At 50.0% G+C, this 54,828-nt stretch overlaps 7 protein-coding genes and 1 long non-coding RNA gene across 12 annotated transcripts; 7 read left to right on the forward strand and 1 right to left on the reverse strand.

Moving 5' to 3' along the window:
* Window positions 1-1,200: 1,200 nt before the first annotated feature.
* Window positions 1,201-4,463, reverse strand: EVX2 (even-skipped homeobox 2). Of its 2 annotated transcripts, none has more exons than XM_027733762.2 (3): window positions 3,941-4,463; window positions 2,480-2,736; window positions 1,201-1,854 (listed from the first exon to the last, which is right to left on the reverse strand). In XM_027733762.2, exons 1-3 carry the CDS (start codon window positions 4,362-4,364, stop codon window positions 1,201-1,203), a joined length of 1,335 nt encoding a protein of 444 aa, XP_027589563.1. In that variant the 5' UTR covers window positions 4,365-4,463. The 2 variants fall into 2 exon arrangements, with proteins under 2 accessions (XP_027589563.1, XP_027589564.1); XM_027733763.2 differs by having other exon boundaries at window positions 2,480-2,725; window positions 3,918-4,390.
* Window positions 4,464-11,923: 7,460 nt separating this feature from the next.
* On the forward strand, window positions 11,924-13,660 carry HOXD13 (homeobox D13). Its single transcript, XM_027733755.1, has 2 exons — window positions 11,924-12,626; window positions 13,410-13,660. Exons 1-2 carry the CDS (start codon window positions 11,924-11,926, stop codon window positions 13,658-13,660), a joined length of 954 nt encoding a protein of 317 aa, XP_027589556.1.
* Window positions 13,661-19,082: 5,422 nt separating this feature from the next.
* HOXD12 (homeobox D12) lies at window positions 19,083-20,747 on the forward strand. The gene is made up of 2 exons (XM_027733756.1): window positions 19,083-19,719; window positions 19,989-20,747. The coding sequence occupies exons 1-2, from the start codon at window positions 19,158-19,160 to the stop codon at window positions 20,225-20,227; spliced, it is 801 nt and encodes a 266-aa protein (XP_027589557.1). The 5' UTR covers window positions 19,083-19,157; the 3' UTR covers window positions 20,228-20,747.
* A 5,566-nt stretch (window positions 20,748-26,313) lies between these two features.
* Window positions 26,314-27,863, forward strand: HOXD11 (homeobox D11). Its single transcript, XM_027733723.2, has 2 exons — window positions 26,314-26,998; window positions 27,574-27,863. Exons 1-2 carry the CDS (start codon window positions 26,392-26,394, stop codon window positions 27,807-27,809), a joined length of 843 nt encoding a protein of 280 aa, XP_027589524.1. The 5' UTR covers window positions 26,314-26,391; the 3' UTR covers window positions 27,810-27,863.
* A 7,698-nt stretch (window positions 27,864-35,561) lies between these two features.
* On the forward strand, window positions 35,562-38,015 carry HOXD10 (homeobox D10). Its single transcript, XM_027733689.2, has 2 exons — window positions 35,562-36,318; window positions 37,697-38,015. The coding sequence occupies exons 1-2, from the start codon at window positions 35,577-35,579 to the stop codon at window positions 37,972-37,974; spliced, it is 1,020 nt and encodes a 339-aa protein (XP_027589490.1). The 5' UTR covers window positions 35,562-35,576; the 3' UTR covers window positions 37,975-38,015.
* Window positions 38,016-40,546: 2,531 nt separating this feature from the next.
* On the forward strand, window positions 40,547-43,297 carry HOXD9 (homeobox D9). Of its 2 annotated transcripts, XM_027733484.2 has the most exons (3): window positions 40,547-40,615; window positions 41,998-42,600; window positions 43,011-43,297. In XM_027733484.2, exons 1-3 carry the CDS (start codon window positions 40,612-40,614, stop codon window positions 43,250-43,252), a joined length of 849 nt encoding a protein of 282 aa, XP_027589285.1. In that variant the 5' UTR covers window positions 40,547-40,611; the 3' UTR covers window positions 43,253-43,297. The 2 variants fall into 2 exon arrangements, with proteins under 2 accessions (XP_027589285.1, XP_027589284.1); XM_027733483.2 differs by lacking the exon at window positions 40,547-40,615 and having other exon boundaries at window positions 41,918-42,600.
* Window positions 43,298-46,464: 3,167 nt separating this feature from the next.
* LOC120324603 lies at window positions 46,465-47,291 on the forward strand. Its single transcript, XR_005566042.1, has 2 exons — window positions 46,465-46,545; window positions 46,946-47,291. It is a non-coding gene; the product is annotated as an uncharacterized LOC120324603 (long non-coding RNA).
* Window positions 47,292-47,981: 690 nt separating this feature from the next.
* Window positions 47,982-49,950, forward strand: HOXD8 (homeobox D8). Of its 3 annotated transcripts, XM_027733768.2 has the most exons (3): window positions 47,982-48,162; window positions 48,442-48,589; window positions 49,182-49,950. In XM_027733768.2, exons 1-3 carry the CDS (start codon window positions 48,055-48,057, stop codon window positions 49,475-49,477), a joined length of 552 nt encoding a protein of 183 aa, XP_027589569.1. In that variant the 5' UTR covers window positions 47,982-48,054; the 3' UTR covers window positions 49,478-49,950. The 3 variants fall into 3 exon arrangements, with proteins under 3 accessions (XP_027589569.1, XP_027589568.1, XP_039243934.1); XM_027733767.2 differs by having other exon boundaries at window positions 47,982-48,589; XM_039388000.1 differs by having other exon boundaries at window positions 47,982-48,589; window positions 49,185-49,950.
* Window positions 49,951-54,828: the final 4,878 nt, after the last annotated feature.

Below are 54,828 nucleotides of genomic sequence, written 5' to 3' on the forward strand. Positions count from 1 at the left end.
CAGAAAAATCTCATTATGTGAAGAGTGAAGTGGCTCTGTAGGGAGCATTATGGAAATATCTGGGTTTGATTTAATGAGGCTCTTCACATTGGTGGAATATCAACTTAACAGAGAAAAGTCTACCCGGGGCGTCCAAGTTACCAAAATGAAAATTGGCAATTGAGATGATAAGAAAGTGGCTTTCTTGTGCGAAATCACTTCAGGTAAGAGAGATAACATTAAATAACATACATTCTATGCACCAAGAACAATGTTTTATGTACCAAGTCTCTTATCTGTCTCTTCTAATGACTTCCCTTAGCGGGTTGTTAGTACTTGACAGCAGGTCTCTGTGCGGGGAACTTTTTTCCAATTCCACATTCAAAGGAGGTCCATCAGAGAACATGATTGGCAATTTTCGTCATAATCTGCACATTATTAGCATCAAAATTGACATGGCAGTAACAGTGGTGGTTTTTGATGTGCCTTTCTTCAAGTTCAAGGAAGTCCCTCCAGTAGCAATGGTTTGGTATAGGAGGTCTCAGTTACCCAGTGGTGGCTTTTCAGAGGCAAAGGCGCGATAGAGATGCGTGAGAAATAAATCCAAGCGCCGTTTTATCGAGAGAAGAGAAAGACGCTGAGAAAAGAATCAAATTTAGAAAAGTGTCTGGAAGGTCAATGCTTCAGGACAACAATCTACACCTAGAGAGATTCAAGTATTTCCCAGATAACGTGGATTATGGTAGTTAGAAAGCGTGATCTTAAAAAATGCCTCTCCCCATCCTGTCAATCTCACACTTCCCTTCCCGTTACTGGCCCGGACGCAGCTGCCTCATTAGCTACCGCTTGTACCGAAATACGCGAGACATTTCCCATTTACTCGAATTCAAACCGAAATAACAATAATAATAATTATAATAAAGGAAAAAAAAATAAGACCAGAAACACATTCCCTTCCGCCGGCTGCCCCTCCCTGCCCCCATCGCCCGCACCCCGCGGATCCCGCAGCGCCCGGCAGTGAGCACCGCGGGGCCGCCTCCGCGGGGGCGCAGGAGCCGCGGGGCGCCCTCCCCACCGGTCCCGCGCCCCGCAGCGGGGCGGTCAGCAATAAAAAAATAGACGTAACTTTCCGGCCGAGTGCGGGGGCACCCTCTGCCCCGACCACCTCCCACCCCCCTCGACCCCCTCTACAAAACACCCCCCGGGACCGGACCGGGGTAGTTATCTGGTGAGCGGCGCCTCCTCCCGCTGGTCCGGCGAGGCGACGGCGGCCTTGCTGAGCACGGCGGCCGAGTAGGGCAGGAAGCCGCTCTCGGAGCGCTGCCCCGTCGCCGTGCAGGGGAAATCGGCGGCCGCGCCGCCCCGCGAGCCCAGCGCCGAGGCCGCCGCCGCCGCCGCCGCCGCCGTCTGGCTGCTGTGGCAGCTGAGGCAGGAGCAGGGCGCCGAGCCCCCCGGCGGCCCCGACCCCGCCGCCGCCGCTGCCGCCGCCGCCGCCGCCGCTGCCGCCGAGGCGGCCGCGCTGCTGTTGAGGCCGGCGGCGGCCGGCGTCTGGTAGAGGCCGGGGTGTCGGAAACTGCAGAGCAGCTCCGGGCGGGAGTAGGGGTGCGAAAGGGCGCGGAAAGTGTCCAGCGGGCGGATGGAGGTGGCGAAGGGCGCGGCGGCGGCGCCCGAGGCAGCGGCGGCAGCGGCGGCGGCAGTGACCCCGACGTGAGGGTAGTAGTGGAGCGGGACGTGGGAATGGAAGGGGTAGGGCAGGCTGCCCGTGGCCGCAGCGTGGGTCATCATGTAGGTGTAGAAGCTGGGGTCGGCCGGGTGGGGCCAGGACATGGCCAGGCGCTGCCGCTTGTCCTTCATCCGCCGATTCTGGAACCACACCTGCGCGGGGAGACAAGCACAACGCGGCCTCAGCTCCGCTCCAGTCCTCGCCCCGCCGCACCCGTTCCCGCCGCGGATACCTGCGGGCACCCAGCGACACCCACTGTCAACGCTTGTGGGAGACCCCTCTCCCCCCCGGAGCAATCGCCCGTGACCTTGACCGAGGGGAGCAGTGGGTACGGTTCCCCCTTCTAGTCGAGGGGGACCCCTTGGATCTGAATAAACGTTTTCCCTTCGAATCGTCCCCTCCTCCCCACGCAGCACTATGTCTTCACGGGACTGACGCTCATTCCCCGTGTATAGCAGCTGCGTTCATTCTCTCCCCTCTTCACTTTAGGAAGTAGGCTAAAGCCATAAAAACTGACGAAGAAAATAAGAAAAAACCCAACAGCAGCAACAAAAAAAAACCCAAAAAACAAAAATAACAGGAATAACAACTTTTTAAAAAGCAAATTAAAAGTATTGGGTGAGGAGACGCAAACGAGCACGAGTGGTGATCAATAGCTATGGGCTCTGCGAGTCCTTCAGCCGGAGAGCGCAGCCGGCCACGGCCCGGGGGAGCGGGTCACCGCGGGGCTGCGCGGGGCGGCGGCGGCGGCTCGGCGGGGCGCGGGGCACGGCGTACCTTGATGGTGGTCTCAGGGAGGTTGAGGGCGGCGGCCAGCTCGCAGCGCCGCGGCCGCGACACGTAGTTCTCGCGGTAGAATTCCTTCTCCAGGCGGGCGATCTGCTCGCGGGTGAAGGCGGTGCGGTACCGGCGCACCTGGTCGGCCCCCGCCGCCGAGCCGCCCAGCGCGCCGCCGCTGTGCAGGCTGCCGATGCCGCCGGCGGGGGCGGCCGCCGCGGCGGGGGCGCTGGGAGTCGGGCTGCTCTCCGCGTAGCCTGCGGGGCGAGGGCACCGGGATGAGAGCGGGCGACAGGGTGGTCCCCCAACCCTCCCGGCCAGGCCGAACAGGGCCCGCTGCACCCGTGCTCAAGGCCACCTGTCATTCTTACAAATCCTTTCTGCTAGCAGAATCGATAAATTTGGATTCGGAGGTTGGTTGTTGGGGTTTTTTGCTTGTTTGTTTGGGTTGGTTTTGGTTGTTTGGTTTGGGGTTTTTTTGGGTTGTTTTTGGTGGGTTTTTTTTGTTTGTTTTTTGTTGTTTTTTTTTAATAACTTCATAACCGCTTTATTCTCAGTAGATGGGGTGGGCTTGGGGTCTGCAGGGCAGATGAGTTCAGGGGAGAGCAGACGAGGGCGCGGGCCTGCGAGCATCCCGGGCTAGGCACTAGCCTGTTCCCCTTCGACTGCCGTTCTTTATTTTCGTTTGAGACATAAGAAATAAAAGCAGCCACAAAAGCTTCCCCCCCCCCCCTCCAGCGTTACGTCGAGCATCCCTTCCTCTCTCTGGCACATTTGACAAAAAAGGCATGCACTGTGGCCCCTAGGAAATCCACCGTTCATCTACCTCCACCTCCCCAATAACCTCCAGCAATAATAACAACCACCGTCCATCACCGTGGCCCGCAAAGCACGGGGAAGGAGATGAGGCTGTTTCAAACCCCCTGTTACAAGGAGAAGAAAAGTGAACAATGCCAAATTACCCCGAGGTGGACACAGACAGCACGTTGCATATACACAGAGAAGGACACACAGACAAATGCGAGTAGTTTTCTTTCATTCCCCTCTCTCCCTCTAATTTAATCTATGTATGTATATAGACGCATATACAGCTCAAGAGACGCCGAGAACTCCAAGAGCTCGGGGAAATAAGTGGAGAAAGCTTTGCCTAAATATAAGTGGGTGGATATTTGTGCCCACATATACTCTGGATATATATCTACATATCAATGGATTTGGGCATGCACAGACATACACATACACGAAGGCACCCGCACAGGAGCTGCCCGAGCAGTGTGTCTCGGTTATCGGGATAGCGCAGTAATTGCAATAATATTTTACAGCCTGGAGCTCTGTCTTCGCAGAAGAGAGAGCACTGATGCAGAAGCGAGCAACTTTGGCAGTGGCGGTGGGTTTCCTTTGGTTTTTAAAGCCTGTTGGCAAAGCGCGGGGCTTAGACGGAGATGATAAAGGAAGAGTTACCTTTGTTACTGTTTTCCTTCAGCTGGGAAGAAGTCAGGCTGGCCGGGGAGCGGAGCGCAGAGCAGCCCACCTCCACATCACTGTTCATATCTGCCTCTTGAGCAACTTCGGAATAAAGGCTGATTTTCTTCCTGCTTTCCGACGGCGGGATTTCGGAGGAGACCGTGCTTTCGCTGCTCGGATGCTGAAGATTGAATAAAGTGTCTATTTCAAATTTGCCTTTGGCGGAGATGTCCCCTATAGCGCTGTGCAGGGAGGCGGCAGTCAGTCTCGGGCTGAGGCGACCACTGTGCGGAGAATTTTCAAGGGCCTCCAACACTGCATTTCCAGCTGAGTCTGACAAATTCGAGAGCCTTTTGCCAGCTGTAGGGCTGTGCAGCCCTCTCTCCATCAGGATCATCTCTTTTCTTATTCTTTCCATCATCTCAGCTTTATAAAAAATGTCAAAGTTGCAGGGCTGGTCCTGTACTAATGATGAGCTGCAGCAGGGGCTAATTCACATTCAGCCCGGCAAGTGTCTCTAAATATTATTATCTGTTTTTGAGGGAGGTGTAAAAATTGTGGGATGCCAAAGCGAGGGAATGACTGGTCAAAATGACCCATACATCCTTTCTAGCCCGAAATGTCATTCATCAAAAAGTGGTGCTCGTCATTAAGGTACGAATGACGCTATTCGAATAATCATTTATTGTAACAGGTTTATAAGCAAATAAATACAAGCTCCTGTCAGTGGATAATGAAGGCGGCTTCAGAGCAGACAAATATATCCAGGTGGAAAGAAAGAAAGACAAGAAGTGAGGAGTAAAGCTCTTGTCCTTAGCTTGATCAGATCTTGCTTCAATTGCTCTGGGGTTTGGCCTCTGGGGTGGAATTGACAGTCTGATTAATAAAATGAGCTGTGCAACATTTCCCCCTTCATTTAGGTGCATCATTATGCTCTGATTTTTGTTTTGTTGCCTTTTAGGTCCTAATGATGCAGCTTCTTTCTCATTTGTCCTCGGACAGAACTACATGCTAAATATTAGATAATGCTTTTCTTTATTATTATTTCTGAGGCGTATTTTAGATCACAACGCAAGGAATTGCTGGAAGAGGACCAGAGGACCGAGAACCTCCTGCCGCTGATATCTCTTTATTTTTCCCTCCCATTTCCAGACCACATTAGTAGTTTTATTTAGGAATTTACACTGACACCCCCACGCACCCTCACACGCGCAGACCTTATGCCCAGACTTTATAAACCCGCACAAATATAATCAAGCACAGATTCGAGCATACCTACAGCAGTTACCTGAAAATTTAAATATTTATTATAATCTAGTATATGACAAGTCTTAAATTTTTCTTTGTTCCTTCCTTAAATAAGATCTTTTTTTTTTTACTTTCTATAATCCTGTTTATCGACGAAACTAGCCTGCGCTTTTTCATCCCTCTGGGGCGCTACTGACCGTCGTACGGTATGATAGGGGAGGGAAATAACCGAAGGACACTGAATGCATTCGTGATTTAAAACACTCCACGGGCGTCCATCTAATCCTCCCGGCAGGTTTCTCTCCAGCCCTCTGCTTCTTTTCTCCCCACCGCCAATAAAACTTACGCATTTGAAAATTAAAAAAATAATCACAGAATTAAGTGATGGGTGGGAGGTATTGACTACAGGCTCCGAGCTATCAGAAACATCATCTTAGCACCCTCTCTTCAAAGTTACCTGTGGCTCAGCTAGCTCATCCCTCCGCTCTTTGCCAGGTGCCGCGGGGCGAAGCGTCGCCGCGCTGCAGGAGACACGGGCTACCGCGCTCGGCAGACGTGACAGTCGGAAAGTCTCCCTTCAGTGGTAACTTAGCTAGTAATAATGACGCTGATGGCAACCACTTAAACGAAGATAAATCCTTTGTCGTTAGCATCTCTGGAGTGCGTTTCGATAGCTGCCCAGCCTTTATTCTTGCCGTGATTTTTTTTTCACCCACATCGTCTAGTATTTAGACCCCGTGAATCCGAGTTTCATCGCCCGGAGAAACACCCCAATCAAACGCGGGCTCGATTTTTTTTTTTTTTCCAAGGAGAACTGTTTCTACTAATCTTGGTTCACACGTCTCCTAAGTTTTTGTGCTCTTGCGCATGATTCATAGCTCGAAAACGGGATACTTGACAGATTTTTTTAATAACGTGTTAAAGTCTCCCTAAACATTCTACCAAATATTTAGGAAGCATTCTAGGCGTTGTTTGCAAAATCCAGCCTTCCATTAATGAGAGTTTTATGTCAGCCCTTCGAAATGTGAATTTAGACTGCAGTGTGGTGTCCTGAGTTTTACAGCCTCCAAAACAGACAAAAGTAAACGTCAACTTTTCCTCGCCCGGGGACGCGGCGGCGGAGCGGCCCAGTGCCGAGGGGAGCGGAGCGGTGCGCGGGTCACAGGGCCGCAGACGACATCCCGCGGGGGCTCCGGCCGGGCCGGGAGCGGAGGCTTCGCTCTGCCCTCCCCGAGGGACGGGGGCTGTCCCCGGGGTGCACCCGCGGAGCGCAGCCGAGAATCTGGCACCGCCCCGCCCCGCCCGACGGGCCCGGCGCCCACGCAGCCCCGCCACGGTCCTGCAGTCCCCGCTTCCCCCGCCGTGCCTGGCTCCGCAGCAGGCGGCGGCCCGGCCGCCGGTCCTGGCGGGGCGGAGGCGGAGCGGAAACCTGCGGCCGGTTTTATTGCTGTCGTTTGGCGCCCTCGTCTGTTTTCTTACATGCTGTAACGCGGCGAGCATCTTTCCCCCTGCTCTTTCGGAAACCGCAGCCGAGATACCACATCTCGGAGGCAAATCCTGTGTGCACACCACCAGAGCAGGCACAGTTTTAGACTCAAAAAATGTTACTGCACCACTAGAAAAGAGGGAACGATTTTTATGTTATTTGGAGCGGATGGAAAAGACTTATGTGAAAAGCCCCAGTGTAAGAAAAATAAGTTCCACTCAAGTGCGGCTATGAATGATCTTTACCAGGGTTATATTTTGCACCTTTTAAATAATACTGATACCTTAGGTTATGTACAGAGTATCTTAAAATACAGCTAGATTCATATGCAAGGGACATAAAATATTATAAGAGACGCTAGTAATCTTCCACTAGGTAGAGGTGAGGTTACAAAACTGTTCTCTGCAATGCAGCTAATCAGTTCACCCCAAACCGTCAACCCCCAAATAAACTAATTGCCTATTTTTATATTGTCAGTAAACTAGAGGCATTTACTGCACTGATATTTATCTGTTGGGTTGTTGTTCGTGGGTGTGTGTTGTTTGGGGGCTTTATGTTTTGGGTGGGGTTTTTTGATTGTTGCTTATTTTTGTGATGGGGAGGTTGTTGTTGGTTTTGGTTTTGTGGGGTTCCCCCCCCCCAAAAAAAAAAAAAAAAAAAAAAAAAGAATAGCACGGTCTAAAAAGATCTTTCGGAATATGTTTATAGTTGTTCAAAACCAACAGCTAAGCCTGAAGAACCTCCGACATTAAAGTGACATTATTGGGCAAAGGGGGAGGAAGTTACAGAGACTACCGAGAAACTGCCGAAATATGCGAGTTTTTGTTAGACTCTGTTTACTCAGTTGTTCTTGTAAGTTTAAATAGCTGCTTAGGCCTTTGGCCAGATTTTTACCTTGAAAGTTATTGCTGGAGGCATCAAAGAACATTTCAGTGTTCGTTTATTAAATGTTACCCCGGGAAAAGGGGTCACGTAGCTTAATTGAAATGAAGTTCGTATTAAATGAGACAAACATCGCGGGCAGCTTTTCACCAAGAGTGTGCTTGGGAAGACGAGCGGGAATATCTGCTTCTTACCCCGCGGCGGGGCAGGCTGCCAGCAGGGCCCCAGGGCGGCGTGCAGCGCCGGGGAGGTACCCGCGGCAGCGCAAAGTCTCCGGGACGTGGCCCGTGGGGTGGGAGCAGGCGGCGGTGTGCTGGTGGGGGGGCGTGCGGGGGCGCGGGGAGCCGGTCCTGGCGGGGTCCGGGGGAGCGGGGTCCGGTCCGGGGGACCCGCGCGGCGGGGGCGGCAGCGCTGCCGGCAGGCGCGGCAGTGCCACCTGGCGGCGTCTCGGCGGCACTGCCCGTCTTGCCCGCCAGCCCTGCCCGCCCTGCCCGTCCTGTCCTGTCCTGTCCTGTCCTGCCCGCAGGTTCTACCTGCCCTGCCTGATTTGACCGTCCTGCCCGCCAGCCTTGCCCGTTCTTCCCTGCCCATTTTGCCCTGCCCGCCCTGTCCTGCCCTCTGGCCCTGCCCACAGGTTCTACCTGACCTTCCTGACCGGCCAACCGGCCCTGCCCGGCCTGCTCGCCTGCCCTGCCAGCAGGTGCTGCCATCCTGCCGTGCAGCCCCGCCCACCCTTTCCGCCAGCCCTGCCCGCCCTCCCTGTGCCAGTCGGAGCCCGCCTGGCAAGGCAGCTCCGCACCCGCGCAACGCGTGTCCTGCACGCAGTGCGCTCCTGCTCAGCCTCGCATCTCCCCTCCGCCTCAGACCGCCATATAAGCGTAGGGCCAGTCTAGGGGCGTGTTCAGTCCAGATTATCTGTAAAATGTCACCCACGAGGAAAGGACACGAGCATAGCATATCCCCGAGTCCCTCGGGCCCTGTACACCGTCCCTCCCAGCGCCGCCCAGGCGGAGATCCCGCGGGCGCTACGCGAGGTTCATGGGTGCGTGATGTCTTCTGGGGCTGCCTTTGCACACAAACGGGGTTTAATTCAAATGATAGAACCTAAGCAGGTCTCAAAGGGACTCGACTGATGGTTCAATTTAGGTTGCAACTGGTCCAAGATCAGGATCCCGAGGTCTCCGCGCTGCGTCAAAGCGGAGGTTGGAGTCGGGGAGCGGCCAGCACCAGCCCGTGACCCGAGAGCTCAAGTTCAGCACCCGCAGTGCTCATCCGCCCGTGGCCGCTGCACCGAGGCCACGCGGGGAGCCCTGAGAAAACTTTCTCCGACTCGAAACGGATTTTTTAAGGCTGAAGTAACTAAAGACATAAGAACCTGTGGCACATATCTGGAGGGGAAAATAGTTTAACAATTCTTCCCACGTTGCTGTTAAATCTTTTCATTACTGTAACTGGCTATTTTTTAAAGTGGTAGGGGAAAATGAAAGTTCTTCTGTTCTGTTTAGCTATTAAAAATTCTACGCAAGTTAAAAGGTAATAACGGAACGTAGTGGGCATGGAGTAAGGTTTGGGAGAAGTACAAATTGAGTGGTTATATTTGCGTTCTCCGTCTGTCCTGAGAGATATTTTTTTTTCCTACAGCAAACACTAACAGAAGCAAATTCCTATAGACACGATTATCATCGGCAAATTCTAGCGAGGGAGGCGATCAAAATTCGGGTTGTTTTTGCTGTGAGAGACGAATACTAGTCGGATACTAAAAACCTGTACTAAAAGTTTGAGTAGAATCCTAACTGCATCGTAAATGCACTTGAGGAAATGAGATAATTTCAGGAATTAAAAAAAAAGGAAACCCCACAACCTTTTCTTCCGGGGAGACCACAAGCACTGCCTACAGCGATGCCATATAGCTCGTGTATTCTGGAGGTTCCTGTGCAATGTGTCAATGGAATATGCAGCGGGACTCGGCGGGGCGCTGGGCACCCGAGGAAGCGCCGCTGGGGCAAGACAAGGACTGCCCGCAGGCAGAGGCCCGACCAGCGCGGCAGGTCCCCCTGCCCTGCCCGACGTGGAGCGGCGTCTCAGTGGGGACAGTCCTCCCTGAGCAAAGGAAACGCTGGGCTGCTCCGGACCGGGGCCGCGGCCTTCGCACGGTGCCCCGCACGGCCCCGGGGCCGGGAGTGCGGGACGCCTCCTGCCGCTTGTAAACTGGGCGGGTGCTCTCAGAGAGACGACCTTTGCTCATGAGATCATTATTTTTATTCGTATGCATAATATCATGCCATGCACGACATTGCTGTTTTATACACCCTTCACAAAACGGCTCATTATAAAATCGAAGCAATTGAATATATAGTCATAAACCCGCCCAAAGAGTTTTCTGGTACACCGGGGGCTCTCGCTGGAGCAGATGTCTCGGCAGGACTGAAGACCTCTACGGGCGTCGCTGCGGCTGCACTGTGATTTGCTTTGATGTAATCGACTTCAAAAAGCTCTGAAACACTGCGTTTTAGGTGCTCCTTTCTTTTGGCAGCCTTATTTGAAATATTCTGACGTCAGAGAAAAATTCACCGCATTTACTGCAAGAGGAAACACAACGGGACGTGGGAATACAAATGGAAATATGTCTCATTTCTCGGGGCTTTTATTTTTAGCAATGTTTTCACTAGAAAGTTGCATGCAGGGGCATAAAAAAGTGAGAAACTTGTGCCTCGACAAAACGTCCTCCTAATTACAGGGGGTTTCATGTCCTGAGACTAAATACTGATTCAGCTGATAACCGAGCGAAACATGTAATCACGCCTGGCTAACTTCTTAGCTGATTATGAAAGAGTAATAGCAATTAAGTGGTCAGAGCTAATGAACATGAACTCGCTTATGCCATCCGGTTGATGCTGTAATTACTGGCACCCGTTTGTCATTCCAAACCCTGCTTCCAGATACTGCCGACGATTATTAAACAGACTATAAAGTAGGGCTGCGTGACTGGCTGCTGCTGCGGGACCTGCTTCGGTCCCGCGGTAGTTCAGGGGTCCGGAGGGCCCTGCCACCACCTGCCTGGGCTGCTCAGCAAGGACACCCCCAGAGTCCCGAAATCGTGTCAGGACGGTTTCACCTCTGTGGAGGCTGCCTCTCTTTCCTCATGCGCCTGAGCCTCCGTAGGGACAGTAAACACGGCCCCAGCTACATAGTTTTCAGCGGCGCGAAGTTTCCCTGTCCTTCCCCGCGGAGCTGCCGCCTTTCCCAGCAATTTCTTGCCCTCCGCGCCCGAGAAAGGGCTAAGTGTCCAATATAAACCCGCAGAGGGACAGGAGCCGGTCCAGAGGCGCAGGGGCTGGGATTGTGATTGGGGTTGTGGTTAGTTCTGGGACAAGAGTTCGGAGTCGTCTTTGGAGCTTTCTCTATTTCCAGCACTTCGCGTTCCTGCAATTTCCACCCTGACACAGCGGGAGAGTCGAGAGAGACGACAGAAGGATTTGCCACAGTCTTGGGAAGTCACCACAAGAACAGTCGTCAGCATAAGCGAACGCTACCTTTTAACTAGGCTGCCTTACCACGACATGAACTGACACTGCAAGGGAAAAAAAGCCACATCTAATGAGTGCCAGGTTTACCATCTTGCGCTGCGCACAGACGCGGTGCTTTTTCCTGGCCGGTAGCAATACTGGGGGGGTTAAAAGAGGCTTCTCCCGTGGACCGAGACCTCAGTGAAACCAGGGGACCCCTTCTCACTATAACAAAACACTTCATATATCGCCGGGAAGGAGGGAGGTGGGGGGGATGGAATACAAAGACTATGTGGATTTTTCCCCATGTTGCAGACGCAACAATGAGCTGGAGAAGGTCTCGTTGTGGATCCGGTCAGACCCCTGTCCGCGGCTCTAAAAAGAGTCCCTGCCCGCGTCTTCAAAAGGTCCAGTGGTACTCGGCTGGCCCTTTTGAAGCCGCGGGCAGGAGGAAGGGAGGGATGAAAGCAACGGGGGCCGGGGTTGCTCCGGAGGGGCATCACCGCCGCCCGCCCAACCCCCCCTCCAGTGCCGGGGCCGTGGCGGGGCGGGAGCTCGCCGGCGGGGCGGGGGTGGGAATAGACGGAGGAGGGGGGGCGCCGTCGGTGCGGACCGGGGGGCTGCGAGGCGAAAGGGGCAGTGCGGGCAGCGGGAGGGTCACATGTTCCGACGGCAGCCTATGAGCAGCCCCCCGGGCTGAGGCAAACTAATCTGGGGCCGGCCGCCCCCACCCCCGTCCCCCCTCCCAACCTGGACTTCGTTTTTATAAACGTACCGCCAGGATCCAACCTGTTGGAGGCAAATAACCATACGCATCATGCCCGGCCGGGGACCGAGCCGCCACCGCCGCCGCCCGCGATGTGCAAGGCCATGAGCAAAGCAGGGAGCTGGGAGATGGACGGACTGCGCGGCGACAGCAGCGGCGGCGGCGGCGGCGGCGGCGGCGGCGCCTCCGGGCAGTGCCGTAATTTTCTCTCCTCGCCCGTTTTCGGGGCGGCGCACACGGGCCGAGCGGCCGCCGCCGCCGCTGCCGCCGCCGCCGCCTCGGGGTTTGCCTACGCCGGCGGAGGGGAGCGCTCAGGGGCGGCGGCGAGGCCCGACCCCCCGACCAAGGACTGCCCGAGCTCCGCCACGCCGGCCGCCGCCCCCGCGCTGGGCTATGGGTATCACTTTGGCAATGGATACTATAGCTGCAGGATGTCCCACGGGGTTGGGATCCAGCAAAATGCCCTGAAGTCTCCCCCCCATGCCTCCATTGGCGGCTTTCCCGTGGAAAAGTATATGGACGTCTCCAGCTTGACCAGCACGAGTGTTCCCGCCAATGAAGTCTCCTCCAGGGCGAAGGAAGTGTCCTTCTACCAGGGCTACACAACCCCCTACCAGCACGTTCCTGGGTACATAGACATGGTCTCAACGTTTGGCTCTGGGGAACCGAGACACGAAACATACATATCAATGGAGGGCTATCAGTCTTGGACTCTGGCTAATGGCTGGAATAGTCAGGTTTACTGTGCCAAAGATCAGACACAGAGCTCACACTTCTGGAAATCGTCCTTTCCAGGTACGAGAGGGGGAGAAATGGTCTGAGCAGAACTCCCCCGTGCCTCCTCCGCCTGCTCGTCCCCTCCCCCGCCCCCCGGGCTGCAGGGGCGGCCTGCCGAGTTGGACACGCTGCACAGACACGCATAGAGCAGGGTGGGGGTGGCGGATTTTCTTTTTCTCACCCCCCTTCCCACCCCTTACCCCAGAGAAAATCTCACCCTCTGCTTTCCATACCCGCGGGACTGACCCCAGAATCTCTCCTCCACTAGCGCTCGGGCACTGGACGCCCGTCCCGCGGGCGCCGGGGAGGCCTCGGGTTCCTTCTGCTGATTCCTTCTGTGGCCGGGTTTTATTCGCGTTTGCAGTTTTCAGGACGATGGCTCAAAGGCTTGCGCTCCTCTACCTCTCTGACTGGCGACTGACCCGGCCCCAGACCTCTTAAGAGACTGCAAGTAGTGAGGGCACAGAGGCACAAACCACATGCAAACAAACCCGGGAAACTCTCACCAAAGCGATTTCTGTGTGTGCGCTGGGGCACAGACCTGCTCTCGACCCCAAAGCCAATGCCCCCGCCGCCCTTCATGGTCAGTTAGAGATGCATGCCTGAAAAGTGATGACAGTCCATCAAGGCTTCGGTGGTGCCTTACTAACGTGCAAATAATGTGGTAGCGTAAATAATAATAAACTGTAAACAGCCCGGCATTATTTATTTGCCCATGAAAACCAGTGCCCAACAATATCGGTTAAGCTTTAAACGCCTGTAATAAAATTCTAATTTTTCACATAATGTCTTTTACAATAGGGGACGTTGCACTAAACCAGCCCGATATGTGCGTCTACCGGCGTGGGAGAAAGAAGCGAGTGCCGTATACAAAACTGCAGCTTAAAGAACTCGAGAATGAATATGCCATTAACAAGTTCATTAACAAGGACAAGAGGCGAAGGATATCTGCAGCCACAAACCTGTCTGAGAGACAAGTTACCATTTGGTTTCAGAACAGGAGGGTGAAGGATAAGAAAATAGTCTCCAAACTGAAAGACAATGTATCTTGATACATTAAATGCGGACAGTGATGGATATATAAACTCAATTTACGACCAGCTAAAGACTCTTGGAAAGACTTGAAAATATATTTAATTTTTTTTTTGTTCTTCCAGCGGTGGTGAAATTTCGGGAATAGTTTTCCGTGAAAGTCAACGTTTTTCTGTAAGTGTAAGAGAGTGTTGACAAGCCTCGAATTGAATTATAGTTCAGTTTCTTCTTTTTGAAAATAATAATAATATTAATTATATTTTCTGTTCTCCCCTCTAGGCCAGTATAAACGAACTTAAATATGTTGAACGGTTACAGTTATAACTTTCTTTAATACTTAACTCTTTGGGGGGTTTTCTGTAATTTTTTTTTTTCTCTGAGCAACAGCCAGTGCCAAAAAGTGTCAGTTTTGATTTGGTATTGTAAACCTCAAAACACGCCGAATGAAAAAAAAAAATCGATCGGAAAATGCAAGAAAGCCGTAATATGGACCTGTGGCAGCACCCGCCTAGTCCAGTGGGACCGGAAGAATTACGTGGAGGGTTACTGGCTGCAGCAGAATTTTTAATTGCTTTTCGAGAGAGAGAGAATCTCTCTGAGCTGTTGAGGGGGCACAGAGTCCCAGGCATGTCCCACCGCGCTCCCCACTTCCGCAGGTTTGGGTTTGAGGTTGGGCTTGGGGTTTTTCTTTGCCGCAGTTTCGTTTTCAGTGAAAGGATTCCATAATGCCCAGTTGAAAAGGGAGCCGTCTGTTCCCAGGAAGGGGCACTTTGGTCCCGGGCGGGCGCTGCCGGCCGGGGGGCTGCGCGGCTGGGCGCTCCGCGGAGATTCAGGTCGGGGCGCCTGGGGGCAGCGCTTTCGGCCTGATGGATTGGCCGGCTCGCCCTGCAGCCAGAGGAGAGGCTGCCCCTACAGAGGTGTGTATGGACCTGCGCAGACCTAGGGTAAAATATCCGCTCTATCTTGTTTGTCCGGACCAGCGAAAGATTCTTCTCTTTCCTCCCGCCAAAAAAACCCAACCCCAACAAACAAACAAACAAAACAAAACAAAAAAACCACCAAGGCTAAAAAACCCACAAACCTGCTTGGATAAGTGAAATTCATTGTTAATTTTTAATTTACAAAAAAACCCGCGGGTGTTAATGACAGAAGCAATAAATAAGGAAGTTCAAAAGATACCATAATTTATATGGGCCGAAAGGCTAGGATTTTGTCGATTTTGTAATTATTTTAAATCTAGTGTGCATGTTATGATATACACAGGGTGATCAGACGCGCTAGTCAACTACTAGGAGAGAGAAGTGATTTCCTCTCTGTTAATGTGCCTCGTCTAATTATTAAAATGTGTGTTCCAAACTAGTATTATTTATTATAATATACTATTACTCTAAACACTTTGATTACCATTGTATGTGGTAAGACATGCGATAAGTCTATTTCTCCATAAACCATATCTTTTTTTCATGTGTCTTAAAATCTGCTTTTGTGTTGGAAATACAGCCTGGACTTCCCAGCTGTTACTGATGTTGCAAATCTTTTCCTGAACCGCCTTTAATAAAATGGTTTCTTTTCAATATATATAAAAAGAGAAAAAGAAATTCGCCTTCTTTTGCAGGAAGGGGTTTCGCGGGCTCCAGGCTTGCCTGGCATCTTCTCAGAGGCACTTATAGGACGCCGTTCCTGGGAAATGAGAGGTAGATACGATAAGAGATGCATTAAAGGATGGAAAGGGGTATCCGAGAGTCCCTTGTCGATGGAAAAGAGTTTTTAGGAAGAAAGAAAAGTTGCCAGCGAGAAATGTTGTCATGGGAGGCAGGGGAAAGGCTGTGTCTCCCCTCTTCCTCTGAGCCCTGCTCGGCCCGCCCGATGCCCGGCGGCCGAGGGCGGCCCACGGCCCCTTTGTTCTCCCCTTCCAAAGCGGACCGCCACTTGCCGGTTCCCCGGCTGTGGGGCGGTCTGGGACGGTGCCCCTCCGTTCTGTCCGCAACCGGCTGGTTCCATAGGGGGATTATCTTCCCCCTCCTCCGCCCTATTCCTTCCTCTTTCTACTCCGCTTGCACGTTCACGGTAATTGAGGCGTTTGTTTTCCCCGAACCGACGAAAAGAGTCCATTTCTGAGCACTTCGGATTTTATCACGAAGTGCATTTTTGTTTGATTCTGGGATAAAAGGACACTTGTGGTACACGTCATTTACGCACCTGGAACAGCCCTCTCTGCCGATGCAGCGTTGTTTTCTCCGAATGTTTTAAATTCTTGTCTTCTCCCCCTTGGCACCCCCACTCACCCACACATACTCCTATTAATTCTACAGAGGTTTTTCCTCCCACTGAGTCTCCCTGCAGATGGAAGGCCGGGCACTGTCAGAGCTGTTTTGTTTCCCGGCCCCGGAGCCATCGCGGGCTGTTCTCTTCCTCCTTCCAGGCTTAACCTTTGGCTTTGCCGGGCTCCGTGCTCTCAGAAGGTGCAGCTTTGCCACGGCCAAAACCGCTTTTTCAGGGCAGGAGGAAACCCGAACTGTCTGGCAAATCGGTACCAGATGGAGAGGAGTCGCCTTTTAATTTCATAAGAAGATGCAGAATCATTAAGAAGGCAGCAGCTACAGAGAGGAGGACAGTGAAGCCGGGGCACATCAGCCCGTCTACCTACCGGTGTAGATTAAAAGGGTTTTCTAAGCCTGGAGCTGGGGCATTAGTGAGCGTTATTCAAAACCTCCTTGGCTACACCTCGGACTCTTCCAGAACGCCAGTTGTGCGCGGTCCTGGGGCTGGGCTGCCGCCGCGCAGCCCCAGCTGCAGCCGGTCACAGTCGTCCATGTTTAGAGAAAAGGACATGATGATTCGCCTGAAATGTAGCGCATGTTATTACAGATAATTAATATGTACCTCTACAAAATGAATTGCAAATGCTCAGTGGCGCAATGATGCATTGCTTGGCTTCTGTAAGGCAGTGCGATTTCCCAGCCATGTCTGAGGCAATCCTGCCATCTCCTGGACAGCTCCCGGCATAGGCACGAGAAACCTTCCCCTCGCTTCGGGAGCCGCGCTTCCGAGCGATAAATGAGCGAGGGAGGCTGTTCGGACACATGCAGAGCAACCTTCGTCTGTAAACTGGAAGGATATGCCAGTGAAATTATAGCGTGTGGTCAGCTCTGATGTCCAGGCCGACCCGGATGCCTATTTAAAAACCAGGGGGAAAAAAAAAAGCGGAAAGGAGCGTGTGAAAGCAGCCCTCCGGGTCGCTCTACTTACTCCTCAGTGGTGATATTTCCTGTACAGACACAGGCGGGGGGACACCCGCGGCAGTAACACGCCGCCCCCCCAAACCAGCAGCCGGTTGTGGCTGGAAAAAGCAGCACAAGTCCGTCCAAGGCTCTCCCTCTGCTCCGCTCCGTGGCCAGTCGCCTCGGGAACTAGATATTTCTGTTGTAAATGCTTTTCCCTGCAGATTGAAATATAAACATCGCTTTCTGCAACTGTGACTGTCTCCAACTACTCTAGGTTTTGATTTCTTTTAATTAATTAACAATTACAGATGAATTGAATATTAATTGAAAGCTCTGTTTTCTCTAAGCCCATAAAATTAGTTTGAAGTGTCACCTTTCTTTCCGGTAACTGGAACTCACATCCCTTCCTTGTGTTTATTGCGGACAAAAATATAGTCTTTGAACTGAAAATGTTCCTTCTCTCTCCGAGAACCGAAAATCAGAGTCAGCTTTTTCGTAAAAGGCGACTACGAAAAAAAACCTATTGGCCATCCTCTTTGGGAACAAAAAGTCAGAATACAAGTAAGCTAATAAGTGGGAGATTCAATTGGTAGACATAACTCAAACAATAAAAATTAAAAGCAGTGGTCAGCAATATCCTCCAGCGGTGCTTGTGTGGTCCTGTGTGGTCTAGGAGAGGGCAATCATTTAAAGATTTCTTCCAGAGCAATGAAATTACTGCAGAATTTACCCCAATTTCCCATTAAACAGAAAGATGAATTTGATTAGGAGAATGTCAAGAAGGGCAACGTCTCTGATCTCGGCTTAGAAATAAAACCAAGATTAAAACTATGATTAACAGGAGAGTAACACGCAAAATTAACCCTACAAGTTTTTAACCGCGGTAATGAAAGTGGCGAAGTCCGGGCATTAGGCTTCTCTTGACGCCGGGCTCGCACAGACCGGCGGAGATCCTCTTGGGAAAGAGGCCGAGAGCAGAAATGCCCGGTCTGGATGACGGATGGGCCTCCACAGTGTCCCGCAGGTCAGTGGGGCGGCGGTGCAGAGAGCGGCCGGGAGCACGGAGCCTGTGGGTACCCCCTCCTCGAACCCTCCAGTTCCTCGCGAGTGCCTTTAGGTGCAGCACACGAGACTTTGCCTTTCCTCCGTGGGAAGTCCACTGTCTCGCGAATTGCATGGTTTGGGAAAGGACACAAGCAATCTCCTCTGAGGGTGCTCTCAGATATGATTTTACTTGCTCTGGTGCTACGAGGGAAATGGGACAGATAATGGAATATCCGGGCTCTTGTTTGGTCTATCAAAAATGTAAAACTACTTATAACTTCTCACACGCAACCTGGGAGATGGCAGGGGGGTACCCACCTGAGGCTGACTCTCTTTTGCCCACCGCTGCACTCAAACCCCTTCTGCTGCAGAGTCTGGTATTTTCTTTCTTGAAGTATTTCGATTTTATTTATTTAATTAATTAATTAATATCGGGGTTGCTTGAGTAATTCCGTGTTGTTGCTGTTGTTATTCTCTGTTTGTTGATGCTTGTTTGATTGTATTTTAAGGACAAAACAGACTCCGAGTTTTAGAAGCGTTGTTCACCCAAAAACGCTTCGGAGTGTAGATGAAAGGTAAAAGGTGTAAAAAGGGCAGGCGTGCGGACCCAAGAGAATACTGGTCATTAGTGTGCTAGAATGACAATGCTGGTAATATCCGATCGATTAAGATTTTAATTGCTAGCATATGCAATGCATTGAATGTAATTAGGGTCAGAAATACATACGTGTGCCCTGAACATTCACATCGCATAGCCACCACAGGTTATTCCCAGTCCTCGGTGCACACTCTTACCGTGGGTATCGTTCTGGCCCAGAGGATGCTGCCAGCCGGCGGGCACTGCCAGCCGGGGGGCACTGCCGGCACGGGGACTGCACCAGGGGCTGCCCTGTCTTCTCGGCAAATGTTTGTTTTCCTCTCATCTCTCCGCTGGCGCCGCAGCTCAGCCAGCCCGCCCTGGCCACTTTTATAGAAGTGGAGACCATGTTTCCCCTCCCCCTTGCAAGCTCGGTATTTTCATATTTCAAGTGTTATCATAAGACTTTAAAAAAGTGAGGGGGGGGGGTGAAAAGAAGGGGAAAAAAAAGGGGGGGGGGGAACTCTGTGGCTCGGTCGCTGGAGGCGGTGCTGAAATTACCGGCTTTGAAGAACCTGTCTGCTAAGTTTCGTCCAATCGTTTCAGGCTTTCCGCTTATTCCCTGTTGTAACTAAATACCGCTGTAAGAACAGCTGAAGTCCTTTGTTGGAAATGTGTGATCGCAGTCTCTACAGATCTGGCTACGTTGGTTCTCTCTTGAATTTGCAATCTCCAGATTCCTTTTATTTTCCTAATTTGCGGGCTAATGGCAGTCAATTGGCGGCTCTGCCCACCATTTCCTACCCCCGGAGCTCGATCCCCTGGACTTGCTCAAGTTCGTGCGCAGCCCAGCCGCAGAGCCACGCGTTCGGCGGCGCGGCGCAGCCTTACCTCCCCGGCTCCGTTCCAATCAACATCAGCTCCAACGGCAACAAGGAATGCCTGGAAGACAACAATAAATATTACGCCCACGATGCGAGCTCCAAACAAGAGGAAAGATGTAGGCAGAGGCAATCTTTTGCAAATGACCCAACTGTTACTCACACAGCCAACTTAAAGCCCGTGAAGTATGACCACTCGAGCCTGCAGAGAAGTTTGCACGGCTCGGCTGCCCTTTTTGAAGTGAATTCCTGCAATTCAAGCTTAAAGGAGGACATCAAGAATTCCGTCAACTTGAACCTGACAGTTCAGCCCGCAGCAGTCCAGTCATGCCTCAGACCTTCAGTGCAGGATGGTATGCCTTAAATATCTCGCTTTACTTAGAAGCGACCTAGCTATACTTGCTTTCTAAGATTTTCTGTAATTACTTTGTAACCCCCCTGTAACCTTTTCGGAGCGATAATCGCTTAATCAGACTCGGAGGTTAGATAGAAATTGTGCTGTTGGATGTGCTTTGCCCAATTTTCCGACCCAGTTTAGCCCTGTTATTGCGGGATTTTGTGCATATTCATATATTTGCATACCCAGACTTGATCCACTAAATTATCGACGTGTTTATTGTAGGTTTGCCTTGGTGCCCCACCCAGGGGAGATCAAGAAAGAAACGGAAACCTTACACAAAACAACAAATTGCTGAATTGGAAAACGAGTTTCTCCTCAATGAGTTTATTAACCGACAGAAGAGGAAAGAACTATCGAACAGACTGAATTTAAGCGATCAGCAAGTTAAAATTTGGTTTCAGAACCGGCGGATGAAAAAGAAAAGAGTAGTAATGCGAGAGCAGGCTCTTTCTATGTACTAGAGCAGAGTCCGCCCGTTTCTGCATGAACTTGTGCCCGGAGTGTTCACCCCTAGAGTAGAGCGTACGCGCGACTGAAACGCGGGGAGTGTGTCTCTTTACCGTTTAAACCAAGTTCTCGAAACGCGTAGGATCCCCGCGGAAATTGGCAAAGGCTGAGTTCTTAGCCAAGATGAAGAAGATGAGACGGACTAGAACGGAAACATGTATTATCAGCTTTTTATCTTTCTTTCTCCATTTATATAGATTTTCTCCTGCATCTTACCCTCTCTTTCCCCGGAGAACAAGCGGTGCTAAAATAAGATCGATTTCTGTTATCTGTATGTAAACATCATTTTGCAGCAAAATAAAGGAATAACGCCCTAGTAAAGACGTCAGCTCTGTGAGTCCCGGCTGCTCCCTTCATCTGCTACCCTGTACACCAGGGCGAGCCTGCGGCGCCGGCTTGTTTTGTGGTTTGGAGTAACCTGCTCGAGCAGCGATGGGGAAAGTGGTTAACAAATAAACCTTTTTCTATAGTCTTTCCTCCCCCCCCCCCCCCCCTTTTCCCACTTTCCTTCCCCCCTACACCTCCCAGAGCCGCAGATCCGACCGCAGACCGGCGGGGAGGGCACGTGACACCCGCGCAAAGCCGTGCGTAACCTGAGCGCCGGCTCCGCGCCGGCCGCTCCCGCAGCTCCGCTCCGCTGGGGCGGCCCGTCCCGACGGCACGGCACGGGCGGGGGGCCGTGTGTGCCCGCCAGCGGGGCCGCAGCCCCCAGGCCGCGGGCAGGGCTGCTCCCCGGGCACGGCGGAGAAGGTCCTCCCTCGGGAAAAACCGCCCCTCTGCCCCTCGCCGCGCTCCGGGGCACCGCGGGGGCCCGCGGACGCAGAGGGGCGGTGGGGTCGGGCGCCGGTGCCTTCTCAGGTGGTCCGGCCGGGCCCTGCCCTTCCAGCGCTCCTGACTTTGGCCTTGTCCAAGCACTGCCCTAAACAGGCGAAAGGCAGCGGGCGGTGCCGGGGCAGGGCCCCAGGCTGGGTCACGGCTGGAGGGAAGCTGGGGGCCCCGTCTCACCTCTAGGGTGCTGCAGACGCGGGAGACTGGAGAGCACGGAGGTTTTGGTGGGACTGATTATTTTGAGGTTCTGTCCCCACGGCCATTTCCGCTTAGGTTTTTATGAGGGAAAAGGGAGAACAGTTTCGGGTTTTTGCCCAGATATAAACTTCAGAGGATAACCCAATCAGAGGGGCTGGGAGCAGTATTCAAGCCGTTTGATTACTGTTTTGGGACGGGAATGAGACCCATTTTTCCCGCATCTTGATGACAAGCTTTCTCTGCCGAGAGCCGCCCGTCTCTGCAGCACCAGAGCAGTCAGACTGGCCGGAGCTGCAGGGCCAGAGGAAATTAGACATTGCCTTGATCTGTTACCTCAGAATGTAAATTCTAAAAAAAATAAAAATCTCACGGAATTTTGTTTCTTATTAAAAACCCTTTTGGTCGCAATTTCCATCTAAATCTGATCCTTAACGAAGGGGCAGAGGCCGCCTTGTTTTCTGGTACATAAAGTAGGCTCAGATATGGTTGTTCGTGGCGTATGCAACAAGGCTAAACAACTACAAGGGACGGCACAAAGCTGCTACCTACTTACACGAGGCTATAGCCTTCCTGAAGGCAATAAACGCATTATTTCATAAGGAGACATATTTGAACTTTGCTCCTACTCACTCCTGTGCAGCAAGTTCTACTCACAAGGGCACGGTAGAGAGATGATTTTGGAGGTAAATCCCGGATTTATAGGCGGACAGAGGTGCAGCCATTTTCCCGAAAGCTTTTCAGAGAGCCCCAAAGATAACGCTAGGGTGGTGTGTCGTGAGGAGAGGGAAAACCAGCCCAACGCGTGTCTCGCCGCTCTTACCGCATTGCCCAATGCAGAAAAAACCCTACCTCACTCATGGCGTGGTGGCTGCCAGAGGGAAAGCGAGGACGAAGCCTCTCCGGGTTAGAGTTCCCCAGGGGCAAGGGATGCGTACCTAGCCATCTACAGCCATAGACACCATTCCTGGGTTCCTCCAGATCTTCGAGGCATTCAGCCTCTGTGCTGGGAACTGACGCATTGCGGACAATAAGGGTCTCTTCATCCAGAGGCATTCCCTAATTAAAAAAACTAGGAGCAACCTCAATGATGCAAGCCAGGAGAAAAGCAAAAACCAGATAAAGCCCCTTTTATTATTCTCTCCTGGAATACTAGTCAGACGGCTACAGTCCATGAGAAATGGACCCCTTACGCCATTCTTTCTTGTCTTAGTTCTCCCCACTGAAACCCGGCCCTTTATTACATGGGTGATGTGAAATCCGAAGAGGAACCCCGGGTGAAGACATGTGAAAGGCAATGTATTATTTATTAAATGCAACTGATCCACGATGATAGCTTATTGTGAAGCTCCTAGTCTAAATCGCCTACGGAAAGAGAAAAAACAGAGGAGGTAGGATCTAAATTGCGATTTGGTGCGAAAGTATGTGTATTACGTATCTCTGTATGTGTCTGCGTATATGTGTAGATGCACTTATTTCAGCAGCGCCCGTTGTGTGTAACCGTGTGCACACACAGACGTACACAGTTGCGGGCTCATGCTGTGCATAGACACATCGGTGGTAGAAAGTGGTGCATGATTTCACGCGTACCATGCTCCAGGTTTCATCCCTTCCTCTGAAGCAGAGGGCGAGGACGGTCGTTCGGGCGTGGGGAAGCACAACACGCGTGGCAGAGCTGCAGATGCGGGGCGCGCCCTGCCTCTGCGGCTCTGCTTGCGCACACCCACCCGAGCTGCCCCCTGGGCACATGTGTGCACACGCGTGTGCGACATGCCGGGTGGGCGTGCAGGAGATGCACCCGAAGGAGGTGGATGTACTCAACGCCCTTCGATTGGATTGTTTCGGGTGTCCTATCAGGTGTATTTCGCCCCCTGCTCCGGCTTTGCGGGTGTATGCGGGGCGGGATGGAGCAGCGGGCACCCGCTTGCTGCTCCCACGCCCGCGTCCCCCCGCAGCATGCAGGCGACCGTACACCCCTTTATTTACTCAAACATAAACATCTTTGCATTCCCACTGCAGCCTAAACGTGATAAAGCCCTTCCGAGAAGGCTCGCCATTCCCTCTCGTTTGATAAGGCTGCAAGCGCAACTCGGCTTCTTGGGAATGGCTCTGGATGCCTTTGTGCTTCCTAAAAGAGCATAAATAATTAAAGTTTGGCAGGGAGGAAAAGCTTTCTTGCAGAACTGTAGTGGCAATAAATGAAATGACTCAGAATCTCTTCTCCAGTCGGTTTTTACGAGAGCTGCTAGACAGTGTCTGTTCACGTTCTCCAGATACTAGGGGCGCCATAACAAAGTTAAGGTCAAGTTAGTGTCTTATCTTGGGTGGCACAAAAATATCGCGTCTTCTCCAGCCGGACCGGGTATATTTTTAAACCCAACCGTTACGCAAGTCGCCTTAATTTTCACGGAGAGCATTTGGAAATGTCACTTGGACCTGAATACTTGGTGATTCCAGGCAACGACTGCAGATGTTTCAAGACGCCTAACGGTAAAGTATTCGTCTGACTGTGTACATGATATACATTTATGTTTCGATGCTGTTTAATCTACGTAAGGAAAAAAGAAAAAAAATGGGAAAGAAAAAGAAGGAGGGGGGCTACTGTAATATTCGGAGCTGGGCTGGGAACCGACCCCAGCGCAAAAATGCTCTGGAAGACGGGGACCCCCAGCTCTACCTTATTCCAGCGGGGTCTCTGCTGTGATTTCTGTCTCACATTTCCCAAATTAGATCTCTTTTGAAAGGACTGTTTCTGAAAAGGGCTGTTTTCGTACTAACAAATCGTCGCCATGTCTTTGAACTTGAATTAGTTGAAACCGGTTGGCTCCTGCGCCAAAATTGATGCTAGGCTTGTTGCATCGAAAGGAAGGTGAAGCGTTCTGACAAAGGCGAAACCAGTTGTCTGACGGTAAAGAAAATGAAGCTCCATAGATTCCCAGAGGCACCACTTCTGATGAGATATGCGATCAGAAACCTGGGGGGGGGCACAATCTAAACGGAGACCTGCTTTGCTTTGCTGCAAGGTCCAGGGTGGTAAGTGACACAGGAGCCATTTTAACTGCGCAGACATCATTTTTAGGAGGTTGTTTGTCTGTTGCAGCAGAATCGAGGGGTCTTGAGAGCCGATTAAGGGAAGGAATGGTGGTCCTGCGCTTTGGTTTCTAGCAATAACTTGCGAGAGTCTATCTGCTGGGAGCAATGTTTGGCGTTTCAGGTGTTTTGCGAGCGAGGTACCAAGGCAAAAAAAAATAGCATACTGTACAAAGAAAAAAAGGAAAGAAAGGCAGAGGTGAAGGAATGAGTTCCATAATATCTGCCTGGCTTGATATTTTTATTTTGAGAAAGGGCAAGCCGGGCTGAGGTACGGAAGCCCCTTGAGCAGACCTCGACTGCTCTGGGGAGCCAGGGGATGCAGGAGAGGCCGTTCCGGTGGCCACGGCGGGGCGGGGGGCAGGGTGCGGGGCACAGCCCGGGCTGCAGGGCTCCCGCCCCCGGAGCCTCTCCGCATCATGGAGCCGGGGGCGCGCCGGAGGCGCTTGTCGCAGCGAAACCGGGTCCTCAGGGGGCATCGCCACCTCGAGGAGCCGAGGAACACACGGGTCTTCTCCCCGCTTGCCTTCAGCTCTCTGGGGCCGGTTCCCCACCTGCTGGGCTCTCTGCTTGCTATGGGACCTGGACGCTGATCTTTGTGGAGGTGATGTGGGGCCTGTTGACTTGCCGGAGCCTCCGCCCGGGCATTGCCGGGGTGACCGGAGGCGGCCCTGTTCGGCTTGGGGGAGTCGTCCTGATTTCGGGTTTATTTGGAGAGCTGCATGTGGTGGGGCTATCCTGGCTATGCTGTACAGTGGCGGAAAAAAAGGCATTCCCATAGAGATCTGGCAAATGTTTCTGGAATGAGGAATTGCTCGAGTATAGGGCTATTAATGGCGTGTATTATTTATTCTCTTTTCAGTCTTTGCGACTCTGTTTGTGCTTGTCCATAAAAAATCATATTTCGAGGAGAAAATGAAAATTGGCAAAAATGAACCCTCGAAGGCAGGGCGGGAGAGGGGCTGGCGGCTGCTGTGCGTGTCGCCTGCTACCAGTCCTGCTTTTCCCTTCCAATGAAAATGAACATTTTGGTGGGAGTTGGAGGCAGGGGAACAGAGGTCACTTTGTGTACTGCTCTGCTTCCTAAGGAAACCGAGCTTGGTGGACCTCTTTTCCTGCCCTAGCCCTTTGCCTTCCAGAAGAGCACGAAAGTGTCTCCCTTTCATAAACCCGGCTGCTGAGAGATGTTCTGTTTGCGTATTTCTCATTTCAGTTTGGCGCCCTGATACAAGCGCGCAGTGTTTGGGCTTATAAGCGAGGGAAAACGAGGTGGTCGAAACTCAGGCTTTGAATTTCGTGACCGGTTTTGATGCCAACTGTGGATTGCAGGAGCCGGGCGGGCAGATCCGGTTGTACTCTCGAGCGTGTGAATGGGACTTGGCTTTCCTGAGTGAAACATCACCCACCCGCTTATCATCTTCGTGAGCGGCGGCCGGAGAATATCGCTCCCTCTAAGTAGGAGCGATCACGCTTCCGAGCCGAGGGTGCCCGTAGGCGAACCCGCACCCCTCACCCCCAGGGCCACCTTCCCCGACGGTGGCAGTGCTCCCCCCTGGCTGTCCGCGGAGGCCGGGTGGCGATGCGGGCGGGGGGCCGCTCGTCGTGGGGCTCTGCGCCGGGCTTCGGCGGTGGGCAGGCGCCTGCCCGGGCGGCGCGGCCCCAGGTGATCCGCCGCACCACCTACGTGTATCTCACATCGCCTGGTGAGAGGATGAGAGGAAAAAACGGCTATATTTGTACAAACGGCGCGCTCGCCTCCCCGTGCTGGGAGGGCTCTTTGGAGAGATCTTAGGAGCCTTTCCGAGGGGCTGATATAGATATAAGGACATTTCTACATCGCGTCACGTGACATAATTACCACTAGAATCAATCAAGATGAATTGCACGTCAGCACACGGTGGGGATTTTTTCTTAGTTGATCCTGTCCAAACCCTCTTGTGCAATAGATGGATCTTGTTCAATGCATTGAAGCCTCCTGGTTCCTTGCAATCGCAAAAAAGAAGACATGACTGAGTTTGACGATTGCAGTCACGGCACATCCAATATGTATCTGCCAGGGTGCGCTTATTACGTCTCACCCTCAGATTTCTCGACGAAACCCTCTTTTTTGTCTCAGTCGTCGTCCTGTCAAATGACTTTTCCTTATTCTTCTAATTTACCTCATGTTCAACCTGTGCGCGAAGTAGCATTCAGGGAATACGGATTAGAGCGCAGCAAATGGCAGTATAGGGGCAGTTATGCTCCTTATTACTCAGCTGAAGAGGTGATGCACAGAGACTTTCTGCAGCCTGCGAACAGGAGGACGGAAATGTTGTTCAAAACGGACCCTGTCTGCGGCCACCACGGACCGTCTCCCGCCGCCTCCAACTTCTACAGCTCGGTGGGGAGAAACGGCATCCTGCCGCAAGGTTTCGACCAGTTTTACGAGACAGCCCCCGGACCCCCGTACCAGCAGCACTCCGAGGGCGAGGGGGACGCGGAGAAGGGCGACTTGAAAGCCCAGAACAACACTTGCAGTAAAACACCTTCCAGCCAGGAGAAGAAAGTGACACCAGCAAACAGCGCCGATTCCCCTTCTGGTGAGGCTGTTGCAGAGAAGAGCAACAGTTCAGGTAGGTATCAGTAGTAAATTGGGGGCAAGAGTACAAGGCCAACACTTTGTCAAGCCGCATTTTATGTGCAATTTTATAAGCATCCAAAGGATTTTATATATCCTATAAGATTTCCTTTACCGTTGTAAAGCGTGTTTACGATAGGAAACCAATTTAGGTGGGCTTAAGGTATTCTTGGAAGAGGATATTAATTGTTATTAAATTGTTGATTTGTCGGGGGGAGACGGAGAGATTTCACAGGTAGTGCTCAGAGTTGCCTTCGGTGTAGAGCTTAAGATCTTCGTTTGTTTGGGGCGGGGGGTGTGCGTGAGAGGACTTTGAGAAACTTGGAATTTTTCCAGCCCATTTAAATATCTCTCTGTATTGCTCGAAGAGCTCTCTTTTAAGGAGAAGTTGGGAAATATTGGCTTTTTTTTTGCTAAATCACCCGGAGATTATAAGCGTCAGGAATATTTTTTGAACTGCCAGAGGGCTGCTATCCAGGCAATGGGATATTATCAAAGACTCTGATCAATTCCTAGCTGAGCATGTTCGTAGCAGAAGCGTAAATAAGTTTCTTCTTTCTTGAATTTCAGCAATTCCCCAGCGATCAAGGAAAAAGAGGTGTCCCTATACCAAATATCAGATAAGAGAACTGGAACGGGAATTTTTCTTCAACGTGTACATAAACAAAGAGAAAAGACTGCAGTTGTCCAGAATGCTCAACCTCACTGACCGGCAAGTTAAAATCTGGTTCCAGAATCGAAGGATGAAAGAAAAGAAACTGAACAGAGATCGACTCCAGTATTTCACTGGGAATCCCTTGTTCTGAAAAAAAAAAAAAAAAAAAAAAAAAAAGTTAAAAAAGAAAAGAAAAAAGAAAAAAGGAAAAATATATTAAAAAAAAAAAAGAGAGAGAGAAAGCAAGAGAAAAGGAAGAAAGAAGAAACACAATGAATAGTTTGGTCTCTCTGTCCTATCATCTGAATGCAAAAGTTAATTGGTTTACATGACACATCCACCCTGCGGAACTCAAAGTTTCATTTTCATGTGCAACTCCACACACTGAATGGCCACTGGAGATTTCAGGGCTTGGCGGAGCAGATTCCTGATAAGGGGAAACTAGAGTAAATCCAACTGTCCACTCTCAAGTGTTTTTCGCCAAAGGTGCTTTTTTTTTTCCTCTCCCACAGTACCAGCAATGGACCTGCAGTGTGTCTGGTAGTTTTTACTTACAATTCATTGAGTTCGAGGGGGGCTCTGTTGTTGCTTTTGAGCTAGGATAACAATTTCCTCCCTTTAAGTGAATGCGGTTTATTTAAGAGATGGTAAATGTGCGCTCGCTATATATATAAAATATATATATATATATGTTTCTATTGTCATCCAAAAGCATGGGCCACTGTCTTTTTCATGTGAATAAATTGTTTCTAGTAAAGTTAAGGTTATAGCTTCCGTGCACTGCTGTATGGATTTCCATCTCCGAAAGATCCCAGCGTTTCCCGGGCTAGAGCCAAGTTCAGTTAAATAATAACGGGAGGAAGCCTAGTCGGGTTATTTTAAATGAATTTTAATTAAGTAATAGTTTAGATGCCTAACTCTCCCTTTGTAGGTATTCGTACCTTCCCCTCGCTGTGAGACAGAGCCAACATGGCTGTCTGCAGACCATCACTTCTGATGGTACAACAGTTACTATAAACAGCGAAAAAGGCTTTTTTGTTTAACTGATCAGGCTCCAAATAAGCCCGGAATCCCCACCGTCGATGATTGTTTACTTGTTAGTGAAGGGCAAGGCAGAAAGACCGAGGGCTCAGAGCGAGTCAGACAAGAGGGAGCTATAAACAATTGGCAGTGGAGGTAAAAAAAAAAAAAAAAAAAAGGCCAAAAAAAAAAAAAAAAAAGGCACCAAAAAAAAACCCAAACCCAACTAAAAAAAACCCCAGCACTTTGGAGGCAGAGGGTGGACCTCTTAAATATGATTGCCGGGCAGGGCGAGCGGAGCGCGGCGCTGGTGGGAGCTCAGCTTAGCCCGCTTCCCGGCCGCGGCGGGCCCCGCCGGGGGCCAGCACCCGGTGGAGATCCGCTCCGCTCCTCGCCGCTTTATCTTGGGTGACCTGGCTGGGCTGTTTACAAAACCTTGAACTGTCTAGACAACACCATAAACCCCGAGGTTCTAAACAGCTTAATTGGGTTATATTATACACCTTCTGGTGGGTGAAAAAGAGATTTCCGCAGTGTGCAATAAAGGCGACGAGTGAGAAAAGAATTTGCCTTTTTTGAATAGGACGAAGGGGCTCTCGCTTCGCTCGCACGCAGGGAAGGCAAAAGTACCAAGTGAGTCAGGAAAAGCCCGAGAATTCCAAAAATCGAGAAAGAGAAGAAGAGGGAGGCATGACTAAAAAAAAATTTTTTAAACACTTTAGCAAGAAAAACATAAGTGTATGCCTTTGAACTTCCAAAATGTCAAGGTCATCACCTTTAACCTTTCTGAATAATTAGGCGCCTTAAGGTTCCTCTGTTATTTTCAACCACCACCCACTCTCTGTCTTCCTCTCTCCCTCCCTCCCTCTCTCTCGCACACACGCACAGCCACACACACACTTTTTACCGCATAGCTGGCCATATTAGCAAATGCATCATAACGCAAAGAAAATCCCGGTTGGGTCGAGGTGAGCTCTCGGCGGCGTGCAGTGAGCGTGCCCGGCTCCGGTCCCCGCCAGCTGGAGCACAGGGGGCTCCTCACTTCCCTCTCTTTCTCTTCCGCACCCTGGGAATTCGGCCCAAACATCTTCTTTCTTTCTTTCTTTTCTTTCTTTCTTTCTTTCTTTTTCTTTCTTTCTTCTTTTTTATTTTTAATTATTATTGTTATTATTTTTAACTAATAAGAAAAAGAAGGTTTTTGCTTAGAAGGGAACAAAACCGTGGGCTCTAGGAAATGCCTCGTATTTTAGGGAGAAAGACAATATTTCTATGCAGGTTTTCTGCGGATGTACTTTTCCCCACAAAGACCATTAATTAGAAATGCGCGAAGTCGCGTGGAATTCCTCCTAGAATTTTGCCTGACCTTATAGAAAAATTCTTGCGTGTCTCCCGATCCTGAATCCACAGGGTGAGAACGAGTGATTTGATTTTTCTCTTCCTTACAGTGCTTTAATAATCTCTCTCAGCGTATTAATATGCCTTCAAAACGCTAAGATACCGCAAGAGCAGGCCGCGGAAACTGAAACACCCTAACATTCATCTTACAAAAATGCTCTATGACAGCAGTGTTAAGTTTCTATTAAAAAAGAAAAGAAGAAATCCAAGATTGAGAGCAAATTTAGCTGAGGAGAAAGACCTGAAAGAGGAGAAAATTCCCGGTGCCTGGCGGGCAACGGCCACAGGAGGGCGCGCCCAGGCGCTGCAATGCCGCAGCCTCTGGTGCTCCAGTCTCTTTTCCCCCTAATAATAATTCCACTGCTAATAAAATATCTAATATATAAGTAACGATAAGATTTCAGGGCCTTCCAAATGAGAAAATAAAGCATCAAAAAGATTTATTAAACAAATAACCCATAACCGTGACGTGCTGGAGAAATATGCCATTTTAAAAGATTTTTTTTTTTTTTTTGGTCATAATTCTTTATATAATTCCGATCTTTAAAAAAAAAAAAAATAAATAAAACCCCCATAATTTTAAGAAAGAAAAAAATCCAAACCCTGAGATATTCAGAATTCATTCCCTAGAACGAAAATCTATCCTTTAAGGAGAGCCTTAAAGCGGGTGAAACAAAAGTAATGTAAAACCACGCGTTTCCACAATTTATCTTTGATTCTTACTCGAGGCTTTTCTTAAATAAATCGCTGGATACAGAAAACGTAATGTTAAAAACATATTTTATTTAAAGGAGAGATTAACGTTAGCTCCTGGGAGTGTTTATTTTTTTAAAGACAGGCAGAGAGACTAAAGAGAAAAGAAGATATTATTAATATTCTAACATCACCTTGCCAGACATTGCTGAATGAAATCCCACTCTTTAAAAGTACTATGGAGTTCTATTAAAATGAAAGTAGAGATTAGAAAATTAAAGTGAAGTTTATGAATTCCCTGGACATTCTCCAGCGACAGAGCATGTTCTATCTTTTTGGTTATTGTTTTGTTTTGTTTTATTTTTTTCCCTCCAGTGTGCACGTCTGATCAGAATCTGAGGAAAGAAAGGATTTCGCTGCTTTCTGCTTATTTGCAGAATTCATCAAAATCTATTTCGTGTGTGCTCAGCCATATTCCGCGTTTTTTAGAGCCCCGTGTCTCATGAAAGCATTTGTTGGCACTTTGTCTGCTGGGTTGTTGGGGTATTTTTTTTCAGAAGTTCATTGTTAACACTTTCCTAGAAATAGCCTTTCCGTTGGTAATAAAACGGCATTGTACAATCTGAAATCCTTGGGATCCTTGACGCCAGAGGTAGCCCTTGCAGGCACAGCCGTATCCCGGAGGAAAATCCATTGGTCTCTCGGTGGAGATACTCATTTCGAGGGGGAAATGTTTAGCGAAGTTTTTGTGTTTGTTTTTCTTGGCATAAGAGTGCTCCTTGCGAGAGCCCACACCAACCCCAAGACCATCAGGCTTCATACGAGGTGTTTTAATCCCTCGCAATTACGGTGAGGCCGATCTCAGAGCATGTAAACGAGTGATGGGAGCCAGGATGTGTGTTAATTTAAAAAAATTATATATATACACCAGAATACGGAAATGCCGCTTTCTTCTTTTTTTGAACCATCGTGTAAATGTAATGATTCTGTCTACAACCTCTTCTACTTTTCCTTTTTATCCTTTTCTCTGTTTAATTCCTTTAGACACAAAAGGTTGTGAGCTATTTCCAAATGTCTTTGGGCTTGTCCTTTACGGAGAACGAAAAGGGCACTTGCTTATTTTCCGATTAAACTATAAATGCGGCAGGAATATGCCGAAAGATAAATGTGAAGCCCAAATACCGAGGCTGAGGTCTAGATGGGCGACCAATATACACCGTAAAATCTCATCACACCAGATGTGCACTTTGGTGTTCACAGAAATATAGAAATACAATAGGGGAAGGGCTGAGGCTTCGGGCGAAGCTGAGAGTACAGTCAATGCTACGGTGCGATCCTTACGCTCAGAAATAACACCTTTGAAGAAAAGGCCAGCGTGCTATTTTGTTTATTTCATAAGCTTTCCTATTTAGGGAAATTCATAATGTCAGCAGTATGTCGTGTCTGTCCCCCGCCCTCCGTCAAAAAAAATCCATGGAATCTGAACCCTCAGCCCAGACGCCGACTCTTTCTATGAAAATATGGCATATAGAAATCTGGGCAACGTGACAGTTGCATTATTAAAAGAAGAAAGGGTACAATATCGTAGCCAATTTTTGTCTTAAATAAAACTATTCTTCGGTCTCCCTGCAATTTAACAGTGTGGCATAAAATATACAGTCTGCGCATTTAAATACGCTCTAAATAAAATGCTGAAATCGAGTAAATCAAAGGAAATTTACTAAAAACTTCCTGGGTTCCAGCCTGTTTTTAAAAGAAGACATTTCTCGCAATACCTCTGTTACTGAAGGCATCTGCAAAATACATAGTTTCTTTCGTACTTCTCTCCCATCCCCCTCACATAATGAGACACAAACACAGCAAATTGCAACTATGAGAATGCTCGGCGCAGCTGAGACAAAAAATAATCATATCACCAGTAATAAGGTTTAGGAAGATAAGGCAGTGAAAATTAAGCCCTGCTGCCACGTCTGGTAACCTCCAGTTTTTAGCCCTGACATTTGCTAGAGGAGAAAACTGTAATGTCCACCTATGCTTTATTACAAACAGTAATTTACATCTGCATGGACCCATTGGTTGGGGCATTTTTCCACCCTCGTTTGGAAAATATGGGGCTCTGAGAGCAAAACCTTTATATTAATGTAGATTATATATCTCATTTATTGCACAATATTGATTTATTTATTAATGTTAATTACTTTATTCCATTTTAATATGATTTAAAACAATAGTGACATTAAATGCCCAGAGCCTAAGTCCCCAGTTCCCCAGTGGCTCTCCCGTGTTTATTCAACTTCTATTTACATCAAACTTAAACTTTCTACTGTTCATTTTCAATAAAAAATTGCTGCTCCTTTTTAAAACCCTCATGATTTACCGTGAGGGAAGGGTCTTATGGAGCCGTTTGCCAATTCCGAACACAATATTTAAATTATTATAATCTCAACAGTCATCTGAGTTTCCGTGTAGTGACATGCACGAAATTAATATTTTCAATTACAAAAAATCAAAGAGCCCTCAAGTCTAATCAGGGGTCCAGAATTCAGCTCTTCCAGCAGCAGCAGCAGCAGCGAGGCCAGCGTGGAAAGCAGCTTAGCATTTGCTTATTGTTTTAACTTTACTGTTGGGCGAAACCCGCCGCAAACCTCTGGGCTGATACTTCAGCTGGGATTTTTCTGGGACCCCCTTTTCTTACAGTGTAAATAAAGATTATGAAAGAGCCATTTGATGGGCATAAAATTCCTGATTAGATTTAATAGTCAAGTCTTAAACTGCGTCAAGAAAAATAGTATTTTGTTTCTTTAAACTCTGTGGGTTGTCCAGGCTGTTGTTGAAGAGGAGGAAATTGCTAGAAGGCGAGGGGGGGACGCGGCGCTCGGAGGGAGCTCGTGGGCTCAGCCGCGGCTTCTTTCCCGGCTCAGGCGAGTCTTAGCCATGGCTCTGATCATGATCTTACATGGCAATCGCGCCGCAGCGCCCGTGGCTGCGCTCAGCCCGCGGCGGCGGCGAAGCGTGCCCGGGTAGGGCAGGGGCTGCGCCAGGCGCAGAGGATGCTGCGGAAAGGGCTCGCGAGCAGCGAATATTGCGAAGGTAATATTTAAACTCTCCGGCAACCCAGGAGCTGGAGACTGCAGCTATAAAAGGCACTGGCTCTTAACCTGACAATGATGTTGTATTTGAACAGCTGCGATAAGGTTTTAAAAGGTCTGTCTCATTGCCACCGCGAAATTTTAAATAGGGTTATTGTTACCAGCAGCGTAAAGTGTACGGTAAAGTGCAAAATATCCAAATGTCAGGAAACAGAGGAAAATTCAAATCCACGTTGGTGGAAAACGCTTGTTTGTAACTGTGCGAAAGATGCATTTAAATTCTCTTTTAATCCTTTCAAGTGTTGACTGCTCTTGGGGATTTGAAAGGGTGTTTTGATGGTAGAAAGGCCCAAAATAAGCAGGCGAATGAATCCGAAACAAGAATTATCAACAAGTTCACTTTGTGTGGATGAGAGTCTTTGGCAGCATTAGTCCCAGATAAGAAATACTCCAATCTGAGAACACTTAAAAAAAAAAAAAAAAAAAAAAAAAAAAAAAAAAAAAAAAAAAAAAAAAAAAAAAAAAAAAAAAAAAAAAAAAAAAAAAAGATAAAGAGTAATAAAACCAGTTTCTACCGCCACTATTTAAAATGTAGTAACTGCGGTGTAAATACAACTAAGAAGTGGGAGGAAAAACAGTAAAACAGGTTTAAAACGTTGGGACGAAAAACTCTGGACTACCACGTAGACAGTTGCTGTTGCCTTCAGTTGGTTGTTTTCTTTTTGTTTGTTTGTTTATTTTACAATACAGATGCATTTATCATTCTTAAAAAAAAAAAAAAAGAAAAGAAAAAGAAAAAGTTGCTGAAGGAGTTGCATTGAGGATATCGGTTTCTATGTTTTTTAATGAGCAGTACTACAAAAGGAGAAATTATCTTTTTGGTGCTTTCGGTTTCCCGAGCAAGTGAAAACCCCACTTTTTTTACTTTTTTCCCACCACCCCCTCTCCAGGCGGTCTGGAGAGAGCATTGTAAAATAATTTGAGGAATGTAGCTTCCCTATAAAATTCGAGCTATGACAAAAGTCCACCTTTTAATATTTGACGATTTGTGTTAAAACAAAAATTGACCTTCTCGGTTAGCAGCGAGGAAAAAAAAAAATCAATAGTATAATTTTCAATAATTCATAACGTGAACGCCATTATGCTAAATCTTAACTATTAATCTTATCCTTTACAAAGTCTCGATTGATTTGTTAATAAAATATCTTCCCGTGCGCGGCAACAGAGGGTATAACTCTTGAAAAAGCCTCAGAAGCAAGAAAATTACCGAGTAGCCCGAGAATGCAGATGAGGGGTTTTTATTGATCGCCCCCTGATTCTCCTTAATACGCATTAATAAATCCCGCAACCTTTTGTCCCCCGCACTTGTCAGCGGCGGGGGGGCCCTCGGAGGGAGCCGCGGCGGTGTTTGCGCGGCGCGGGGGGGGCGCGGCGGCGCGGTGGCGGCGCGGTGGCGGCGCGGCGCGGAGCGGGCGCGGTGCGGCGGTGCGGTGCCGGCGCGGGGGCGCAGGGGGCGCTGTTGACCGCGGCGGGGCGCGGCGGGGCGGCGCGGCGGGGGCGCGTCAGCGGCGGGGCGCGTCAGCGGCGGGGCGGCGGGCGCTGCCATTGGGCCCGCCTGTCATGTGGTAGCGCGGAGGCATCCGCAATTACAACGGGAATGTTTTCCTAGAGATGTCAGCCTACAAAGGACACAATCTCTCTTCCTCAAATTCCGCCCCAAAATGTCCTTTCCCAACAGCTCTCCTGCCGCTAATACTTTTTTAGTAGATTCTCTCATCAGTGCGTGCAGGAGTGACAGTTTCTACTCCAACAGCGCCAGCATGTATATGCCACCTAGCACAGACATTGGGACGTATGGGATGCAAACCTGTGGACTCCTTCCGTCTCTGGCTAAGAGAGAAGTTAATCACCAAAATATGGGTATGAATGTACATCCTTATATACCTCAAGTAGACACTTGGACAGACCCGAACAGATCTTGTCGAATAGAGCAACCTGTTACACAGCAGGTCCCCACTTGTTCCTTCACTACAAATATTAAGGAAGAAAGCAATTGCTGCATGTATTCCGATAAGAGATCCAAACTCATTTCTGCAGACGTCCCTTCCTACCAGAGGCTGGTGTCTGAATCATGCCCCATTGAGAACCCCGAGGTTCCCGTCCCAGGATATTTTAGACTGAGCCAGACCTACGCCACTGGGAAAACCCAAGAGTACAATAATAGCCCTGAAACGAGTTCAACTGTAATGTTACAGTTAAACCCTCGCGGCAGCTCCAAACCGCAGATATCTGCTCAACTTCAGCTGGAAAAGAAAATGAATGAAAACCCGAACAACCAAGACAGCACCGCTAAAGTCTCTCAAGTGGAAAGTCCTGAGCCCAAGTCCACGTTGCAAGAGGAGCGGAGCTGTCTGCCTGAAGGCTCCGTGTCCAGCCCAGAAGTCCAGGAGAAGGAGAGTAAAGGTCTGTATTACCGAGTTTAAGCCGTGCCGTGGTGTAACTCCAACATGCCAGCACCATAAAGCACGCTCGAATATACTAACGAGCATCACAGCCATCACATTTAATGCTAAGGAGTATCGGGCTGCAGGTGCTGTCTCTCTGAAGATTTTGGCAGGCAAAAATGCCACACCAAATGGTCCAAACATTTTCCGTAGAGATCTGCCTCTCCCGTGCATGCAGACCGCCTCTGTGATGCGGGGAATATAGCCGTGTGCTCCCTAATGCGCTGCAACAGCCAAAAGCAGCCCCATACCTCTAAAAAAGCAGGTCTGGAGGTCGTAAAATACGACCACCTCAACTTTTTCTCTCCTAGTATTTCGCCTTTTTTATTTTTTCCGCTGAGCCTTACTGCGGTTTGATTGCATTTAAAGTTAATTACTGTCCTCTTAAAATAGGTGAGGAATAGGTGCTACAAGGCTGGGTAAAGTTCGAGACAAATGCACAATGAAAGCAGCAGCCTGCTATCTGCCTGGTCCAAAGGTTGAATATTTCAATATGGTGCTTTAGATAACCTTAGATTGGTCCAAAAGTGCACCAGTCTTTTGAAATGCTTTTGAAAGCTAAGGGCGGCGGTAATCTGATTTTATTTCCCTCTGAAAGTGCACTAGAGCCTTTCTTTTGAACGGCGTGTATCGAAGAATCCAAAAACGGGATTTTTTTTCTTATCAAAATGTACTTTGCAACCTCTAGGTCGATTTTTACCCTAAGTATGCATTAAGAATTGCTTTATCTGAATTATATTTAGTAGCCCAGGTCTAGGCTGATGTGGGACAAATTTATTTCTGGTGGGGGGAAAAAAACTAAAAGGAAAATGGAAAAAAAAATCCGAGACAGAGGGTGGAAATTTCTTGTATATCATTCTGGCTGGGAAACTGTCTATATCTGTTTATAGGTGTGTTCGTGTGATTCAGCTGATGTGTGTGGGGATACTGCTTCAAAATAGAGTGTGAGACTATTTTGTAATTGGAATATTTTGGTGGCAAGTGTCGTGGGAGCCCGAGGCGGCCATGGCGAGGCTAGACCCGTTAAGATGTGTTCATGGGGCGGATAGCAGGTTAAATACTGTTGAAATGTTAAACGCCGGCCGAAAACTTGAGAGACCCTTACTGGCAGGGGCAGGAGAGCGGGGCGACCACAGAGCAGGGTGCCGTGTGTGGGGACGGGCGAGCCCAGCCTGGCAGCAGGTCCCCTCCCTGTGCCCACACCTTACCCGAACCGTGTTTAATGCCCACATCCACCATATCTGCCAGACACTGCACAGAAGGGGTCATGGCCAAGGGTACACTCTAACAGCCTGAGGTATTTTTGATTTTTTTTTCTTCTTCTTTGATTTTGATAGAGGAAATCAAGTCTGATACTCCAACAAGCAATTGGCTAACTGCAAAGAGTGGCAGAAAGAAGAGGTGTCCTTATACTAAACACCAAACACTGGAATTAGAGAAAGAGTTCTTATTCAATATGTATCTCACTCGAGAGCGCCGTCTAGAGATCAGTAAGAGCGTAAACCTCACTGACAGGCAGGTCAAGATTTGGTTTCAAAACCGCAGAATGAAGCTCAAGAAGATGAGCAGAGAGAACCGAATCCGGGAACTGACCGCTAATCTGACCTTCTCTTAAACCCTAACCCCGGGGGGACACCAGTGAGGAGTGGGCACAGCACCGCCACTTGCTAAAAGCAGGAGAGACTCTGGCAAAACCCGGCATTTTCCAGTTTTTTGTTTTGTTTTGTTTTATTTTCTGATAGAATGTGACTCTTCGTCCTTCTTTTAGCGCTGCAAGTGAATATGTATTACTATGATGAGTATATATAAAACCTAGCACGTGTAATTTATTTTTGTTCTCATCGTAATGCAGGGTAACTATTATTGAATATTATCATTTGGTCTTAACTTATTGGAACTGTCGAACATCCAAGCAATGTGACTTTTTCATGTTTTTACTAACAAAATGGTATTTATGTGGGGCTGTTACACGGACCATAACATTTTGAGTACATTCAATACTTTCAGAAAAAGAGCAGGGGGAAACTGGGGGCGGGGGGAAAGAGAAGCACATTATAATGTAACTATTCTCGCAAATGAGCTTAGAGATTGTCCTTCGTAAAATGGAATATTTCCTTCTTCTCCATTGTAGACATTTCCTTGTGGTGCATATGTGGAATAGTAGTCGTTCAGAAGCAAATTGTCCTTCTTGTGCATGTTCTGTTTGCATGTATAATGCAATAAACTCTGTAAACTACTGCGGTTCCTTTGGTTTTCTACAAATGTTTAACGCAGAGATCCAGGTTGGTGTCCTGATCCTTCTCTATCCACAGCTTTTTGGACTGGTGTACCTTCTTTACCATATTCTGGTCTTTGTGTGTGTCTGCCTGGTTTTCTTTCTTTCTTTTCCTCCTTTTTTCCCCCTTCCTTTTTTTTTTTTTTTATTTTTTTTTAGGGGTAGAGTGGAGACTGGGCCGGGAAATCATGTAAACCTAATCAATTTATAAATGTCTGTAAACAACTGATTAATTGATAAAATGTTGTGTGATGTTCACAGTCTGACAAACTGAATGAAAAAAAAAAGAGAGAGAAAGGAAAAAAAATGTTGTAAAATATTGTGGCTTAAACTGGGCGTCCTCATCCAATCAACTCGTAAATGGTAAGTGATAAAAAAATCTTTCTACTACAAGCTGTCAGGAATATGTGTGTCATTTTATTTGACGTTCGTATGTTGATTTAAAAAATATCAGTCACTGCGTGCTTGCAATGTGTAGGCTTTGATTTCGTGTCTTTGCTCGCTAGCAAAAGAAACATAACAAAAAAAACAAAACAAAAAAAAAAACCACCCAAACAACTCCAAGAAACACAACAAATGCAAAGCTGGGTATAAGTAAGTGTTAAGGAGCTCAGGTTTTGGTCGGCTCAAGAGCTTTCAGAAGATGGTGAATGGAAAAATATTCCCTCAAAATGTTCCCAACATCTGGCAAGGCTGGCTTTTTTGAGCAGAAATGCTCCCTAGCCTGCTTACAAAAGTACACCAGCCTCTTCAGACCTGCTTTTGTCACCCTGCACCGTTTCTGTTTGCTCAGAGCTTGTTTTATTTCGCGCAATTCCATTTTAGTAGCACACATCCAGTTAATGACGTTCACGACTCTTAACCCTTTCTGTACATAGCTGAAAAATGTTATTAGCAGGGCTCTGCGCTGGAAGCTGAGGAAGGGCATGCGTGTGTGAGAGCGAGTGAATGCCCGTGTGAGTAGAAATACTAAGGAGAAAAGCAAATGTCTTGCAAATGAACATGACTCCAAATTGAAGTGCAAATACTTGGACATACTTTCACCTTCAAACGGTACTGGAAAAATAGCGTGGCTACTGTTGGCGCTGGGAAATCAGCTCGCTCACAATCAACTCCCATTCCTCCTCTAAGCTGTTTCTAAATCCAGAAATTAAAAGCAAGATAGTGCCAATGTTGTCCTACTTGATGACAGATCCTGCTCATAATTCTATTGGTGGCATTCTGTTTGCTCTCTTGCCGCTGATATTTAATTTAAGCCAATACTTCCTCATGCTCACGTTTATTCGTAGGGCAGAAGTATATATTCCTCAAAGCAAGGCATAATCATTTTGAAGCTGCGAGAGCTGCAAGCACTTAGGTATTTTGTGCTTGTTGTCCTTTCGAAAGCAGCAAAGCGATGCCCCAAAAAACTATTTATATATTGCATACATTTAAACGGCCTTTTCTTTTCCTTTAAAGATGCTCGCTACATCACCAAAGAAGTTTCGGCAGTGGGAAGTAAATTTCTGACTCCATACCAAGTGTTTAACGTATATAAAAAAGGAGGCTCACTCTAATATTCCTACTTTACCACCTTGTATCTGTGTGAAGTGAGGGCAAGTTCTTCGCCATACCACAAACCCTGCTTCTAGAGAACAGTGTAAGACAAGTTATAAAATCGCAGAAGAAAATGCTAAAGTCAGATGACAAAAAAAAAAAAAAAAAAAAAAAAAAAAAAAAAAAAGGAAAAGGAAAAGAAAAAAAAAAAAAGAAGAAGAAAAGGAAGAAAACAACCTAAGAGAGTAATAAATCATTAAATAAACAGGAATTTCAGTCCCTTCCTCATAACGGCCCGCGAGTAGGAAGTGTTTTCCCAGCGCTGCTGTCCGTGCCCCCGGCGGGCTGTGCTGAGGGCTCGCCACTAACTCTCTACGTTTCCTCCAGATCCCGACACAGCCACCATCCCTCGCCCAGGAGAGCAGGCGTGGGCAGAAGACCATGGGTAATTCAGTTTTCTATACTAACCGGGCACCGTTTCTCTCGGGGAAGAAAAACCAGGCCGGGAGGGAGGAGTGGGAAGGGAGGGGATGGAAAAGAAAGCAAAGTGGGCACGTAGGCATTGAACGTGGCTCCTTCTGAACTAGGGGCGGAGGAGACAGCTCTGCCGGCGAGCGGGGGTCAGCGGCAGCCCCGCTCCCCTCTGCGAGCCAGAGCCTGCCCGTGGCCCCTGTCCCTGCCCGCGGCCGCCGCGCTGCCAGTGCGGGGCCAGGCGGCCTCCTCGGGACTGCCTTTGCCCACATCCCTCCCGGGCCGCCCTGGGCTCCGTAACGGGGCTATTTTGGAGCTGTGTAGCCCCAAAGGCCCGCAGATACAGGAGCATGTGTTCAGCCACACGTCAGTTGTGCTCGGAGACACAGGCTTTGCTGTTTCCATCCGTCCATTTTATTAGGGACACATTAATCTATAATCAAATACACCTCATAAAATTTTTATTGAAAGGCATAAAATCATTACAGAGGTCTTCCACCTGTTTTAAAACAACACAATGGGCATCTCTTTTTAAAAGTGTATCCTTTCTATGGAAACTTTCTGTCCGGGGATGGGGGGAGCGGATAATAATACCCGCACATGCTCTGAAATATGGAAGTACCGCAATGTGCTTTTACTGTAACATTTTCTTGTTTTATGAGAAGTCGTTACAGTCCCAGCTTGCGATGGTTTGTTTTTACAGGCAAGAATCCCCCTTTCCCAGCGGGTTCCCTCAGCAGCTTGGAGTGTGATTAGCAAGCCAAGGCTGTTGGATTTATTTAAACACCCTGTCTCTCATTGATTAAGAAATGAATGGCAGAAATCACTCAAAGGAGGTGAAGAAATAGTCCGCACCCGCCACGGCCGTGGGCTGCCAGCGCGGCCACGCCCGCCGCGCCCCGGGCAGGCAGGGCAGACAGGCGGGCAGCGAAGGCGAGCAGGGCGGGCGGGCAACTAGGGCAGGCAGGCAGGCAGGCAGGCAAGCGGGCAGGGCTGGGCAGGGCAGGGCGGGCAGGGCTGGCGGGCAAGCGGGCAGGGCAGGCGGGCGGGCGGCCCCGGCGCGGTGTGGGCGCGCAGACGGTACAGCGCGCTGTGCGGGGCCGCTGTTGATGATGATTTTTTTTTTTAATCACAGCAGCCCCAGTTTAGCGGATTGATTTACTCGCAGTATTGGTAAATATGATCACGTGGGCTCCGCAACCAATGGTTGAGGGTTGCAGTCTGCAAAATACTACGATTGTTCTCCGGGAGGGTATCATATACAGTTAACAGTGTAACCTTTTATATGACTAAGAGGGGAGCCTAAAATGTCGTCTAGTGGCACCATAAGTAACTATTATGTCGATTCTCTCATAGGCCATGAAAGCGAAGAAGTTTACGGGAGTAGATTCGTCCAGGGAGGTCACAGTGCGACCTCCAGGCCATCAGGTGTTGCAGAGAGTTCAGATTTTTCCTCTTGTAGCTTTGCACCAAAATCCACGGTGTTCTCCACCTCCTGGTCCGCGGTTCACCCTCAGCCGTCTGCGGCAATGACCGGGATCTACCACCCCTACATGCACCAGCCCCATTTAGGGGCAGCCGACGCTGGCCGCTACGTGCGCTCCTGGATTGAGCCCTTCCCGGGCTTCCCGGGCGGCGGCGGCGGAGGCAGCAGCAGCAGCGGCGGCTCTGCGTCCAGCTCCGGCTCCTCCAACGGGCGCCACTACGGGATAAAGCCGGAGACGGGAGCAGCCGCCTCCTCGTCTTCCTCCTCCTCTTCCTCCTCCTCCAAAAGGACTGAGTGCTCCTCATCTCGGGAGTCCCAGGGGATCGGTGTGCCCGAGTACACGTGCAGCTCCTTCCTCCAGGAGCCCCGGGAGAAAGCGGCTGCCGGCAGCTCCAAGGACCCCGCCGCTTGCAGCCACAACCCCAGCCCGGGCAGCGATCTGAAGGAGGAGAAACAGCAGCAACTTGACCCAAGTAAGTAAAAAAAAAAAAAAAGAAAACAGAAAAAAACGGGGGGAGAGAGAGGAACAGAGGCAGAGAGAGAGGGAGAAAAAGAAGGAAAGAGAGAAGGAGAGAAAGAAAGAAATTGCCCCTTTGATTTATTGCCGAAACCTGTAAGGCTCGAATGTGCAAAACTGATAGTTTTACTAACCTATAAAAACGTCTAGACGCCTAACCCAGCGCAAGCAGCAACAAGCACCCATAAAAGACTCCACATAACCACCTACCATCAAGACATCATTTGTACAGTAAACAGACTGGGGCATTAAGGCTTTTATGATAATTCCTCCAAAGTTGTGAAAACAGTCCATCCTTCGTTAAATTAATTTAACGACCTTTCTCTCCCCCCGCCCTCCATTCTCTATATACCTCCCTTCTTCCAGATAACCCTGCAGCAAACTGGATCCACGCTCGTTCAACGAGGAAAAAGCGTTGTCCCTACACAAAGTATCAAACTCTGGAACTGGAAAAGGAATTTCTCTTTAACATGTACCTCACCCGAGACCGCCGTTACGAAGTAGCTAGGATTTTAAACCTCACAGAGAGACAGGTCAAAATCTGGTTTCAGAACAGAAGAATGAAAATGAAAAAGATGAACAAGGAGAAAGGCAATAAAGGAGACTAACGCTGGGGTAGAAATGCAGTTGGGCTTTATTGATTTAGTTTCGAGTTTGGGGCTTTTTTGGGATGAGGGTGGGTTTTTGGTTGTTGGTTTTGGATTTTTTGTTTCGGTTTTGGATTTTTTTTTTGGTTGGTTTTATTCTTCCCCTACACCCTCAACTCCCATACATTTCTCCTCCCGCACCACTCCACCCCAGGGACTTTAAATCAATCTGGTCTTTTTTTTTTTTTTTTTTTTTTTTTTTTTTTTTTTATTTGGGTAGAAGTGAAACGTGGTCTATGTCATGTATTTTGCGAAATTTTGTCTTGCTCGCCAACGTGTTTTGCAGAGTCGCTTAAACCACCCCTCTTCCTTCCCACACCGTTTAGATGATGATATTGTGAGTGCACGTTAGCTTTGGGAACTCTATCTGATGTTAGATGTTTGACATGTTTCTTAAAAGTGATGTAGACTAGATAGTTATTTCGCCAAAATAAAGGTAAGGAAATTAACTATAATTACGATAATAAAACATATATTAAATTACAGCCACTTAAATCAATGGGGGTTGCTGTGCTGTCCACGATTTATTAAGAGGAAATCTTTCCCAAACCTCTGCTTTCTAGGTCTGAATCCTTCGCAATAGATGCCACAGCGAGGCCACGAGCTGTCCCCCCCCAAGCCTTTAGTGCACTATTAGGAAGTTGTCTCACCCTCGGAGCCGCTCACCACAGGCCTCATGCCTCCTGGTCCCCCGGCTAGCTGCCACCCCTGCCCCCGGTGACTGTTGTATTAATTAACCACTCCGTGTCTCGAACTACGGACCTGTTGTAATTGTTGTCAGTTATTACACAATAAAGTCTGCCGTGACCGAACGACAGCCCTGCAGTGAGAGGAGAAATCTGTGCGCCCCTCGCGATGCCCTCTGCGCCGCCGACCCTGCCACGCAGCCCCCGCGCAGCCCCCGCAGGCCGAGCGCGACCAGGCCGGGGCCGCGGGAAAGCCCGGCCTCTGGCAGCCGCTAAGGCCAGAGGAAAGTCACTTTTCCTCCGCTTCGCCTAATAGACATTTGCTGTTAGGGGTCAGTGCGGAGAGGCTGGGTAGGTGCGTCCGCCGCCGTACCGTTCCCGGGCCTCAGGTACCAGCGCTCTTTCAAACGTTGGCGATCTCTTGGGATCATGTAGGAGATATTTCCACATGGGTCCTCAGGAACCAAGGAAGCAAAATTATGCCTATTCGCTTAAACATTATTTTTTTATTCCTTTTATTTTTCTTTGTCCCCTCCCGGTGGGTCGCTTCCAGTCTCTGTGCTCTTAAAACGGGAGGCTTGGAAGCTCCGGGGGGACACGGCTGCTGCCAAACGTTCGGCTTTGTTGGCTAGAGCTCATTTAGCAACGCGCCTCATGCCTTCTGCATTTATAAACACACATGACTTTATCAAGATAATTGAGATGAAGTTCATTGTAAAAAAATTGCTTTGTTTAAAGAGCAACCATTAAAATGAAGGACCCGTAAATATTTACGAGCAGTTCGGTTAATTCAAGATTAAGGGGACAGCTGAGAGACCTGGTGTTTAATGTTTTTTACCTCTGTAAAAAAAAGAAGGGGGGAAAAAAGGCAAAAGCAAGCACTGCCAGGAAAAGGTGTTGCATTGCTTCCCATCCATTGTCGAGAAGATACCTATAATTCTTTTAAAACAGGAAGAACTGAGGTATAATAAAACCATTGAGATGGCTAGACGTCTGGACCTAATGAGTTTACGATATGCTATGGCACTTTTCTTTGAAACCACCTTATTTTGATGTTTGTGTTTGTTAGGGGGGAAAAAAGGCAAAAAATGCAGACAAACTAGGTCTTAAAACCTTGGACTATAAATTTCAATATGTCAGCGTTGGGCCAAGGCAACAGACTCAAAAAAGACCCGAAGGTCATGGAACTGAGAGATTTTACAAAGTCCACTTATTTGTTGAAATGTATTTTACCGGATATTCTACTGCAATGAATTCTACGATGCCAGCCTCTATATTTTCGAAAATACCCATAGAGGGGGATGATCTATAACAACACGTAAACAATATTCTTCTACACAACAGTCCATTATGTTGATTCCAGCAGAGTCTCTGTTAATAAATTTTCACCAAACTCGAACCATCTTTTTAATATTTTATATCAGGAAGATTGGCAGATTTTACCTTGTGTTTTTTTTTCCCTTTTGTTTACCTGTGTTTAATATGGCGTACGTTTATTTCAAAATAGCAGAAAGAAAACCAAGCGTCTCTCTTGAATGACGGAATGCAGTTCTTCTATGGAAATTACTTTTACTATCAAACTGAATAATTTAATTCCTACCCTTTGGTTGTGTTAATATATGTTTGCACATATGCACAGTCTCGTGCACACGCATTATACCGAATAATTCACAGGCATGTGTGGTGAAGGAGGGAGTGAACAAAGATTCATCTTTACTTTCGTTTACATAAATCAATTCATAAATACATAAAAGCAAGGGAAAACAAAATAACATCTTCAAGACAAAAACGTATAACTCTGAAGCTACCACACATGGAGAATTCGTGGTGTAATATGTGGGGAAACATGATCGAAAACGCGATAGCAGGCATCTTCAAAGCTCAGGCGTCCTTTCCTGGTTGCCATGTGTAAACGAGGCGCGTTCTTTGTATGCAGTTCATTATAGCTCTGACAAAAAATAAAAAAATAAAAGAGGGTCACCGAAATGTGCTAAGAAAATGGTACTGTAAACACTTAACCAAAAAAAAAAAAAAAAAAAAAAAAAAAAAGGAAAAAAATAGAAGAAAAAGGAAGAAACCCAACCCAAACCCAGGAAAAAAACAGAAAGCAAAGGAACAGTCGCTCATCACCGGCCCCACCGTTCGCGCCTGTGGCGCGGCACCGGCCGGGGCAGGGGCGAGGGGCCGCGGGCAGCGCGGGCAGCGCGGGCAGAGCGGGGCGGGGGCGCTGCTGCCGCTACCGCCGCGCGCCGCCAGAGGGCGCCCGCGCTCCACCCGAGCGGCGCCGCCGCGCCCCGCGCAGGGTCCGCGCAGCGCCCCCGGCCCGCGGAACCGCGGCCCCGTCACCGCAGCCCCGCGCCGGGCACGGCGCTGTCCCGCGGAATTAACGCCCCCCCGGGCTGCGCATGAGGAGGGGCGTGGGTCTCTGGGGCGGATGCGGGAAGCAGCCACTACCCCTCCGTGCCCCTCCGCGGGGTGAGGCACTATCGCTCTGCTGCCGCTCCCCCCTGCCTGGCCCGGCCTCCTACCTTCCCCTTGGTGTCTGGCGAAGGGCTTTTGCTGCTGGCGGTCCGTGTAGTACCAAAAATCATTGTGTGTGCGTCCCTAGGCCTCTCCCGCCTTCCCCGCCTTTCTCCGGGCTACATGGGGGTCCCTAAGCCTCTGCAAGTTCCCAAAGGCGTGCGCCCCGGGTCCCGGGGCCCCTGCCCGGGCGAGGGTGTCGCTGCGGGCACAGGCCCATCTGGGTGCTCACATGCGGGGCAGCCGGGCTGGTCAGCTGGACATAGCGGGTTAATCGTCATGGGGGCGGGGGTGGTGGTGGGAGAGCGGGTGTGATGGGGAAGGAGCCTGTGATGCCTTTTATGTAACCGCAAATATTTTTTTGTCAATTCACATCAGATGGTCACACATGGCTCTGGCTGGGCCTGTATTATATTTCACCTACATTTTTCGTCTCTCTCCAAAATAGGGAGGACTCGAGCTCATGAGGATGTCTGTCCGAAAAGCTGGTTCCCACTGCAGGACGAAGCAGGAAAGAGAGGACTGGAGACGATACCTCTTGGGGCGCGGGGGACAGCGGGGGTGGTCGGCCCGAGGAGCGGGGGCAGCGCCGAGCCTGCCGGGCAGCTCTTTTCTTCCTTCCTTCCTGCCGGAGAACAGGGCTCGCTTATTTCGGACCGAGTCCCCGAGCGATACTAACCACTCACCCACACTTTTCTTTTTTCCCTCGGTAATGACGTCCACCAAGGGTGAAATGATGGAAAGTATATTCATAGGCATGATTTCCATTAAGTATCAATTAACCTGAAGCCTCAGCCATGCGTGCACAGCGTCAAGGGCAAATCTGCATCTCATTCCCCAGCTATCTGCTCGCCTGCAAGGAAATGACCCGGAGGGCCCTCTGGCAATGGGGCCCGGCCGCTGCACGCTGCCGCCCCTCTGGCCCCCCAGATGCCTTCACCGACATCCCCGAGACCCTTCGCCAGGCATCGGCTCCCTCGGAGGGGCTATGCCCTTGCCGGCCGGCGGTTCAGGCCGCGCTCCGGGCAGTACAGCCTGGGCGAGCCGGGCAGTGTTGCCCCGGGCCGCGCGCCCGCGGTTATCGCGCGGGATCTGCGCGGCCGCCTCGCCCCTGCGCGACGGGGGTTTCAGCAGCTCCTGGCGAGCGCGCACCGGTGGGGGAGCGGGGGTGCCGCGGCCGGGGTGGATCCGGGCAGGGCTGGGCCGGGCTTTTTTCTTGCCCGAGGAGCGGCACATGTAAACTGAAGCCAAAAGTCCCCCCTGAGCTCATGAGCGTGTGTGTGTGTGTGTGTGTGTGTGTGTGTGTGTGTGTGTGTTTGCGTGCGCGGGCTGCTGTGTGCCTAATAGGAAATAGTAAAAGCAGTGAGGCAGGTCATTTTGGGAGCGATTATAATCCAGTCCTGGTCACCACATACACGGAGAGCAGGAGCGGGGAGCGCACGGGCCAGCGACGGCGGCGGCGGCATGAGCGCGGCGTAGAGGCACCGGCGGCGGCGGCGGCGGCGGCGTGAGCAGCGCCCCGTGCCCGCGCCCCCGCCCGCCGCTGCCCCCTCCCCGATGAGCTCCTACTTTGTCAACCCGCTGTACTCCAAGTACAAGGCGGCGGCGGCGGCGGCGGGGGAGCACATCAATTCCCCGTACTACGACTGTCACTTCGCACCCGAGGTGAGCGGCCGACACGCCGCCGCTGCCGCCGCCGCCGCTGCCGCCGCTCTGCTCTACGGGAACGGCGCGGCCGCCGCCGGCTTCCCGCACCCCGCGCCCGGCGGGGTGGGGGGCGGCGGCGGCGCGGCCGCGGACTTTTACCACCCGGCCGGGGGGAGCCCCACGGCCGCCTACCAGCCGCCTCCTCCTCCCCCCGCCGCGCCTCCGCCTCCTGCCCCCTGCAGCGGGGTTACCTGTCACGGGGAGCCCGCTAAATTTTACGGATACGATAACTTACAGAGACAGCAGATTTTTACGACACAGCAAGAGGCCGAGCTGGTACAATATCCTGACTGTAAATCGTCCAGTGCTAATATTGGCGAGGAACCAGACCACTTAAATCAGAGCTCGTCTCCTGCTCAAATGTTTCCCTGGATGAGACCACAAGGTTGGACGCAGTCAAAAATTTGCTTCCATCTCACGTCTGAGTTTGAAACTTTCTTTTCCTCCTCCCGCTTCTTTCTCGCTGACTCTCGCTCCCTGCCTCTGTCTCCCTCACTCCCTACCTCTCTCCCCGCGATTCCTCTTACTGCGGTGGCTTGCGATAATAAAGCGATAGAGTAAGCAAACAGAAACCTCTGCAGCAGGCAGCTACCAACCCAAGATTAGTCTTTAAGGCTGCGCCTCTCGAACCCTGAGGCATAGCTGACACGCTCGCTCGTCTCCCGTCGCCGCTGCCTGAACGGGAAGGGTGCAGGGCCGGAAAGCGGTGTGGGGAGGATGGAATAAAAGACCATAAAGTGAATTCGCAACCCCCCGTGCAGAGGAACAGCTGAGACACTTCATGCATTTGCTATCGCTGTTTTTCTCTCACTTATGTAAAGCTCTAGACTCCTTCGTGCCCTCTGTTTTCTCTCCCTTTGGTTCTATGGGGCTTCTCTCGAGGGATTCCAGAGGGACCGGAGCCCTCGCTCCCTGCCTACGCCTTGTTTTGAACGGCCACACCAACCTCCAAATCCCTATGTTTTTGTTTTAAACAGCAGCGCCTGGTAGGAGGAGAGGAAGGCAAACGTACAGCCGATTCCAGACTCTAGAGCTGGAAAAGGAGTTCCTATTTAACCCCTATCTGACCAGGAAGAGGAGAATCGAGGTGTCCCATGCACTAGGACTCACCGAGAGGCAGGTAAAGATCTGGTTTCAGAACAGAAGGATGAAATGGAAAAAAGAGAACAACAAGGACAAATTCCCCGCTTCCAGACAGGAGGGAAAGGAAGGGGAGGCCAAAAAGGAAGCACATGATCTAGAAGAAGACAGAGCTGAAGGCCAGACAAATTAATTTTTGCCCTAAAACTCTTCGTGAAAGGCAATCAAAAATAACCAGGACCGTAGCCTGACATCTCGGTTCATCTACCGCTGTACGTGATCTTGCCGTAGGACGAGTGACCCCGTGTCCCTCCACTTGACATTTCCTTTCTTCGGGTGCTTCACTTGTTTATGGCTTTATTTTGTTTATAAGCGTATTCAGAACAATCTCTAGATTTAACATTTCATCTACTTATTTTTGCAAATTTGATACAGAGTTTGTAGCAATAAATTTCTAATTATATATAAATATATATATATTTGCAATCTTAAAAGATGGTGATTGCGGGAAACGACATAAACTTCCTAATAATAAATACCAATAAGCAAGACATTTAAGAATGCTTTATTAATCAAGACAAGTGCACTTGTACTATTTTAACTCTTGTTCTTATGTTGAATAAATTATATAAATTTAATAAAATTGAAGAAAATATCTTAGAAATATCTTTAACCTTCTGCTATGATATTTGATTAAAATAAACCAAATTTATTCAATTATAAAGTGTATCAGCATCCCGATATCCTTTTTGTAATCCACTCCTACACTAACCTTCAGAGTCTCCACGGGTCTAGACTAACTCTCCCCTGTGCCTTTCCACCGTCCGTCCTGCGATTCCGGGTGTTTCTGTGGGGTCTGGAACGGCACATTGCATACAAAACCTGCTTTTCGCTCGGATACTGCAGGGTTGTGATCGAGGCAGCGGCCAGCGAGGACTGCGGCCCCACCTGCGAGCTGAGTCCACGCTGCGAGCTGGCCCAGGAAGCCCCCGACGTGTGCACCGGGGCCCTGCTTCGCCTTTTCCTGCTCCCCACAGCGGGCTGCGGGGCGGCGGCGCAGGGAACGTTTGCAGGCAAACACGGCCCTTTTCTCCGCGAAGGCGTTTGCTGCCGGCCCGGCTGGAGGGAGACGGGCCCGACGAGCACGCTGGCCCCACTCCTGCCGCAGGGCTGCTTCCCACCGGCCGGGGCTTCTAGCCCCGTCACGCAAGACACGGACAAGCAAGGCCTAGCGTCCCCCTTGGATGGTGGACGAGTAGAGAAATGGAAAGCTTTTACGGCCTTTCATGGGGGTTACTAGGGGGCTTTAATGGCTAGGGGGTCCCAAAACTTGCATAGACAGAGAGAAGGACCTTTCCCCCCCTAAATCATACGGCTCGGGCGCGTTTCCTAGCGAAGGAAGTAGCCGAGGAAAGAGCTTGTTGAACGATTCCCGCAGCCATGGGTGGAGAGGTCCGCTCCGTTGAGTAAAACGGTTTAATTTCTCTCCCCCTCTGTCCTCCCTCCCTTTGCTCCTGCTTTGCAGCGAGGTCCCGCAGAGCGCGGTATGAAACAGGACGGCCGAGAGCAGTCCTTTTTAGGAGCATCAGGCAGAGGGCCGAGGGATGAGATATAAATTCCTACCAAGATATCTGTGTCATTTTTCCCCATCGCCTGACACCCCCTGAGTGATGGTTCCATGAAAGAAATCGAACGGACGCGCCAGACACTGGGACAAACACGACATATTTCTATTATCTGCCCAGAAACGAGCATGCTCCCGGCAAGGCCGGGGCCGAGCCGAGGCCTCGCTCGGAAAATCATAGCCAGGGTTCCGAGGAGGTGCCGGCTGCCGCCGAGTCCACCGGAGCTGGGCCCTTCTCCTGCACCCACCGCTTTGCTCCCGGGAACGCACCCGACGCAGGAGGAAACGCCGTCCACGGGGACTGGATTTGTAGGGCGGGTTTGATTCATTTCGTTTCCCTTCCTCTTCCCCCCCTCCCTGCCAACGAGGCAGGCACGTTTCCACTCCTGCAAAGCGCCAGCTCTCTAGAGGGAGGCACGAGCAAGAGAAGCTATTGTTCTTGGTTTTATTTAATTCGCCTCGTTGGTTAAAGGTTGTAAAGGAGGGGAAGCTGCAACAAAGCGGTGAAGTAAATATTTTGCTGCGTGGATTTGCATAAATACACCGACACCCCTAGTGTTCAGGGAGGATTGGGTCTGGGGCTGCGCGTTTAAAGAACACCAGTCGCAAGACGCGCAAAAAACCATCGCTTTTCAAAATAATACTCGTGCCGGCGGCACCAGCATGTTTGATGTCCGGGCAGGGCAAAGCCTCTTTCCTCTGCTGCATTTGCGGCAGAGGCTGGGCGCGGCATGGTACCGACGGACCCTGCCGTAGGGAAAGCCGTGATGGTGCCGACAGCTGCAAACACGGGCTGCTCGCGAGGGGAAGGCACGTCGGAGACCTTTACACCCAAGCGGAGCACTTCTTAGGCTAGTATTTATCCAGGAGAGAGCTGCTGAGGTAGTTGTTTTTAATTACCACACAAAGAGAATAAAATTAAAATACTCCTTAAGAAGTTTCCGTTAGCGTCGCTCTCCCGGGGCCGACTGGGAACGTAGCCACGCAGGCGAAAACCGACTTCCCTATGCGCACATAATTGGTCAAGGCCTAGTGGTAGCTGGAATCGTCCCTGTCTTACTCATTAGGGAAAACGAAACATCGCTGTAGTTGTTAAGGTATTTCCCCCCGTAGCCTGACATATGAATCTCTCCCTCGGTCTTAGTAGGAAAACTGAACCAGAAACCGAGCAAGGCTCCCATGAAATCGGAGCCATCGAGCTCCAGAGCAGACATCGGGATTTTGGCAAACAAAAGCCGTAGCTGCGCGAGTCGCGGCTGGAGCGGCGGCGAAAGGTCGCCCGAAACGGCCACCGCGCGGATATACCGCGACTTTGGTTTCCGCGGATTTTCTCCATTCCCTAGTGCAGCAGCTCAGCGCAGCCGTGAGTGCTGCAGAGACACCACGAAAGCTGCCAGTGCCTCCGCCGAGGGACACTCAGCATGGATGTGATATTCACAGGTGTGCAACTGCCTGAAGCAGCGCGTTAAAAAGATCCAACATTGATCCTACATCTTTAGGCGTGTTTACTTTTGTTAGCAGTTACAATCAGCAGGGAGGTCACGGATGAAGTGCTCTGGCTATTCCTTGAAACAAAACTTGAGCAGGAAACATCCACAGTATTCCGTCTCCAAGCCGAGCAATCCCTGTGGACGGAGGCCCATTTTTAATTCTTTAGAATGCTTTCTAGGAATTCCCTGATGGTGCCCCGGAAAGGTTTTATCGGGGGTGGAGGCACCCTGGGCGCCGTGACAGCGCCTGGCGCAACCTGCGGGAACCGCACACTGCAGGGTGGGGAAGAAGCTCGGACTATTTTTATGTCGGCGACGGCTTCCGCTTCAGTAGTGGGCGCTAAAACAGATGTGATTTCTTTTAGTGCCCGGCGGAGCGGGGGGGAGGAGGGGGCGCGGGGGGGGGGGGGGAGTGGGGATGTGCGTTAAGACCCCTTTCGTTTGGGCAAGAAACGGATCCTTCGGCACAGTGCTCTGCCCCTCTTTATGCGGCTCTGCCACCTCTTGCCTCACTCTCCGCGGCCCGAAGGGCAGGCGGGACCGAAGACTCAGAAAAAGCGCAGCGCGAAAAAAACATGGCGCTGGGAAGCAGTATGTGCAAAATCCGCAAGGAATTGCAGTAAATTCCTTTTTGTTTGAAGAAAATTTACAACTTGGTAATAGACCTTTTTATGACCTATTTGGGCTCGTCATTGGCTGCGGCTGGTCATGTGCAGGCAGCGAGCGCTTTCATGGCCTTTTCCTGATTTCCCTGGCGAATTTCCCCCTGCATTCTGCCTTCAGAGAGCCTCAGCCCCTCTTTTTCTAACCTTTGTCTAGGCTGAGGTGTATGGCAGTCGCCCTCATGTTTGTGTCCCGCGCCCCCAAACCCGCGGCCGGTCCCGCCGCCTCCGTACTGACACTTTCCCGGCCCCGCGCCTCCTCCTCTCCCGCGCCCACGGAGAGATGCGCGGAGACCCGCGCCCGCCGCCGCGTCGCATCCAGCCCCTCACTCCTCTCCCACCGCTTGATGCCCCCGCTGCCGCTATCTCCTCCGGCACACGGATTGCTACGAGGGTGCAGAATGGATTACGGCGACCCTCTCGGGCTCCTCCGCAGGCGGGCAATGCCGCGAACTGGTAAGCACTTAGCTCCCTTCGGACTGGTCGCCGCTACTCCGCGCCCGCGCCCCGTCCCGATACGCGGCACGGCATCGGCTCCCCTGTCCTCCTGTCACCCTTGGTCACCTGCACCTTGCGGTCCCTTGTTCTTTCTACTATTGCTATTACTATTACTATTTTTGCTGCTATTACTGCTGTTGTTATTGCTATTGTAATTATCGGTGGTGGTATTACAATCGTAGTTGTGGCCATGCCGCAGAGTGCGAGCGGCTGTTGCGCGCGGTCTGGCACGGAAAATGCGCCGCGGGCCGCGATGGCGGGGCGCTCCTCGGCATTCCGCGGCGAGGGGCAGAAGGCTGGGGCGCAGTGCGCGTAGGCAGTGCCTCGCCTGCCGGTGGGGTTTCTTCCAATAAAAGGCCTTCTTTTTTTTGTATACTTTCCCTCCACCGGCCTGAAGCGCGCCGTAGTTTGTTTTCCCCATGGCGGAAGGGCGGTCGCGTAACTTTAAAGCTTAACAGGTGTTTTCGCAGGAGAATCAGGGTCAGTGCTCCCGCAGGGGCGGAGGGCACGGGGAGGCCCCGCCGACTCGGCGGCTGTGCCCGGAGCCAGCCCCGGGAGCTCCCGCCCGCCCCACCGGGACGTTTTCGCACATCCTTCTCCCCCTGTACCGCAGAGCCAGGGCTGAGGCTCCGACCTGCTCCGTGGGCGGCATATGGGCCGGGCTCGACAGGCGGGAGCGCAGACCCGCGGTACGGCTACTTACCCACGTGGAAAATATCGGGGGCTAAATGTGACACGAGTTTTCGGAAAAAAAAAACCAAAAAACAAACAAAAACCCAACACCAACACCCCCCACCCCCCGATTTATTTTAAAGTATGCCGAGGAGACAGAACAGTCTCATAAACTATACCTGCACTACTAATATATGTGTATATATCCATATTCACATTATCTATGTACATTTATATACCTCAACTTCTATCTGTAGAACACATATTCTTTAGAAGTACATTATTTTGAACGTATATATACATATTACTCATCTTCATTTTTCAAAATGTTACTGCACAGTAGAAAACACGGTGCCTGTTATTTGGCGTTCACATCGATGGTCGGTCGTAGCAATGCACCGTGCCATTGCTCTGCAGGAATTTACCGATCGCCATCTAACCCAAAAACAGCCAGTTAATTAAAGGCGAACCAAAATGCCTGATTAAACAATACACAGTGAGGGTGGAAAGGTGCGAGTCGTGATCCGGGTACATATTTTGAAGGCGCAGAAGAAATTCTGCTTTAATCCGCCCCCGAGCACCTCTCCAGCCTGCTAAG

The sequence above is a fragment of the Pipra filicauda genome, unplaced genomic scaffold (genome assembly GCF_003945595.2).
Source record: "Pipra filicauda isolate LSUMZ 115617 unplaced genomic scaffold, ASM394559v2 scaffold5_size6683894_pilon, whole genome shotgun sequence".
In the NCBI taxonomy this organism is placed as follows: Eukaryota; Metazoa; Chordata; class Aves; order Passeriformes; family Pipridae; genus Pipra; species Pipra filicauda.

Excerpts from the sequence above, each read along its gene's own strand:
- EVX2 (XM_027733763.2), bottom strand. The coding sequence starts at position 4,364 with ATGATGGAAAGAATAAGAAAAGAGATGATCCTGATGGAGAGAGGGCTG. Across the intron at positions 2,726-3,917 it reads ACTCTTCCTTTATCATCTCC|AGCAGCCCGACTCCCAGCGC; the intron begins GTCTAAGCCCCG and ends GGCTACGCGGAG. Across the intron at positions 1,855-2,479 it reads TCCCTGAGACCACCATCAAG|GTGTGGTTCCAGAATCGGCG; the intron begins GTACGCCGTGCC and ends CTCCCCGCGCAG.
- HOXD13 (XM_027733755.1), top strand. The coding sequence starts at position 11,924 with ATGTGCAAGGCCATGAGCAAAGCAGGGAGCTGGGAGATGGACGGACTG. Across the intron at positions 12,627-13,409 it reads CTGGAAATCGTCCTTTCCAG|GGGACGTTGCACTAAACCAG; the intron begins GTACGAGAGGGG and ends CTTTTACAATAG.
- HOXD12 (XM_027733756.1), top strand. The coding sequence starts at position 19,158 with ATGTGTGATCGCAGTCTCTACAGATCTGGCTACGTTGGTTCTCTCTTG. Across the intron at positions 19,720-19,988 it reads CAGACCTTCAGTGCAGGATG|GTTTGCCTTGGTGCCCCACC; the intron begins GTATGCCTTAAA and ends TGTTTATTGTAG.
- HOXD11 (XM_027733723.2), top strand. The coding sequence starts at position 26,392 with ATGACTGAGTTTGACGATTGCAGTCACGGCACATCCAATATGTATCTG. Across the intron at positions 26,999-27,573 it reads AGAGAAGAGCAACAGTTCAG|CAATTCCCCAGCGATCAAGG; the intron begins GTAGGTATCAGT and ends CTTGAATTTCAG.
- HOXD10 (XM_027733689.2), top strand. The coding sequence starts at position 35,577 with ATGTCCTTTCCCAACAGCTCTCCTGCCGCTAATACTTTTTTAGTAGAT. Across the intron at positions 36,319-37,696 it reads CCAGGAGAAGGAGAGTAAAG|AGGAAATCAAGTCTGATACT; the intron begins GTCTGTATTACC and ends TGATTTTGATAG.
- HOXD9 (XM_027733483.2), top strand. The coding sequence starts at position 41,949 with ATGTCGTCTAGTGGCACCATAAGTAACTATTATGTCGATTCTCTCATA. Across the intron at positions 42,601-43,010 it reads ACAGCAGCAACTTGACCCAA|ATAACCCTGCAGCAAACTGG; the intron begins GTAAGTAAAAAA and ends CCCTTCTTCCAG.
- HOXD8 (XM_027733767.2), top strand. The coding sequence starts at position 48,055 with ATGAGCTCCTACTTTGTCAACCCGCTGTACTCCAAGTACAAGGCGGCG. Across the intron at positions 48,590-49,181 it reads TCCCTGGATGAGACCACAAG|CAGCGCCTGGTAGGAGGAGA; the intron begins GTTGGACGCAGT and ends TGTTTTAAACAG.